Genomic DNA, 72,089 nt, shown 5'->3' on the forward strand with positions numbered 1-72,089 from the left:
GAGAAAAAGCATTTCCATATGTGCAAATTAGCATCCAGCCTCCCTTAATCTGTGCTGTGGTCCTCTGAAGTAGATGATGAGCTCGCCTGCCAAACCCACTAATGGCATCTGAATAGAGGCATTATTGGCTTGAGCCGCTGTGGGGCTGTTCTGCCCTCCAACTCCGAACCGGCCCTTCTCTCCTGTTATTTCCACTCAGTTCCAATGGTGTCACTTTGCTCAACTTCCAGTAAACACAGGGCCCCAACAGCACTGCTCCATTAATGAAGGCCCACAGGTCTCCCTCCAGACCCACCCGGCTCGCTTCTAATGAGAGCAGATCCTTGCAGAATGACTCTGCAGTCCCCAGCCCAGCGGCAGCTCGCACACCCAGCCTGGCTGTTGGAGGTTCCGTGGGGTGTCGGCTGGCTGACTGCTTGGCACCTGTCCCCGGAATCACACGGAGCCCTGCCTGGCCCAGCCTGGCATCCATGGGCAGCCACAGACCTCTCCTTTGCTCTGGCTCCTGGTCCCAATCTGTTCCCTCTCCTTCTGCTTCAGTCTTATTCCTGACTTGGCACTTTATTCCTGCATTCATTTATTCAACATCCATTTATTGAATTCTTATGTGGTGCAAGGAGACAGGAGAAAATGGACCTGGGTTCCTTTCTCTTGAAGCATATACTCTTGTGGAAACAGCAGGTTGAGAACACAGCATCAGAACCTTGGGGTGCATTACAAAGCAACTGTGTAAGGAGATTGAGGGGGTTGACACTCTCCTCAATGCATGATTTTAGTTTCCTAGGTTTCAGCCTTGGTGTTTTCACAAAGTTTTGGCTTGAGCTCATTCTTTTTGCCCACCCTATCATGACCCCCGTGGCTGGTTAGTGTGTCTCTTTCCAGCTCTGAGCACCGGGAACACATTCCTGGCACTGCTCTCCTTACAGTCGGGTGCCTGGATGCTATTTCTCCTATAAACCCCTTTGGGGAGCCTCCACCTGTCCATCCACTATGGAGCACATGGGACAGGAGGAGAAATTGGAAGGGACAGGCCTTTAAGGTCACTGAGCTCGACGGCATCCTCTCCCACTCCATCCTGGTCAGATTGTTCCGCCCACTCCTTGGGAGTTCCCACACGGCTGACAGCATTTTTGTCATTGTAACAATAATCAAGTGCCAAGGATACACTGTGGTGGAAAGTAAGACATCCCTCCCACCTTTCTCCTTTGCTCTGTTTCCTTTTCATTCCATCTGGATATCAGACTGTGAGAATCAAGACAAAAAAATATAAAGGTGGTCATCTCAAATGCCTCTTGGAGAAGAAGGGGGTCTCCTGTGATCAGGGAGACACTCACTCACTAGAGGTTAATGCTATGTGTGTCCAGGTCTCCTAGTTTGGAAATCCTGGGCTGCACTTCAGCCGTCTTTCTGGAAGCTCCTTCCTTCTCCTAATGCCATCATTAGCCTCACCTGGATCTTCAGACAGCACATGAGACACGATGCTTTCATTTATCTCCTTGAGGGTTACAAAAGACCATGACCTTTCCCTCTACATGCACTCCTACACAATGACCCCCCTCACCCTCTGCATGGACCCAGACTCCGTCCCAAGAGATTCCACTCCAGCTGTGGGGAATATCATTGAACAATCTAGAGAATTCCAGAATGTATAGGCTGGAATGGGGGGAGGAACCTCAGTGAACACATTGTCTTCCTTTGGAATGACAGACTGGGAAGAAAGAACAGAAAATGTGGGTACAGGAGAGCAGCCCCCAGACTGTGGATGGCTGTAACGAGGAAGAATGGTTACACTTACTCTACGCGGTCCTAGATGAAGTCCTAGTAACAGTGGATGAGAAATCATGGGGAGGGAAATGATGGGGCTCAAGATAAAGAATTACCCCCTGACCCTCAGAGATCTCAAAATATGAAACCCATTGCCTGAGTGTGAGCTTCAAAAAATTACTGTTGTTATAACACTGAAAATTACCAAGTAACTACCATTTGTGAAGTGCTTTATAGACTACCAAGCTCACATAACGTGATGGGATGTGTACCTTGATCCTGACACCATCCCCGTGAGGCAAATATGAACTTTCACCCACCTTTGACAAAGGAGGGGGAAACCGAGTATCCACAGGGTTTAGCGAATAGCATCAGCTCTCACAACGAAGAACAAGGAAAGCCAATGCCAGGCTGGACCTACTGCCTTTGAGCTCCCAATTTGTCATTATCATAAATACTCCATCATCCATGATGCTCAGGAAGACAGTGGGCAGTGCCAGGAAGATTCTGTACAAGACTCCAGCTTTGTATGGGGGCTCAGATTCCAGCAAGTGAATGTCTTTCCAGAAGGCTAGAAGCCTGGAGCTCTGCAGTGGACGGCTGGTCCGTGATCACACAGCTGGATCTCAGACAAGCTGGAGCAAAAACACTCATGACTTGCAACCCATGGCTTTTCTGTGTTCCACAAACTGATTCTGTAATCGAGTTCTCTCTGCCTGAAGTGCTCTTCTCCTCTTCTACTTCCTATGATTCTTGACGAATATTGATTGAATAGTTAGACAAATACATTTAGGAGAAGATCTTAAACTCAAATTGACTATCATCTTCGCAATCCCTCATTCCTAGGTGCCCTCAAAATCCCCACAGTTTGCAATTCTCAAGCTGATCTGTAGTTTGGATTACCTTTCCTGTGTCCTTGGTTCGACTACGAATGCATTGAGAGCCGGACCTAGGTCTTAACGTATCTTAAGCAGCTCTGTCCCTGACACAATGTAGATGCTAAGTAAAGTTTGAATGAATGAATTACATATATCAGGCTTATTAGAAACTGATTGGATATCCAAAAATTTTATCTCTCCCTTATGCTCACAAGAGTTCAGCTCCTGGTCAAGGGAGGTAACCATACCTGGTGGCCTGGCCAGCTCAGATGTGAGAAAGTGCCCCTGGTTGCTAATCTTGACTTGCCGGGTGGTGCCAGCAATAAAACCACAGCCTCTGGAGCATAGCAGACTCCATATGCTAGCCCCCTAGTCTGCTAAATCACCAGCCAGCCTAAATTTGAAACATTTCTAAAGTGTTATACAATGTTGCAATAATGTTTTTACAAAACAAAGGCTGAGTTACTGGAAGCCGTTTTCGACCAATCAGCATCTTACTGAAAAAGGAGCCCTGATGGTACCATTGGTGACACAGTGTAAAAAAAAATATATATATATATATATGTATGTATCACAGTGAAGGCTCAGCCAGGAAACATCTGCTTTGTAAGTGGGGGAGGGGTGATGAGGGGCTGTGGTTGAAGTGGGAGTGTGGAAAGGCCAAGGAATTTGGGTGGAAATGATTTAAAGTGAAGAATTTGAAAGCAAATCCGAGTCAAATAAGGCTCCCCTTCTTAGATCCTGGGGACCAAATGTACTGAGACAAGATGGTAGATAAGACTTAGATACTAGAGTTAGAAAAATTATTTGAACTCTTTGTTCACACTCCATCTTCAATCACATGGTAACAAGACCATTCACAGTGCTTCATGCTCTTGGGCTGTAATAATAGTAGTAGCATCTCAGGAAAGGGAGGTGACAGCCTTGTTCTAGTTTGTGCCAGTCAGACTGCACTTGGCATTTTGCGTTTAATTCTAAACACTAAGCTTCACAGAGGATGTGCAGGAGAACATCCTCAGGGAGAAGTGACTGAGTTGCAGACAGCATGAAAAATCAGGGCATGTAAAGAAAAACATAAAGAATACAGAGCCATGCACCACATAATGACTTTCATTCCCTTCAATGACGGACTGCATATAAGACTGCGGTCCCATAAGTTGAGTACCACATAGCCGAGGTGTGTAATAGGTTGCACCATTTAGGTGTGTGTAAGTACGCTCTATGATATTCACACAATGACAAAATCACCTAATGACATATTTCTCAGAACGTGTCCCTGTCGTTTAGCAATGCATGACTGTAAAAGTCAACTTGAAAAGAAAACATTTACATTTGGGGGTAGAAATTATCTTCAGATAGCTAAAGGACTGTAATGAGGGATCCGAATTTTCTTTCCCCAAACTCCCTTTTCTTGGGGATTTCAATTCAGGCTTCCATGATTTTTTTTTTTTTTTTTTTTTTTGTGAGGAGGACCAGCCCTGAGCTAACATCCAATGCCAATCCTCCTCTTTTTTGCTGAGGAAGACTAGTCCTGGGCTAACATCCATGCCCAGCTTCCTCCACTTTATATGGGATGCCGCCACAGCATGGCTTAACAAGCGGTGCATCGGTGGGCGCCCGGGATCTGAACTGGCTAACCCAGGCCACTGCAGCGGAGCACGCGCACTTAACCACTTGCGCCACCGGCCGGGCCCGTGGTGTTTTTAAAGGTTAATTTTTAAATAGATGATTGCCTTTGATAGTTAATACTACAAAGTGTGTGTCTATCTCTCCTTGATACCTCATTGTTCTTGAGTTCTTTGGTTCTTTGCAGATATATGGAAACCAGGTGCACGTGTGCGTGCACATGTGTTTGTGTGAATTATTTTTACACAAATGGGAAAACACCACACGCATTTATCCCTGAACCAATTTTTAATCCATTTGTCAACAGGTAGAACATTCCATATCAGTGTAGTGTGTGTGTGTGTTTATGTGAATATGTATATACACACACACATATATATTTGTGTATGAAGGAATGAAGTGTACATATATGTATATGTGTGTGTGTATATGTATATACACATTTACTTGAGAATGTATGAAAAGTATATTCATATATTGAATATACAGGGAGAATGAAAGACCTCATTCCTGCATTATTTTTAAGGACTGTCTACCATTCCATTGTGCGTGTGTGTATAACAAAATTTGTTTAAATAATTTTCTATTAATATTTATTTACCATATTTTGATTCTACAGAAAATATTACAGCAACTATCTTTACACACTTGTCTTTATACACACTTGCCATAAAATCACTGGGTCGGAGTGTTTGTGTTTATTCTTATACTACACTGCCCAGCATCCCTCCTGGTGGGCAACCTGGGTTTGTACTCCCAGGAACGAAATACTACGCGGAGGTCCCCACGCTCTGCCCACTCTTTCATCTTTTCCAATTTGATAGATGAAAACTAATATCTCATAATAGTTGTAATTTGCACTTATCACGAGTAAAATTAGCATATTTTCATATGCTTAAAAGCCATTTGTATTTCTTTCTCTATAAACTACCTATTCCCATCCTTCATCCATTTTTTTTCCCGCAATTCCTTAAATGACTAAGTTCCAAAGAAATTGACCAAACCTCTTTCTCCCATAATTTACATCATGAAATAATCCGGAAAGTGTGCAAATGTGAGACACTCACACCGCTTCTCTTTTCTATGGACGTGGGAAACACTCACAGATGTGCAGCACGGGTTGTAGCGTCATCTCCACCCCAGATTAGGGCTGGGCCTTCATGTCCCCCTGAAAATGGATGCAGCTGACAGGAGCATCGCTAGTCTCTCATGGTGGTGCTGAGAGTCCAACAAGTGGATGAGTGTGAAAGTCCTTTGCACACTCTAAAGCTCAGAGCATGTCTCCAGGCTGAAGCCTGGCCCATTGTAGGATGCGGCAGAATGGAGCATACTTCACCTATTTCCGTTTCTTCTGGGCTCATCAGTTGTCTCCCAGACGTTCAACAACAAAGGCCATGGTTAACGCAACAGCCTTGAATGAGGGACACCAGCCTGACAGCTGCTCAGGCCGACCTCATTTCTGCGAGGCTCATCTCTCGTGCCTCGTGGCTTCCAGGTGGGGTAGTGATCCAGGCCCCTTCAGACACCCTACCCAGTCCTTGGCCTCATCCTTGAGTTTGACCTCTCAGAACCTGAATCTCCTAGGACCACTGTTTAAAACCCACCAACTCGAAGCCACCGGGGAGCTCTCATTACCTGAATACCAAGTTCTCAGTGGGCAGAGGTGGGTTCTGAGCAGAGCAACCAACTGTGACCTGAGTCTAAATCTTCCTTCCAGCTTTCCCGTTTCAGGACTTATGAATTATTAACGAGCCCTCTGTTTGTAATGCCGGGCTCTCCGCTTCCTCCAAATTAAATCACTGAGGGATATATTTGATTATAAACATACTTAGTAAATGTTTTCATTGTTGCTTTATGTAGCTTCCTTTGTACTAAAGTGTTATAATGTCAAAAAGTCAACCGCAAACAACTACAGCCTGCCGTGGAAAACATTTAAAGCAAATGCCGGGCAAATTAAGTAATCAGAAATGAAAACCACTTTAGGACAATAGTGAATATAATTTGTCATCTCTCAAAAAAAAAAGAGGAGGGGGGACACTTCTTCCAGCAGCTGAGCATTTCTGGAAAGAGAGAGGAAATTGACATACACAATCTGAGTCAGGGTCCATTGTCCTCCCTCTTCTACTTTTGTGATCTTGAATAAGGCGATGCCTCTCTGCCTCTCTTTCCTCATCTGCAAATAGGGAGTAATAAGTCTGTCCTACCTACTTCATAAAGTCTCTAAGAAAAGTAGTTTTATCAACTGCAAATGATCTCCAGATGTGAATGCCTATTATTGTTGTAACAAAAGTAAACTACAGAAAAAGCTGGAAATATGCGGCTGAACAAACATTTAGTGAACAACAACATGTGCTAACTGGGCCATAGGCTGAAGGCTCCATAGGTTCTATGGATGAATAGTACACAGCCCCTGTCCTCTAGGAGCTACAGTCTCATGAAGGAGCAGACACACAAAACAACAGTTGAAGTTCAATTGGGAAAGTCTGGTGCTGTAGGTACAAACCAACCATTCTAAGCAGAGAATACGGTGCTATATTCCTTATGCTGGGGATGAGAGGGAACTCAGGGACAGAGGTCCATTCACAGATTTGACAGTGAAGAGAAGACGGAACTTAAAGTGGGACCAGAAAGATGGTAAGGATGCTTCTGGGTGGAGAAAGGAGTAGAGTTGTAGGAGAAAGAGTGTGCATAAGCCGAAAAGTCTACGAGAGTCCTGGATTGAAGATCAGCACATGGACGATGGTGAAGGGTGGAGTGGAGAGAGCAGAGCTGGGCAAAGTTGCCTGTGGCAGACTAGAAGGGCCTTGAACACCATCTTAAAGAGTTTGGATTTTCTTCTGTAGCTAATGGGAATCACTGGGACATTTAAGAAACGGATTGCCATCACAGCTTTGTCTTTTAGAAAGATAACTCAATGACAACTAAAAGCAGTGAAATGGAAAGGGAATGGATTTGGAAGCCAGAGAGATCTGAGTTTAACTCCTTAGCAGTTATGTGACCTAGATGGAGTACCTAACTCTCTGTGTCTCACTTTCTTCATCTGTGCAGTGGAGAAAAGAATGACCACCACTCTGAGTTGCTGTGAGCGTAAACGAGACCACTTGTGTAAAATTTCTAGCACTGTGCCTCACATAGAAATAGATGACTGTTAGTTTTTGTCTTCCTTTCCCCATGGAAATTCTGATCCTTTTGTTTCCCCAATAAGCATAGGAGAAAACACCTTAAGAACAGACAAGAAGATAGTGAGCCCATGGGACCACACAGAAATCACCTCTACTTGCTCAGCCTCAGTTTCTCCAGACAAAAAATGAGAGATTTGGAGCAGATTCATTTGAAGGGCCTACGTCTTTTTAATTGTCTCTCAGGATAGCAAATGGGCATGTGGGAGGCAGAGTTTGTTTAATGGGCCTAGAGTCCAAGGGCCCTTCTAAGACCATAGCATGATAAATAGCATTTAATACAGGCTACAAAGGCACCAGATGCAGGCTTTAATGAAAAGAAAATGGCGTCTTCATATCATTACAAATTAACTCCATCTATCTGCAAAGCTGTGTGCTGAAGTCATAGTTTGAAACCCAGCGACACTTATGGTTAACATATGCTGTTTTGTTCATTTTTTTGTTCATCAAACATTTACTGAGCACCTACTAATGCCAAGAACCATTTCAATTCCTGGGGTTGCCCAGATGAAAGAGGTTGTCTTTTGATGCAAGTTAACGATTCTCCCAAACCTCATCAGAACCCTTGGAGGACAATGGTTGTATTTCATCAGCCTCTGCTGATCTGGTACCGGTATAGTGCCTGTTGGACAGCAAGAAAACCAATGGCATCATTGTTGATGATGGGATAGAGATGGTGGTGGTGGTTCTGGTTTGTGTGGTGGAGGAGTCCTTGCTGGTGGTGGTGGTGGTAGAGGTGATGCTGATTTGGGTGAAAATGGTAGTGGTGAAACCAACACCAGTATTGGTGCAAGTGGTAGAGATGCTGGCTGTGTTGGTGATGATTTAATTTTTGACCAGAAGAATTATTTTGTTGTTCCTATTGTTGTTGATGTCATTGCTTTCTAAATCATTGTGTTTTTCACAATGTAATAGATGTTCATTGTAAAATAAATAAAATACTAGCCAAAGGAAGAACGTGAGAACCACCCATAATTACACAACAGTGTTACACTACAATGTAGTATCATTATTAAGCTTTTGATTTATGGACTTTTAAATGCACACACGCATTTTATGGAGTACATATTGTTTTCTAACTTATTTTTCATTCCATCGGAAATGTCAATCCATTTCCAAAAATCACAGACATCATTCCATTTTACTAAATAATTTCTGTGTCTATTCTTAAAGACTTTCTATTATTCCATTGTCGGAAACTATGATTCTTTACTCAATCAGTTCTTGAGCAACTACTTTCTAAGTTAGAGTAATGAGTATAGACTTGAGGAGGGTAGGACAAAGGTTTAAAGTCAAACTCTACTTAGGGGTGGGTGATTGGAGCAGGCTCCTTTATCTCATAGAGTCTCAATTTCCTATTCTATAAAATGGGAGTAAGAACGCCTACCTCGTAGGGTATTTTGAGGCTTAAGTATAATGTTATATGTAAAGCTCCCAGCCCAGTGACACAGAAGACACTCAAGTGACCTTTTCCACTTATCCCCACCCCTTACTGGGTCCATTTTATTTTTGGCTTACCCATTTAGAAAACTGGGGGCAGGTGTTAATATAAAGAGGTTCATCTTCCATCTCAAGAGTAGGGATACCAAGAGGACCAGGAAGATGGAGTCTGTCTGTGATTACCTTCTTGCTCTGTCTCTCTGTCTCTGTCTCTTTCTCTCCCCCATGCTGTGCCTTGCATAGCTGTTGGGACCAGAACACCACTTCTTTCTGTCACCAGAGATGTGCAAGCAGTGAGGAGAAGGGAAGGGGTACCCATTACTGGGATAAGAAGAAGAAGGGAGGTGTGTTTCTGCTTTCCTTGGGGTAATGAGTTGGGACTCAGAATGCATTTTTGACTTTTTCCCCAGAGAGACCATGTTGGAAGTGATAGAGAGGTTCCCAGCCTAGCCCACCAAAGATGCTTCCCTCCGCAAAGTCCCTGGGGTACAATGTAACCAAGACTGTTCCAGTTTAATCTAACAATGTTGAAGCCAGGTTGATTAAAAAACAAAAACGAAACCAAAAGACTTTATCCCTACAGGTGATTACGATGATGTGGAATGCACATCACAACAGAAAAATGCCCATCGTGAGAGAGAATCCTGAATAGAGGGGTGACTTTATGGTATGGATGCTTCCAAGATGCAACTGTATCTGATACGGGTTTTAAATAATGAGAGGACAGTCCAGGCAGGTTTGGGGAGGAGTGCTTTTCAAGCATGAAAAGCAATGAGTATGGAAAACATGAGCATGTTCTGAGAAGGAAAGAAAGACTAACTGAGGATGGAAACATGGGTCTATATTGGATGTGAGGAGGAGTAAAGGTGAGGGGTACCATGAGACCAGGTCACGGGAGCCTTTGGAGTCCACTCATGACATCTGGGCATTTTATTCTAGAAGCGTGTTTCACTAAGATGGTCTGCAGACCATTTGCATCTAAAAGAGCCATCTTAACATGCAGAGTCCCTGATGAGGGCACAAAGAAATTGCATTTTTGAGCTACCATGATTCTCATGCACTAAAATGTGTGGACCTGCCTTCTGAACAATGATAAGCCATCAGATGCCACTGGGCAGTGGAATCACAAAGTTTGAGGTCATTTAGAATAATTCAGTTAAGACTCATTCATACTGCAAAAGAATCTTGCAAGAGTCTTCCTGGACTATAAACAAAGGAGAACGGGCTTGGGGTTAAGATTTGAGTGTAAACATCTTTTAATTCTTGTTCCAACCTACTGAGGTAAAAATTATACTGACATAGAAATTATAATTTCCATCTTAGATGCAGAAACCTGAGCTCAAGGTGACATGATCTGATCAAGGCTAAAGACTCATAAGGAGAAGAGTCAGAGTCAAATCCAGGAGCACACAGTCTATTCCCACACATTAATGCCCCTTGGCTGGATTGGTCTGGATGTCCAATCAAAGCCATTTTGTGAATTGAGGAAACTGAGATGAGCTGTTGCAAAGGTCACACAGTAACTCCTTGGCAGACACAAGGCCAAATACCAAATCCTTTTTCTCACTGTCTCTGTTCTTCCACTCTCCATGGCTGCCCCACTTGGGTCTTCACTGCCAACCCAGAGCTTCAAATCTCCTGCGAGTAAGGGGGAGGATTTGGATTGAAAGAGACTTCCCCCTCCTACCCACTCCTTTCTGGCTGAGTGGCAACCTTCTCGGTGACAAACCAATCACTGTTGGTCCCTCCTCACTGTCTCAGACAGCAGCAAAAAGAACCACAGATTACACAGTCCCTGTCACTCTTCCTTTTGACTTGGCATCTTGGGTTTCAGGATGAGAGAAGATTCTTTGACCAGATTTCTATAAATGAACATGGTTAACTATAAACTTTACGTGTGCTCGTAAAATGTGTCACTTAAAGATGTTTTGGTTGGCACTTGGAACTCTGAAGGCAAAACCAAGAAACAGTTTAATTCAATTACACGTACAGAATGTTAAAAAAAAAAAAAAGAAAGAAACTGAACTAAAGTTTGCTTCTCGCAAGCACCCAAATGAAGAAGGAAAGAAGCATAGTGGTCGTGTGGCTTCGTCAAAACCATGAGGGGTTTTCCACCCCAGCGCCATTCAACTTCTGCTTCTGATGTGTGAGAACCCACCTTCTTAACTATTAGGTAAATAATGCATGGTTTCAATTTGGTTAAATATGCCCATTCTGCTCCAACAACTGATCAGACTGTCAGGGAAACATGATGTATTTTAATAAACCCAATATTTAGCCAAATACAGCAAAATCCCATAATAACATTTTTTCCACAGGGTGAGAAATGAAAATACATTAAGCGGGAAATATCGTGTGTGTGATCATCCGATCATGTCTTGAAAAGGTAAATGCTACATGCGGGAAAAGATTGTAAGTGTAATAATTAAATATGGATGCCTACATGGGGGAGCCCTTGAGAGGAGGAGAATGGGACTTTCATGTGCGGGTGAGGAGGGCTGGGAAGGGAGAGTGCTAATCCACAGGTCTCTACAAGTCTGTGACTGTTCCCACCATCCCACTCGCTCCAAAAAACGTTCAAGACAGCTGGAAGTGAGTGGTGGGATGAAACAGGGGTGCCAAGTGGCCTGCGATGTGGTGCCCAACTGGCCATTTCTCAAGGCTTGTCACACTGGACAAGTCATTTGAGATCCCTGGGCCTCCTTTGCTGCATATATACAGAGATTTAAAACATCCTACCTTCTGGAAACAGGCACCACCAGGTGCTCTTCATCCCCTGCAGTCCCAAAATCAGGTTATCTGCCACTTACTGAAAATACCTCCTTGTAAACAGTGAGATGCATTTATGAGCAAACTCACTTTATTCTTCCCGCCAGGAGCAGTTAGTATTCAAGTATTCTTGTCTAAATTTGCATTGCAGCCTTTGTGAGGCAGCGTAAGGAACTCGTAGGTCAGTTTTCATTGTTAAAAGGGAAGGTGTTCAAAAAATGTGGCTGGTACAAAGAGCGTCCAGGCACTGATGCACGAGCACAAATTAGGACTGTGAACTTGGTTGCAGGCTCGTACTGGCTTGCCGTTGTAGACGACCTCTAGGTCTGGAGATCTTTTGGTCCTGTTCCTCACATCACAGAGGAACCTGCCGCCAATCAACTAGAGTTAGTTGATGCTGCCACAGAACACACCGTGCCCCATACATGCTGCATGTCTGACCTCAGAAACCAGGTCCATTGTCTTTCTTGCCCTCGTGCTCATAAATATTTGGTAGGCTCAGGCTGAGACTGAGACGTGCTTTCACTCTGACACACCTTCTGGTAATCAGCCCCCATGAGAGGAGAAGCAGCTCCCACAGCCCTGGAATCATCAGAGCCTGATGATATTTACCAAGAGAAACCATAAACGGTTGAGTGGCCAAAGGGGCTTAGCCTTCTTCACCAGGCCTCCCTGCTATTGGCCTGCTGCTACCATTTCCAGTCTCTGAAACCTCTCTCTGAGCCATTGTCTCTGGCCGAATAAAGACCCCATGAAGTTCATGACTTCTTGGTTTGGCATTCAGGGCTTTTGGACCCACAAGAAGCATCTGGTATTCTCCCCATCTTAAAGGATGCTGTTGCTACAGAAAGAGACTAATTTTTGAAGTCCATTTTTGTGCTTGCTAGCCATCTGCATATGGGGACAGTAAGTTCTAACACAGAGGGTTGGGGGCTGAGCAGCTGTGCCCCAAGAATGGCTGGGCTGTGGTGGGCCTGGGGGGCAACCCGGAACTTGGCGTAATTCAGTGATTCTCAACCTGGGGTGACGTTGCTCCCCTGGGTGCATTTGGCAATGTCTGGACACATTTTAAGTTGTCACAATTCAGGGTGAGGGGGTGGGGGGGATGCTACTGGCATCTAGTGGGCCAAGGCCAAGGATGCTGCTAAACATCCTACAAAGCCCAGGACAGCCCCCACGACAAAAAAATTATCCTGTTCTAAATGTTCATATAGCCAAGGTTGAGAAACTCAAGTTTAAATGGAGATAATTACTTTTTTAAAAAAGCTTAAAAACTATTTTATCAAACATACAAAAACAGAATTCATACAAAAATGGAACCAATGTGATTTTTTTCTTTTTGTTACTCTGTATGTTCCACATTCTCTATAATAGAAGATGTACTATAATTATATATATTTACCTTATAAATATATTTATATTTAATTAATTACATATAATTATCATGTGGTTATATATTATAATTATATAAATAATAATAAAATGATTCCATGATATATAATAATTATACATCCAGCAAAATGGAGTAAGGAAGGCATAAGATGGAAAGAGATACTAGAAGAGTCCATTAAAAACAGAAGAGTATACATTCAGGTTATACATGGAGAGAAGAGTAAGCATCCTTCCTGTTTGCCGTGGTTATCCAATCACCTGTAGGAAAAATACGTGGGCTGCGTGCCAATTCCAGGACCACACCCCAGATCTGCTGAATTGAGTCACTGGGGCTGAAACCCAACTGCAGAAATTCTTCCGGAGATCATTATGCACATCAAACTCTGAAAACCATAGCACTAGTCCTTCAAGAAATAAAGCATTTCTATGTCTATAACCCGATTGACACCAGACTCATGTCTGGGCAGTGGGCAGGAAAGGTCTGATGATTAGATGTACTAACAGTGGAGCTTAGGGTCTGCTCCACTCACCAAGGCCAAGGAGTATGTTGTAAGTGTTCCAACAAGGACCAGTACCCATGCTGTTACTTCCCCTTCACCACACAGCCTCCTTTCTGAAGGATAGTGAGGGACGATTCTATATTTCACCCAAGTACAGCCGCCATCTTCTGAGAAGAGGACATTTACTGGACTCTCTAACTGTTAGTAACTACATACTGAAAAACAGTCATATTGGGTCTTAGACTGAGGACGAATTAGACAGTCTTAACTCTCTCACTTCTGATTGGAGTGCAAAAATCAAATCAATTACTCATAAACACTTGTGATAAGATTAATTTAATTTTTTTCTTAAACAAAGAGGGTAAATTAAAAGAATCAGCTTGCTCCTTCCCACACTGTAGTGACAAGATTAAAAATTAAATTTATACATATTTCATTTCTACATAATAAAGCCTTTTTGCAAAAAAAAAAAAAATACCTCAGTTCATCTAATTAAATTAAAGAAAATTGCCTGCAGCGATGTTACAGTATTACAATTAAGCCACAGCCAAAACCAGCCCTCGGAATTCTTAAACACCACTCTGGGTTAAAAAACCACATCAGCTTTTGGTGTGTGAGTGAATTTTGGGAGTGACTTCAGGAAAAAGCAGAGTTTTTTCCTATGTCAGTACATAGGGGTGGGAAAAAGGATTTTCAAGCTATTCCAGAGTCACTGATACATGGAAGATAGCGACAGGATCTAGTTGCGGTAAAAAAGAAACAGCTCAACATGAAGCTTGAGAGAAGAAATAAACTAAAGGTGTTAACACTCCCTTCTTTTCATCTGCCAAATACTCAAACTATTAAAATTGAGATACTTTAAATAAAATCCTTGAAGTAGAACAGTTTTTCAAAGTCTGCAAAGATTGCCTTATAATACTTGATCACATTGCTAATATAGACACGGTCAGTGTGGGGTCTCAGCCTTTTTCGAAAGCCATAATGTCCAAGCACAGCTAGAAGCTCCTCAAAACCCTGCTTAGATTCAGCCTGGGATTTGATAAGAGCTTGATTAGCCTTCCCTCAGAGGGACTTCATTATTAGGAGGCTGGACAGGTTGGTGGATGTGGTCACGGCCCCCACAGGGACAAAGAGCCCTGGCATGTGGCTCCCATCTTCCTGGACGTGATGTGGTCTTCAGGAAGTTCCTAATTTGGTTTCTGATGACATTCTGGCAGGACTGAATTTTGTTCTTGGAAATCAGGCTGTGGAACAGGGAGAGGCTCACACAAGCGTTGGCCTGGATCCTGGTTTTAGTGAATCATTCATGCCTTCCTTTAGGTCAAAACAATGTTCTACGACAGGTGCTGAGCAAATGTTTACTGAATAGATGTTTCTTTCAGCAGCAGTTTGACAAGCAGCGTCATAGGCCCAGTGTAGCCTGTGTGGGTCGCCGCATTCCTGGTTTCTTCTGCCTGGTGGAGGGCAGGAGCCTGAGCTGGAGGACCATATGTTTCCTGGGGAGCTGATAGTTCCCTACCAGTCATCACAGGAACCAGCAACCACAGGGCTTTGTAGCTTTTTAAGTATGTTCCCCAAACACCTTGTCATTCGATCCTGGAAACACCCCCGGGGATGTACAAGAAGTCCATGGCCGTTTATCTGAAATCCCAAAATCCAGAAAGCCCAGAAAGCTAGATGTTTGTTCATAAATTTGGCACAAACTAATTTGATGGCAAAATCTGGACTGAACAAATGTGATGTTATTTATGATCTTCATGTATCCCACAGAGTGGAAATAAGCATAGGTTTGAGTGTAGAAATATTAACAAGTTTGATTACAAGGTACTCTCCCAGACCCAGTGGAGGTGGTACACGATATGCTACATATGCACACAGCACCTGTATCTGTTATTGTTTGCTGCATAATAAAGTAGCCCAAAACTTAGAGATTAATAAAACATGCGTTTATTATCCTACAGTTTCCATAGGTCAAAAATCTGAGCACATCTTGACTGGGTGTGTCCTTTGCTCAGGGTCTTTTAAGATGCTGTGGTCAAGATGTCAACCCAGATTCTCTCAATAGCAGCAATAAAGTTGTCAGTGGGGGCCACAGTCATCTCAACGTTTAGCTGGGACAGGATCCTCTTCCGAGATGATTCACATGGTTGTTGGCAGGATTCAGTTCTTTCTGGGCTACTGGACCCCGGGCCTCAGTTACATAGTGGCTGTCAGCAGGTGGCCCTTGCCCTCAGAAGAAGAGTGTAAGAAGGACTAGAGGGAGGACTACCAGTAAGACAGGAGTCAGAGTCTTTTGTAACTTAATCTTGGAAGTGACACCCTGTCACTTCTCCCACATCCTTTCGTTAGATGGGAATCACTAGGTCTAGCCCACATCCACTGGGAGACTTCCCAAGGACTTGAACACCAGGAGGTGGGGTCTTTGGGAGCCATGTCACAATCTGCTGACTGCATTACCTTTCAAAATCTGAACCCCACAGGCCCTGAGAGACCTGCATCATCACCCCCACTTTACACGGAGAAATACCTTCTGAGCAGTTAGTGCTATCTTGTTCTAGGTCTTAAGACTGGTGAGGGGTGAGTAAACACGTGAACTTCAGTCGCCCCATGCTCACCTTTCCTCTTGTCATATGGCACGCTTCTAACTCCATCCTCAGAAGAGTTAGTGCTAGCATAGTGGACAGGGACATGCTCTAGGGCCCCTGTAAACCTGGGCTTGACTCTGGGTTCCATAACTCACCAGCTGTGTGGCCCTGGACAAGTCACTCAGACTCTCTGAGCCTCAACTTCCTCATATATAAAGTAGATACTGCTGCTTTTCTGATGATGCTGCCAAGAGGAGTACCGGCGCCCGTGTGGAGGATGCTGCGCGTACCTGTGGATAGCAGGTGCCCACTGAGCAGAAGCTCTTTCATCCATGAGGGTGCTCTAACCTTTGCTCTCCTCTGCTTCCTGTGACAGTCTTGAAGCTGGCAGGGGAAGCATGATCACCTTGTTTCACAGATGGGCATTTGAAGGCCCAGAGGATGCTAAGTGATCTGCCAAATATCACCTAAGCGTCACAGCCACTACTTAACGTTATTTTATGAATCTGGTTATGAGTTTATCCATGATAGATGTGACCTCATTGTCCTCTCTACTGCTTCATCCTCTAGACCCCAATCCATAGGTGCCCAGAGTCGTTGCTCTGCAGACATTTGTTTGAGAAGTCAGTGCACAAGCCCAAGTTACTTTCCCAAGACTTGTTCCTCCACTGGGACCACCTGCTCATCAGCAATGGACACTGAGCCTGCAGCACTTACTCAGAGCCTTTGAAGGACTTGCAGGCACTGTGGTTTGGAAAATTTTATTCATTCGTTCATTCATTTTTGGTTACTGATCCTGGGGGAATCTGATAAAAGTTATCAGTGAAAGTGCCCAAAGTCTCACAGATTCAGAAACCTTTTAAAATGCTTTCAAAAGCCTGCATTTAACCAATACCGTTCTTCCCTGAAACAAAAGCCCACAGCGGTTAAGAGAGAAAGAATTTGAGGTTCTAATCTGCCTGGTCCTCGTAGCTGCTAGTTTTGGCTTTTAGGAAAGAACCATGTGGATACCACTCACTGTCTCTCCCCAAGCCCCAGCCCTGGGAGAAGTCTGGTACCTGCAGATCCACGTCCAGGGGACCAGAAGCAGGGCTCTTGCCCATGTGGGCTTCTTCCTCAGCCAAGCCCCTACTCCTGGGCCTGCTGCCTGCATATGGGTTCCTTCAGGGACCTGCATCTGTTTCCAAAGCCAGGGAGGCCACACTCATCAGGGATTCCCAGGCCCTCTGCCCCATGCCAGGAGGTTTGGTTGTGGGGAAATAAGGCAGGCCACTCTCAGGCCCAGCGCTATGGCTTCGGTCTAGGGACACGGGCCAGTGCTGCGGGCAGCCACCTAGCTCCACCACGTACTGACCATAAATGACTCGGACAAGGCCTTTACCTTGGAGGGCTTCATCTTCCTTGTCTTTAAACACACAAGTGACTCCTCCCCACCTCACAGGCTTTGAGTGGGAAACCAATGGCTTGTGGAACATGGAAGGGTTTATCTGGCCATCCAGGATTTAAGTTGGGATGCCCAAGACAAGGGCAGCATGGTGCCATGGTTAGGAGCATGGACTCTGTGAGTCCAAATCCCTGCTCTGCTCCCTCAACTGTGTGACCTTGGGAAAATTAATTAACCTACCTGAGCTTTGGTTCCTCATCCGTAAAGTGGAGATGACACCAGTACCTGTCTCACAGGCTGTGGTGAGGATTCAGTTGTGGCCTGCCTGGCTTGTGGCAAGCAGTTTAGGAGTGCACTTGTCATGTGATCACGTCGGCCCCTTGGCGATGCTCAGTGAAGCCCACAGTACGTGCCTGCTTTGTGCAAAAGAAGCCCACACTCCTGAACCACTTACTCTGAGCCCTAGGCCACATTATTTAATCTCTTATGGCCTCAGTGTTGCTGTGTAAAAATAATGAAAGGACTGTCCCAAAGGATACTGTTCCAGAGACAGGGCTAAGGGCACAGCTAATGTTTCCTGAGCCTGGGCCCAGATGAAGACTACATTTCTCAGCCTCCTTTGTAGTTAGATCGTGTCTTGCCCTGAGTCCTGGCCAATAGGGTATGTGTGGGAGTCTCCTTCTTGTTTCTCTCTTTCCCAGTGCTCTCTCTCCTTCTTATGACCTATAGATGGTATAGCCACTAGAAGGAAGCAGTGTAGGTCCCTGTGTCACCGCATGGAAGGCAACTGTCGAGAAGGGCCACCCGACACATAAAGGACAGTAACTTGTCTGAGGAATAATTCTAGAAGTAATTCATTCTAAAATATTTATTGAGCATTTCTATATACAGGATGAAGGGATGAATCCAGCACCCATTCTTCTTCTTCTTCAAAAAAAATAGCAGCTAAACTCTAAGGGCTTACCATGTGGCAGAGGTTGGGATAAGTGCTTTTCTTTCATTATCTTAATACCCTGTTTTAACAATCATGAAACTTGATATTGTTGGTATCTTTAATTCATAGATAAGAAAATCAGCCACTTAAAGAGTTTAAGGGATTTCCTAAAGTCCCAAATGTAGTAAGTAGCAGAGCCTAAACTTAAAATCTAGATGTTATGATTCTAAATCTATGCATGCTTTAACAACATTGCTAGCCTGGTCTTTTTTCCGTGAAGCTGTATGTGATCTATTGATAAAAATATACCATGAGCACAGTTAACCAAGTTATAAAATAGAAAGTCTTGAATGTCATAGGAGAGGGCAGATAAAATGGTGTCAGTGTTCAGAGGAGGGCAGAGTAACTTCCAGCTGGGAATCAAGGAAGGCTCCCTGGTGGATATGGTATCAGCTCTATAAATCTGTAATATAATATCCTGAACACCTGGACTCTGCAGTACCATCCCCCAACTCAACTTGTTCCCTCCTCCGTCAATGTAGTCCTTCCTCTTCCTCCACCTCCTCTACCCAATCTTACCCATCTTGCTTGTCCAACTGAGATCTTGTATCTTCTAGGACTCTCTTCTAAGAAAACACAAGAATTTCCACACAGAGGTAGGCCCGTGTGTTTTGAAATATTAATATAAACTGCAGTTATCCATCTGGAAGTGTGTGGTCATAGTCCATGGAAGTATCTCGGAAAACATAAGGCGTAGAGAGCCAATGCGCTGTGGTCTTGGAAGACCAAACATGGAGAAAGGCCTACAGGATTTTCTTGGCAGCAAACAGAAGAAAAAAAAATCAACAAAGAGCCAAGCACACTGATGTGGACACAGCCTCAATGAGAACTGTTTCCTGCAAGAGCTGGGGATGAAGCTCGGGGGAAGTTGTCCTCAGCTCTACGGGTGAGGTTACGGACGTCAACTGGGATTACCATAGTACACTGCATATCGACTTCTGTGGGGAACTATTTATCGTAAATTACCTTGAAAATCCTTTAAATATCTATCTGGGTGACCTAGTATGCTACAAACTTTGGGATACAGGCTAGGAGTATACATTTTAATAAAGCTCTGTAGATGATTCTGAGGCATTCTATTAGACGATAAGGTATGTTCTGGAATAAGAAGGTCAGTATCATGTTTCAGCTATACTCAGGAGCATGGGAATGGGATATTGAGGTACTAAATACCTGAGCAGAGGTGCCTCATGTGCACAAGACCCAGACATGATACACGAGAAGCCCAGGCTCTAGTGCGTGGTGATTAGACCTAATTGTTGGTGTTATGCTTTTCTCCTTCGAAGTCTTCATCAGGTCATTTGTTCACTAGCCCCCAGAATTGGATTATTTGACAGCCAATGCCAAGAGAAGAAATTCGCCCTCAGAGATCAGAATTAGGCATAATTACCATTCCTATCAGCAATAGAGAGAGGATGAGAAAATGTAACTGCAGAGACACAGAGGCCTCTGCTCAAATGCTAGCATTTCTCAGACTGGAGCAGAGAAAAAGAATAATCCTCATACTCCCACTTGGGACGTCTCTAGAGTGGCTAGCTCACGTCAGAGACAAAACTGTCTTCTCAGAATGAAAATTGACTTGTCCATTCAAAGAGAGATTTTAGACATGGAAAAGAATTCCAATGGCTATTTGACTCCACTACCTAGTTAAGTGAGACAGAGCAATCAAACTCATTATTTTTTTCTGAGTATGCCATCAAAACAAGACATTTTGGCCAACTTGATGAAGAAAATCACAGCAGTGAGTTCCATACTTTGGCTTTCTAAAATGGCTACCTGCAATCATGATCATTATATAACTAATCCAAATTATTCTAATGGAATGTAATTATGAGATCACTTTGCCAAACACTACCAAGTTACACATGGGGAAACTGAGGCCCAGAAAGAAAAGAGGCTTAACTGAGATTCACAGCCAGTCAGAAGCCTGTGTTGTCAAAGATCACCAATGCTTTATGGCTTTCTGAAGAAACTGACTGCTTGTAAATCCCATGGCAGAATTACAGTTGCTGAATTGGCCCAGCCAAGATATAGGCAGAGAGGACATGAAGACCACCTGGAGCAAACCATGCATTTCATAGAAGAAACCAAAACTCGGAGAGACAAAGGGCCTGAAACATAGGTTTCTGGACTTGAGAAGGCACATTAGATATTAGGAGATATCATACAAATTTTAATTATTATCCTTGTGTTTGATAATTTTGTAAAAACTAGTATTTGTGGAAGTAAGTACATCGCACACATTTTCTTTACATGTCAGCAAGTTATGAATTCTTGCCCTCACTGTGTAGTTGAGGAATTGGATTCCTACAGGTGAAGTGACTTGCTGTGGCCCTTAAGCTTGTCATTTATAGGGCCAGGATTCAAACGCAGGGCTATCTGGGTGCATGGTGCCCAATCTTTTCATGCCTGCCACACTGTTTCCCATGTCCAGGATGATCCATGCATACTCAAAGTCAAGGGAGAGGAAGAATAATACTTTGGGGAAATTTGGGGATTAGGACTATTTTGCGTCTTCTGAAAGTAATAACTTACTGGAAATAAGTGAAGAGTGAAACATCCAGACAGTGAAGATTTCTCATATAACAATAGGTCAGTTTGTGGTTTTGCTGTGAAAAATATCATTCATCATTCAGACACTAGTTTAGCACTTACTATACATCAGCTATAAAGCTAGACCTTACAGAGGTCAGAAGGGAATTGTTCCAAGGATCTGCTTCCCAGGAGCTCAAAACCAGTAGGTAAGACATTGTTGACTGCATAACTGTTCCCAAAGATTTCATCATACATCCCTGATCATTGCCATGTGGCTTGCTTCTTCCTCCTGTGAAAGCTGTGTAGTCCTCACATCATTGACTTTGGACTTGGCCAGTAGGATGTGGGAGACAAATATATCATATCTAAGCCAATACTTTAAAAGGTATTGCAAGTTTCTTCCACTGTTCTTCTGCCATCTGCCATGACAATAGTAGGACCCAGATAGGCACCGCTCCATCTGCCTGGGTCCCAGAATGAGAAGACATATGGAGTAGAGCTTCACTTCACAGAGTTGTATCCTGGAGCAGAGTCAACCAGCATCCTACATAGAACATGACTGAGAAATAAAGGTTGCTCTACATTACTGAGACTTTGGGGTTGTTTATTACAGAAGCAAAGCTGATCGATAGAAAGGACGTGAAAGTTATGTAAATCAATTCTAATACAAGGGAGAAGCTCATGAGTCCTAAGAGAAGCACAAATTTGGGGGCATCTAGAAGAGATAGTTTGCTTCTGTTGATAAAAATCAAGAAGGCCCTATGGAAATGATGGTATGTGAGATGGACACTGAACATAGTAGGACTTGAACATGGAAATAAGGTGGAACTGATTCTGACGCTCACATTATTCAGGGCTGGGGCAGGAGGTTGGGGACGGGTCAGTAGAGTTAGAAAAGCCTGTGTCTTCTTTGTTATCCTGTAAATCCTTTAGGACTCTACTCTTTCTATGTATAGAGTATTAGGAAGAATAGATTGACTTCTCCCCCACAGATGTTCTGGTGAATGGAGTGCACAATGAGATATACATTAGATGGAGATCCAGAGCCCTGCCTTAGATTCAGAAGTGAAGGAAAAGTATGAGATAAAATATCAGAATAGCTGGGCTTATTGTTATTCTTGAGATGAAAGGGCTTTGTGATTTTGGATCATGTTCTACCTCTACCTGGCCTCAATTTCCCCAACCGTATACTGAGAGGATAGACTAAAAATCTCTAAGGACACTTTCAACTCTGAAAAATCCAAGCTACTAAGGATTCATTTTCATGAAAGGCTCCAATGTTAGGTTAGATTTCAGCTGCCAATTAAGTATCATGTCACACATACATATAAGGTTGCCATGTTGACTTAGACAATGGAAAACATCAGCTTTTCTATGATAAAGGTCTACCAGTTAATTGCCAGTCTCCTCACTCCCCTGGGTCTTATTCTTTCCTATCCCTGTTAACCTTAAATTTCCCTTTGTCGTTTCTTAAAAACTGCACGTATTCTTTAGGGAGACTTTCTTTCTTTCACTCTTTAAATTTTAACTGCTTATGAACAAATGCTGAATTCCATATTCAATTTCTCCCATTTCTATCTCTGTTATTCCTTCCTCTAATTCTAATAGAACCTTAAGTTTCTCACTCTATGACTGTTTCTGAGCTGTTCAAGCTGAAAATCTGAGTTATTCCTGTCTGTTACCCAAACAGAAAAACTACTCCTTTAGGAAATTCTGTTGGCCCTATGTTAAAAATATATCCAAAATTTGAGCTCTTGTTGTCAATGCCAACACTATCACTGTACTCCCATGTTAGTAGTGCTGTAGTGTAACTGGTATCCCTACTCACCTGTGGTCCCTACATTATACCCTCCACACAGCTGCCAGGGTAATATTTTATAAAGTAAATTGGATTTGACAGCCATGAAAATGTGTCTCTCAGATCTCCCGCTGCAGAGAGCATAATCGATCAACGATCCCAGCTGTTGTCCCTCCAGATCCACCACCAAATTTGTGCCAAAGCTATGCTTCTCAAGGGCTGCTCTCAGTCAATGACCAAGTATGGTGAAGGTAGTAATACAGGCCATTCCTTCAAGATGTAGGACTCTACTGATTGGTCACTTTGGCTCAAGGATGACCATTGCCTTGGCCAAACCTTTTTTAGCACTTAGAACAGTCCAAGATTCTTCCTATCCAATCCTCCTTCCTTCCTCTCGTTTTTACATAAATCAGGTCTTCATTAAGATCTGAAGGCTCTCCTCACCTCCTCCAGCATTCACAGGCATTTCCATCAATGAATTTCTAGATGAACTCCAAGAGAATTAACTCAAAGAAATCCATTCTCAGACATATTATAGTCAAACTGTTGAAAACTTAAGACAAAGAAGCAATTCTGAAAGCAGCCACAGAAAAATTACATATTATTTCTGGAAGAATAAATATATGAATGACAGAAGATTTCTCATCTAAAGCCATGGAGGACAGAAGGAAGTAGGCAATATTTTTAAAGTGCTGAAAGAAAAGAGCTGTCGACCCAGAAATCCATAGTGAGTGAAAACACACTTTAGGAATGAAGGTGAAATAAAGACATTTTCAGATGAAAGAAAACGAAGTGAATTTGTCAATAGCTGACTGTCTCTTAAAAAAAAAATGCTAAAGAATGTTCTTCAAATGGAAGAAAAATAATCCTAGAGGGAAACTTGGGACATGAGGAATGAAGGAAGAGTACCAAAATAGTAAAATTCTTGGCAAATATAATAGATTATACTTTTCCTTTTAAGATGTTAAAAATATGTATGACAGTTGAGTACAAAAATTATAACATTGTCTAATGGTGTTTTTCAATGTTTTTAGATATAATGTACATGAAAGCAACAACAGGACTGTAAAAGGACCTGCATGATGGTAATATTTCCACATTCCACTTGAAATGGTAAAATATTAATTCTAAATAGAGAGTGAAATGTTAAATATGAATATTGTAATCCCTTGGGTTGCCACTGTAAAACTATAAGATAGATACAGTCAAAAACTCAATATATGAATTAAAATGAGACAAAAATATGATTTCAATAATCCAAAATTAGGCAGGAAAGGGAAAATAAGGGAAGAAAAAATGTAACACATGATAAATAATAAAATGGTAGAACTGAGTCTAAAACAAACAAAAAAACCCCCAATGATTACATTAAATGTAAATGACTTAAACATGATAATTAAAAGACAGAGACTATTAAATTGGATAATAAAGAAAAGTAAGACCCACTATGCTGTATACAAGCAACTCACTTTAAATATAATGATATAGGGGCTGGCTCTGTGGCCTAGAGGTTAAGTTTGGCTCACTCCACTTCAGTGGCCTGGATTCACCGGTTCAGATCCCAGGCTTGGAAATACACCACTCATCAGCCATGCTGTGGCAGCTACCCACATACAAAACAGAGGAAGATTGGCACAGATTTTAGCTCAGGGTGAATCTTCATCAAGCAAAAAGAGGAAGATTGGCAACAGATGTTAGCTCAGAGCAAATCTTCCTCAGCAGAAAATATATATATATAATGATATAACTAGATTAAAAGTAAAAGAATGGGAAAGAATACATATTCTTTTAAAACTCCAATCAAAAGAAAGGTGGAATGGCTATATTAATATCAGACAAAGGAGACTTAAGAGCAAGGAAAATTGCCAAGTATAAAGAGGGACATACATAATGATAAAAGGGTCAATTTGCCAGAAGACAAAATAAGCCTAAATATGCATGTGCCTGATAACAAAGCTTTAAAATATGTGAAAAAAACTGATAGAGCCAATAAAAGAAAAACAATAGAGAAAATAAATAAACCAAAAACTAGTTCTTTGATAATAATTAATAGCATTGATAAACCTCTAGCCAGGCAAACCATAGAAGAAAGAAGACAAAAATTGCTAAAATCAGGAACAAAAAAGAGGACATTATTACAGACTCCATAGATAGGTTTTCATTGAGATATAATTGACATACAACCTTGTATCAGTTTTAGGTGTACAATATGATGATTTGATAAATGTACATATTGTGAAATGAGACTTCTTAGATATTAATAATGAGAGATTATTATGAACAATTATACATGCAGAAATTTTGACAACTTAGATGAAGTGGACCAGTTAATTCCAAGCCACAAACCATAAAACATTACCCAAAATGAAATGCACAACTTGAATAGTTCTTTATCAATAAATAAATTGATTTAATACTTAGAAACTTTTGGACAAAAAAATTCAGGTCCAAATGATTTCACTCACAAATTCTGTCAAACATTTAAAGAAGAAAATAAAAATTCTTTACAATCTCTTCCAGAAAATTGAAGAAAAAGGAACACTTCCCAACTCATTTTATGAGTCTAGTATCACTCTGATACCAAAAGTAGACAAAGGAAACTATAGAACAATATATTTCATACATATAGAAGAAAAATCCCCAAGAAAATCCTAGCAAATCAAATCCAGAACATGTACAAATTATAAGACACTCTGACTGAATCCACCATTTTAATACAGTAAAGAAGAGAAACTACGTGAACATATCAACTTATACAGAAAACAGAACGTGACAAAATTCAACACGTATTCGTAATAAAAATACTCAGCAAACTAGGAATAGAAGAGTACTTTCTTAATCCAAAAAAGAACATCTACCAAAAAGCTTACAGCTAACATCATACTTGATGGTGAGAGAATGAAGTTTTTCTCCATGGACTAGAACAAGGCAAGGAAGTCTACTTATCACTCTGATTCAACAACATGCAAATTAAAACCGTGATGAAAGACGACTGCACACTTTTTAGAATTAGAACAACCCCAGGTGCTGGTGAGGATGGGGTAACTGGGACTTGCCTACGTTGCTGATGGGGATGCAAAATGGTAAGGCCACTCTGGAAAACACTTTGGCAATTTCTTATAACGTTTTACATATACTTGCCATCTGACCCAGCAACCCACTCAAAAGTATTAATCCTAGAGAAATGAAAATTTATGTCCGCACAAAAAGCTATATGTTAATGTTTTCAGCAGGTCTACTTATAATTGTCCCAAACTGGAAACTACCAAGTGCGCTTCGGTGGATGAATGTATAAACATACTGGTAAATGCATCCATATAGTGGGACACCACTCAGCAATAAAAAGAACTGAAATCTTGATGTAAACAACAACATAGATATGTCTTGAAGGCATTATGCTGAGTGAAAAAAGCCATTCTCGAAAGGTCACATCACAGATGCATGATGTAAATAATAAAGCTCAATACCCATTTATGATAAAAACTCTTTGCAAACAAGGAATAGAAGAGAATTTCCTTAATGTGATAAAGCACGTCTACCCAAAACTTATGGCAAATATCATTCTTCATGGTGACCCATTGAAAACAATCCCTTTTAAATTTTGAACAAGACAAGAATGCTCACTTTCACCATTTCTATTTCACATCTCTGTAATCCTAGCCAACAGAGTAAGGGAAAAATTTAACATATAGAAAGATAAGGAAAAAAAAAAACATTATTTTACTGCTCATGATTATCAATATATGAAACCCTAAGATATCTACAAATTATTAAAAATAAGAGTTTGGTGAAATGGTTATATATGAAATCAATATATATTTTAATTGCATTTCTATATTCAAGCAAAGAAAATAAAGATACCATTAATTTCCAATAGCAATAAAAGTGTACGGTACATATAAACAGTGCTGTTAAAGGAGGTGCAACACCTATATTAAAATAATAAAATTTTATGGATGCTTTTTTAAAGAGCCAAATAAATGGATATATATTTACCATATTTTGCAATACAAAGGTTCGTTATTTTAAAGATGTTAAATTTTCTCCAGCTGATCTATAGAGTCAATGCAATTCCAATCTAATTCCCAATAGATTGCTTTAGAATATGACAAGCTGATGCTAAAATCTATGTGGAAGCACAAAGGCCTAAGAGTATCGAAGACAACTGAGGAAGAATAAGTCAGGTGGTGCAGCTTCCCCTACCAGATTTCTAGTTCTATAGCAAAGTTATAGCAACTAAGACCGTGTGGTATTGGAGCAACGTAGGTAAATTGTTCAGTGTAACAGACGAAAGAGTCCAGATAGGATCCTTATGTTGAAACTTGGAATTTGATAAAGAATGCATTTTGGATGACTGGGGTAAATTGACCAACACAATAATGGTCTGGGTCCCTTGGTTATTCACATGGGGAAAAATGAAAATGTATCCACTTTACAAGAATTCCACATGCATTAAAGACCAAAATGTAAGAGAGAGTATTAAAAATGTTAAAATATTTTTATAATATCCAAGCAGAGAAGAGTTCTCTTACGCGAGTCCCTCCCCCTTGCACCCCTCTCCGCCCCCCCGGGTCAATCTCCACTAAGAAAGACATCTTGACATGATGGATGTGACTGTAAGTTCAATTATGTTAAAATCAAACACTCGTATTCATCCAAAGGCACCATGTAGGTTATGAAAAGACAAGCCACAACTGGAAGAAGAGTTGCAACGTACAAAGCAAACAGAAGACCGATATCCAAAATATATTAAAGACTGAACCCAAATCAGTAAGAAAATACAAAAATTCAACAGAAATATGGATAAAAACCTTGAACAGGCCCATTCAGAGGAAGAAAACACAAAAGACATAGATAGATAATCGATAGACAGGAAGATAGATAATTGGTAATATATAATATATCTATATATAATTATATGCATAATATTATAATATATAAATTTATACATAATTAATAATATATTCAGGATATATATCTGTATGTATATCTCTCTGTATATATATCTTTAGATGCTCAGTCTAATTAGTAACCACTCAAATACAAATAAAGACCATTTGCAAACACTAGATAGGTAAAAATTAAGATACCCAACGATGCTAAGTGTTGGTGATTATACTCATATCTTGCTCTTGGGAGTAGAATTGGCACGACCCATTTGGAAAGCAATCTGGCATTATCTTATAAATGTGAACATTTCCATTCCTAAGTATGCTACATTCTATCCTCAGGTGTATATACTCTTATGCATGTGACCTGGTACATGTATAAGAATGTTATATAAGCACTGTTCATGGTAGCAGAATGACTGGACCCAGTTCAAGTGTCCATCAGCTGGAAAATGAATGAATATACTGAGGTATATTCACTCAATGGATTATTACACACCAGTGAAAATGAATCACTGCTATACACCAACATCAATATATCTTAAAGCATAAGGTGAGTTGAAAAGTGATTGGTGCAGACTATTATGTAGAGAATGATTCTGTTTTTATGAAACCCAAAATAATAAAAAAATACATTGTTTAGGAATAAACATATACATATAAAAAAATTTTATATGTTGATAAACCCAAAAATTTCTGGGAGGGGTGTTTACAGGGCGATGTTGAGGTATACGTTGTGGCATTGGTGATGTTCTGGCTTGTGAGGGTTCATATGATTATTATATTTCTTAACACGCATATATTAAATATATCATTTTATATGCATAAATTAAATATATTTGGAACCTTATGCATCTATTAAATATATTATTTTGTATGAGTCAAATACTATTTCCTTAAAAGAATAAAAAGATAAGAGCGTGAGCAGAAGACAGACTGAGTATATGAGTGCTTAAGAAACAGAGCGGTGATAACAGAAGAGAGCTTGTGGGTGGTTCTAAGTGAGAGAGGGGCCTGAGTGTTAAAGGTTGGTTGAGGCTCAGATTACTATGAAGAAAGGAAAGCTTATCTGCTGTAGAAACGGCAAGAAGGGGCAGGATGTGTGCTCTGGTTATCTATCGCTACATTAAAAACCATACCAAAGTGGAGTGGTTTAAGCAGCAAAGGCATTTATTTTGCTCATGAATCTGCAGCTAGGGCAGGACTCACAGGGTCAGCTCGTGTCTGCTCCACTCAGGGTCAGCTGGGTCAGCTCAGTGTCTAAAACTGGAATCCTTAGAAGGCTTGCTCACTCACATATCCAGCCTGGGAGACTCAAACAGCTGGTGCCTGCAAAAGCTGGGGCTCTCGGGGCATCTCGTTCTCCCTCTACCTCTATGTGGTCTCTCCAGCAAGGTGGCTTCAGGGTAGCCAGCCTTCTTAGATGTTGGTCCAGGACTCCAAAGGTATAAGTCCGAAGAGAGAGAGCCAGGCAGAAGCTGTCCCTCCTTTTTGAACTCAGCCTCGGAAATCTTGCATTGTCACTCCTGCCACGTTCAAGGCAGCCACAAAGGCCCACCCACTTTCAAGAGGAGGGAAAATATTTTTTTCCACCTTCTGATGGGGAAATATGAAATTTCTGGAAAACACGTAGAATTGGAGATGTTGTTGTGGCCATTTTGGAAAAACACAATCTGACACAGTGTGCTCTGCACTCCCTCTGCAGACGGGATGGAGTCGGGGGTCTCAGTAAAGAGGGAAATGGGGTCCACATTGGAGGCAGGTGGAGAACCGTTAAGCATAGGCTATGGTGCTTAGGTTTGCAACAGGAGCTAAAGGGAGTCACGGAAATTCAAGATTCAAAGGGAGATGAGAAAAGACCATTCAAAGGGGATGATTAGTACCAACATGAGAGGGATATCAGGAAGGAGAGCTGTTGTCAGAAAGATTCGGAGGATGCCTTGCCCAGCCAGGCAGGTGTAAGGGGACCTAGAGGTGGCTAAAGGAATTGTGAGAAAAAATATCAAAGACAAGGACATGCAGCTGGGACATGGGATATCTGTGAGTAATCAGCAGTTGCTAAAAGGCCTCGAGGACTCAGGGTGGCGCCTCCATCACTAACCGCCATCACCACGAGGAAGGATTTCTAAAATGCCAGGCCACTGGTTCTCAAGACTGTCACACCAAGCATTGCAGGCAGAATGTGATGTCCTGTCAGAAGGGGAACTGAATAATTTAGAGTGATGTCGTCCATCAATATTTAATGATATGAAAAAATGTTCATGAGACAATGTTAAGTAAAAAAAAAAAAAGGCAGATTGCAAAATAGTATAAATGCATAGAAAGAAAGAAAAGAAGATGTTCACTAAAATATTCACAGGATTTATTTCCAGCTGGGGGCATTATCATTTAATTTTTTTTATCTTTACTTTCTTATATGTCTAAATTTCTACAATAAAAATTTATTAACATTTTAATAAATAAAAGATAGTGATTGTTATATTTAAAAATAATATCCAGTCTTATGCTAAATAAAACCAGATGGAAGATGTTTTAATGAGATTTATTCGATCAACCCTGTACTATAAAATTTTATTTCCTCTGTTAGGAGGTTTGCTTAACTAAAGTTGTTTTTTCTTACCTATTAAAATACACAGCAGCTCTCAAAGTGTGACTCTTCCTGGATTCAAGGACGGCACAATTATTTTCATAATAAAACTAAGATGTTATTTCTCTGTCACTGTGTTGACACGTGCATTGAAGGTGCAAACGTGGTGGAGGATAACACTGCTGGTGAATTAGCACCAATCAAGGTGGTGGCACCAAACTGTCCCGTAGTTTTCATATTCACTGCACACATTTGTAGTAAAAGATAGGAAAAGAAAAAGAAAAAAGAAAAAAAAAAAAAACTAGTTTCACTTAGGCATATCCTTGATGAAGCAGTAAAAAAATATTAATTGTATTGAATCTCTACCTTTGAGTGCAATCTTTTTAATACTTTGTGTGACAAAATGGGAAGTATGTATGGGGCCCTTCTGCTACATGCCCACGTACATGGGAAAGCGTGTGTTTGAGTTACAAGTCGAATCAGCTGCTTTTTTTAAATGGGGTCACCATTTTTGCTTGAAAGAACAACAAAACAAACTATAGCTATTACACGTATATGGCAGACATTTTTGTGAAAATAAATAAAGTGGGTCTCCTACTTCAGAGGAAAACAATGGTAATATTTGTTACTAGGGACAAATATGAACTTTTTAAGAAAAAAATAGAATTTTTTGAAAACTTGTACCTTCTACCATAAATTTGACAGCTTCCCGACAATCAAAGGTTTTTTCTTTTATGAGATGAGCAGTGACTTGTTTTTAAATACTGTACAATGAAATGGATCAACATTTGGAACTTGGGCATAAGTCAGTAAAGCTATATTTACCATACAACCAATGTGTGATGTTACAAGATTGTGCAGGGGTAAAGTACCAATTTAAAGTGTAAGAGAGATAATGAAACATAACACAAAAAGTTTTTCATTATGGTTTTAGATCTCACATTGCACCTGACTTTTAAAAAACTACCACTTGGTGAGTTTTGGTGTAGTAGAAAAGAAACATATCTACAATTATCTGAGAACACTACTAAAATACTCCTCCTTTTCCCATGTCCATACCTGCCGTAAGGCCAGATCTTCATCATATTTCAACCAAAATAGCATATCATAACAGCTTGCATGCAGAAGCTGGTATGAGAAACAGAGTGTGTTCTGTTGAGCCAGATACTAATGAGATTTGAAAAGAATACAAATAAAATGCCGCTTCTCACTAATTTTTTTATTAAATAAGAACTATAGTCTTTGGTTTAGAAAACACAGTTGTTTTTTATTTAAATGTTACTTTAATGCAGTGGGGTTTTTTTTGTTATCTTTAAAGTAAATAAATATTTTTAAATATTCTTCAAACTGATTTTTAATTTCTATTAGAGTAAATGTTGATATATATAAATCACATAAACAAAGGCTCTTTGGCGTCCCAAGACCAAAACATTTGGGAGCCACTACATTATAGGAAGACATGTATCAGATACACAGGAGGAAATTCCCTTCTTCATGAACGTCCTTGTATAAGGACAGGATGTGTGGAGGTGCCATAGCCATATTGAAGGGTGGATGAACGATGAAGCCAACCAGCTGAGGATTGCAGAGCACAACCACGAAAAAAGCCGGGCTCTTCCTGACATCGTTGAGCCGCTGAGTCAATCAACTCTATTGACTTAGCCTTGGACTTACCATGTGAGATAGTAAAAATGCTCTGATTGTCCAAGCCATTCTTAGGTTATTCTGTTACTGGAACTAAAGGCATCCTAACTGCTCTACAACCATGCCATCTGAGAGTAGGAGGGACCAGGCATTGTCTTGTACTGTGCTGAATAATTTCATATGTATTATCTCACGTAACCCTCACAACCAACATGGTGAGAGGGGCTGTATTATTCCCATTTAACAGTTTAGGTATCTGAGGCACAGAGTGTGTATTTTAATTATTTGAGGTTACACAGATAAAGTTGCAATCAATACTCAAGCTTTTTGATCTTTTTGGCTTCAACGTCTGTTCTCTTTCTATTAAAATCTTCACCAGGTTTAATATCCCAAGTCTGAATTTCCAGTCCTACCAATATAAACATCTCAGAGTACTTCTGAAGCGCCACTGTAATCTTTCAAATTTAATAATCAAATATAATTGAGCTTTGCTTGTTTGTTTTTAATTTTCAGTTTTACTTCATAATCACCCAGACAGTTAGTTTTTCCTTGTTGTACTTGCAGAATTGTGTTTGTATTTCACACAACATTTTTTCACTCTCTACTATAATTATATCTTGCTATGTCTGTATTCCCAGTGGCCTGTGAATTCCAGCACAGGGCTTGACATATAATAGGGGTTTCATGTAGTGATGATAACTACTTAGAGTATTCACTACAGGCTGGGTGCTTGAGATATATCACCACTAATCTTGATGGCAGCTCTTCAGCATAGCTATTATTATCCTCATTTTATAAGTGAGATAATTGAGGTCTGGCTAGGCTGACCCATGCAAAGACACATGGATAGTTAGTGTGTGAACCAGAATTCAAGCACACTTCCTTCCAGCAACATTAAGGAGCAAAACTTGAAAAGTTATTAAGCCTTCTCTCATTTAATACCTCTAGTGATAAGAATGTCTCTCCTTACTGGGGAATCCATTCTCTTACAGGCAGCCCTAATAATTATAACGTTCTTCCTTAGGGGGATTTACATTTCCACTCATGATCCTATGATGACAATAATCCAGATTTCTGGAGTCTAGTTATAACTAACTGAGCCCTGCAGAGACAGAGCAGGTAGGGTGGTATGTATGTGCATGTGACTGTGGGGTCCTGGCTGGAGGGAGGGTGTGCCAAGAGTTGAGAGGGTCTTTAGTTGCTGAGTCATGAGATTTCTATTATTTTTGATACTTTATCTTTCATCACATTCCTACAGTTTCACATATTGACTCCCTAGTATATGCCAACACCATGTTAAGCAGCTTAAGATGACCTCTTTTAATTCTTCTAACAACTCCCTCAGTTAGGTGGCATTATTTCTCCTTTACAGTTGAGAAAAGTGAGTCACGAGAGGTTAGTACACTTACTCAAGTTTACACAACTAGTGAGTGACAGAGTGTAACCCAAGTGTCTATCCCCAAAGCCTATGTTTTCCAACACTGGACTTCACTACTTCCTCCACGTCCCTGAAAAGGAAGGGAGAAAAGACGTACAATCCCCTCTCCCCTGGCATAAGATAAACTACCCAATTACAGCAAGCTTTGACTAGTTTGTTCAAGTAACCAAGTTATACATTGTAACTCTTCAAAAACAGAGTTTTATGAAAGACCTAATGAGCAATTTTAATTTTGCCTTTGGTCTTCAGACTGTCTTTTATCCTTTCAACTGATTCTAGAAAGAGAATTCAACCAAACAAATCTTCAGGAAGTGAATGAACTTTGACATGCATTTATTAGAACCTCTTCCCTCCCTTAGTTTTATGTCATATGCTCAGCCAGAGAGGGTTAAGATGAGAACTCTAAACTGTCACAGCCAACTCCATTGTGCATTTGCTTTATTTACATGCAGAGAGATGCACAGATCTTAAAAGTATGGTTGGGTGAATTTAAATAAGTATGTGCACCCATGTAACCAAAACAAACTGTGTTCAATTTTGTCCAAAAAGCTGCCAACAGTCCCTCTTCTCCCTACATCTGCCTGTATCCCCTCCCATCAAGAGATGGAATCTATTTCCCCTTCCTTTGAATCTGGGCTGGCCTTGTGACTTACACTGACCAACAGAATGTGGCAAAAATGAGGCTCTGCCTTTTCTAGCTATAGCCCTTAAGGATCATGTTTTTGCATGTGTCATGCTGTAAGAAAACAGTCCAGACAACTGGTAACCCCAGCACACATTACAGAGAATCAAAGAACCAGTGAACCAAGTCCTGCACAAATGGTAAAATTGCATCAACGTTTTAAGCCACTCATTTTTTGGTGGCTTGTTCCTCAGCAAAACATAATTGATACACCAAAAAAGATACAGAACATTTCATCACCACAGTGCATTTCCTCATCATTTGCAGTCAATCCCCACCTATACTCACAGGTAAATGCTGCCCTTATTTCTATACCCATAGTTTCCTTGTGTCCATTCTTAAACTTTAAATGAACTTCAAGTGAAGTTTTACATGAAGAAAATGATGCAGCGTTTACTCTTTTGTATCCGACTTCTTTCACGGAACATAATGTTTCTGATATTCATCCATGTTGGTGGCTTTTTAGCATTAGTTTGTTATTTTTTTATTGCTGTGTAGTATTCTACGACTATACCAAATTCTGTTTATCTATTTCCCTAATAATAAACATTTGGATCATTTCTAGTTTTTGATTATAATCAATAAAGCTGCTTTGAAAGTTCTGATACACATCTTTTCATAGTCACATGTTATCGTTTCTCTCCCATAAATCCCTAGGAATAGAGGGGGTTAATAGGATAGGTGAATGTTTAAAATTCCAAGAAACTGCCTGAAAGTTTCCCAAAATGGTTGTATTATTTTATATTCCCTCCAAAATATATGAAATCCGATTGTTACACATCTTAATGACTATTTGGAGTTACCAGTAATTTTAATTTTCATCATTCTAGTGGGAATATAGTGGATTTCATTGTGGTTTTAATTTATGTTTCTTGGATGACAAATGTTTTTGAGCACATTTTAACATCCTCTTTGTCTTCTTTTGCAAAGTAGATGTTTAAGTCTCTTGGCCATTTTTATTGATTTGTGATCTTTTCACTTTGATATGTGGAAGTTTTGTACATATTCTGAATATAAATCCTTTGTCAGATATATGTATTTCAAATGCTTTATTCTCATTCTGCGACTTTCCTTTTTATTTATTTATTTATTTTTTTTGGTAGGGAAGATTAGCCCTGAGCTAACATCTGTTGCAAATCCTCCTCTCTTTGCTGAGGAAGATTAGCCCAGGGCTAACATCCGTACCCACCTTCCTCTACTTTATATGTGGGACACCTACCACAGCATGGCTTGATATGTCCCCGCCAGGGATCCAAACGTGCAAACCCTGGGACACCAAAGCGGAGCGAGCGAATTTAACTACTAGGTCACTGGGGCGGTCCCTCCTTTTTATTTTTTTTAATGATGACTTTTGATGACTAGAAGTAATTCATTTAGATGATGTCAAATTTGGTGATTTTTTTTCTCTTATGTTTAGTGCTTTTCATATTCTCAGAAATAAAGTCACAGCATTGTTCGTTTGTTTGCTTCTAGAATCTTTAGAGTTTTGGCTTACATTTAGTTCTATGATCCATCTCAAAATAGTTTTTGTGTGTGGTGTGAGGTAAAGTCCCTTAATCATATTTTTTCATATGACTATCTATTTGTTTCAGCATCATTTCTTGAAAAGACTTCCTTTTTCCCACTGTATCGTACAATGACTTGGCCAAAAATCTATTGACCATATGTTTGTGGGTCTATTTCTGGATTTGCTATTATTTATTTAAGTCTGTAAAAAATGTTTTGCAGCAATGTTTGGCAATTTTCAGAGTAGAGGACTTGCACATTATTGGAAAATATATTTTTATGTATTTTTTGACTTTTTAATGCTATTATGAATAGTGATTTTTACATTTCATTTTCTAATTGTTCATTTCTAGTATATAGAAATTCAAATTTTTGTGTGTATTTTGACCTTGTATCCTGCAACTTTGCTAAATTCACTTATTAATGCAAGTATTTTTAGTTTTGGTTTTTTTTATATCCCCTAGGATTATTTACATGAACAATCAAGTCATATATGGATAATGACAATTTCAATACTTTTGTGCCAATCTTAATGTCACTCATTTATTTTTCAAACCTAGTACTTGCAAAGATCTACAGTATAATGTTGAAAAGAAGTGCTGAAAGTAAACATCCTTATTGTATTTCTAATCTTAGATAAACCAGTAATTCTTCAAGTAAGAATTATCTTTCTTTCTTTCTAACTTACTACAAAAGATTTTCATAAAGGCCCTTTATAAATTGAGGAAGTTTACTTTAAATTTAAGTTTCTTGAGAGGTTGAAAAAATTTCCTTTAATCATGAATTATTGTTGAGTTTACCTAAATCTTTTTTTACATATTGAGGATGATCAAATAATTTTTCATTTTTAGTCCATGATATGGTAAATTTCATTAATTGACTTTCAAACATTAAGGCAACCTTGCATTTTTAAGATAAATTCCTCTTTTTTCATGTTTTATAATCTTTATGTTATATATTGCTTGATTTGCAAAGAAATTGTTACAAATTTCTGCCTCTATATTTATGAGAGTTATTGACTTTTCTTTGGTAATGTCTTTGATTTCTTTATCAGATAAATTCTGATCTAATGGAATGAATTTGGAAATGTTTGCTTCTCTTCTATTTTCTGAGAGAGTGTGTGCAGAGTTGTTAATAGGAATTGAACATTTACTAAAATTCACCAGTGAAACAATATGGATCTGGAATTTTCTTTGTGGAAAACTTTGAAATATTAATTCAATTTATTTAATAAATGTAGGGATACTCAAGTTACCTATTCCTTCTTTTGTAAGCTTTGATAGTTTGTGTCTTTCAAGAAATTTGTCTATTTCTTCTAAATTGCCAAATTTATTGTAATAAAACTGCTCATTATATTTCCTTATTATATTCTTGATGTTCATAGATCTGTAAAATCTTTAATAATGACACCTTTGATTTCTGATATTAGTAATCTCTTCCTTCCCTTTTTTTTTGTCTTGAGTAGTCTGGAGAGAGAGAGATATATAATTTTATATATAAATATTTATATAAATCATTAGGAATAGCTTTTAGTTTTTACTTCTTCTTACTTTGGGTTTAGTGTCTCTTCCTGTTCTAGGTTCTTAAGATGGAAGCTTAGATAATTGATTTTATAACTTTGTTCATTTCTAATATAAGAATTTAACTCTATAAATTTTTCTTTGAGCACTGCTTTAGCTATATCTCACATATTTTGTTATTTCTGTTTTATTTTCATTTGTTTCTTTCTATTTCTTTTAAATTTATTGATGTCTTCATATTCGAAGAATTTCTTTGTAAATATATACATATTCTTGATTTTTTATCCATTATGAGAGTATTTACATTTTATTTGGTATGATTAAATCATTTATATTTAATGTAATTATCTGCATGGTTAGATTTAAGTACATTGTCTTGCTGTTGGTCTTCTATTTGTCCCATCTGTTCTTTGTTTCTCTTTTTCTCCTCTGCCTTTTCCGATTAATTGAATATATGTTAGGTAGAATCTACTACCTTTATTTCTTTGTTTTATTGTTGTATTATTTTAATTGTTGATGCAATAATTTACTTATCCCAATCTATTTTTAAATATTACATTACTTTAAATATAAGGTAAGAATTAAGCAATGGAATACGTCTTCTTCCTTTTCACATCTTTTATGTTTGTCACATATTTTACTTCCACCAGTGTTAAGAATGTCACAATATTTTTTTTCCTTTAGGCATTCAATTATTTATTGAAGATATTAAAAATTAATTTAAAAATTTTCAGTTTTATTTTGCCATATGTATACTACTCCTGACACTCTTCCTTTGTGTAAATCAGAATTTTCACTTGACACTATTGTCCTCTGCCTGAAGAACTTCTTTTACCATTTCTTATTGTGTGAGCTTGCTGGTGATGGATTTCCTCTGATTTTTTAAAAATTTTTTTAACATATGAAATATCTTAATTATACTTTCACTTTTGAAGGATATTTTTACTTGATATGGAATTCTGTGTTGACAGATTTTTTTCAGCACTTTAAATGTATAATTCCTTTACCTCCTGACCTCCATCATATCTAATTAAAAGTCAGTCATCATTATTATATTTATTCCCCTGTGTAAAGTATACACAGGGGAATAAATATATATATAAAATATCTGTGGATTTTTTAAAGCTTTTCTCTTTATTTATTGTTTGCATCATTTTGACTATGGTATCTACTTATAATTTCCTGAGCTTCTTGGACTTGTGAATGAATATCTTTTCTCCAAATTTGGACATTTCTGGTCATTGTTTCTTTGTTTTTCAACCCCATTTTCTCTCCCTTTTCCTTCTAGGACTTTAATTACATGCATAGTAGACAGTTTCCTACTGTTCCGCATATCAGTGAAGCTCTGTTTAAGTGTTTTCAGTATTTTCTTTCAACTCTGGGCTTCACTTTATGTTGATCTGTTCATTGATCCTTTCCCTGATGTATTCAAACTGCTTTTAAGTCCATTATTACACTATTCATTTCATATATTGTATTTTTCTGTTCTAAAATTTCCATTAGGTTCTTTCACACAGTTTTCATATCTTTCCTGAGAATACTCAACTGTTTACCGATTCTTTCACTCTTTTTTGTTAATTTCTTTAAGAATGTTTTAATAGCTCTATTAAAGTTTCTTTTCTACTAATCTAACACCTGAGTCATCTGCCAGTCTGCTTCTCTCGACTGTGTTTTCTTTTGATTATCAACCACATTTCCCTACTTCTTGGTATGTTTAATGAATTTTTATCCAATACATGATATTGTGGATTTATATAGACACTCTGGATTTTGTTATCGTCCCAAAAATAATGTTGACTTGTTTCTTTTTTTCTTCTGACAGACAATTAAATTACTAGAAAATCCTTTTGGCTTGGATTTATGCCTTACTAGGACCAGTCTATTTATTTATGTATTGCTTAGTCCCTGACTTTAGTCCTTGTTCTTATGACACACCGCTTCTGTGTTTTCAATGAAAAGTCCATAGTTTGTACCAAACTCCTGTAATTTGGTGGAACATCATATCCAAATTATGCTTTCCCACTGCTAAATAACTGCTCAAACTATTCAGTTCTTTAGCTCTCAACTGCTGGTTTCTGGGGGCTCCTTGGTGCCTTTCTTATGAATATGAAAGTTAGGAATTAAAGACTTATAAATAATTGGTATGCAGAATTTGGGACTTCCCAAATATGGCCCACTCCATTCCATTCTATTTCCCATCAATTTCCAGCCTTAAATTCACACCTCTTTTTCTTCTGCTCAGTAACTCTGTTCTTTTATGTTTGAGTTTTGTCCCCCCATGTCCACGTAGAAAAGCCAGTTAATTGTGAAACATCTAATTTATGTCTCTCATTTCAGGAATCATATCTGCCTACTTTTACTTGCTCTTCAACTCTTTAAAATATTTTTAAATATTTTTTAGAGTTTTAATTGTTATCGCCATTAGGGTGAGTCCAATATAAGTTACTCTGACATGACCAGAATCAGACCTCTCTTCAAAATATTGATACTAACAGAAAGTTTTGTGTGAATGTGGTTTTCTAAGTTTAATCTAGAAATTTTCAATTAATTATTTCTCAGGGAAACAAGCTTGGCTCACACAGGACACAAGAGTACCTTATGGTGGAAAATAACTAGCATTTGGTACAGTTATTAAAGGATAAGGGAGTTATTTGGTATAAGACTCTACCTTGTACCAAATGTCTGGCAAACAATACCACTTAAGACCAATTACATCTGTAGGTAGGTAATAGTTTTTCTTGCTTCATTTGAGACAACTGAATCATAAAGAATTGCCTTGAGTTACTCAAAGCTGTAGAGTTTGAACATGAGATAACCAGGATTCAAGTGATTATCTAATTCTAAAATCTATAATCTTTCCATTGGTCCAGATATTTTTGAAATCCCTGAAACTTCACCATATCAAAGATGTGAGTGTTCCCATCCTTCAGGCCTACCCAAGAGGAACTAAAACATATACGGGAAATTGGTTTCATACTGATTTGCAAATGTCGATTGGCAGTCTGTGTGGAGCTCTGTGTTAGACAATGTTGAGATCTCTTTACAATTCCATGGAAAAGATTTTTGTGAAATGTTAGTAATTTTACTATAGACAGCAAAGTTGGAATTGTGAGTACAAGTGTCAAGTAACTAAAATAAATTGGAAATAGGTCTTCCTTTCCTTGGAGAAAATAATTTATTAATTTAAATAATAGAAAAAGGAAAGAAGACGGAAAGGATCCTGGGAGAGGGTGATTTCCATAACAAATGCTTACTCTATATTCTACTCTTACTTTTCACTCTGAGTGGATCGAACTCTCTGGCCAATAAAATGAGGCAGAGAGAGCAATTTAAGCATAAACATTCTTCAAGGCAAGCCCAGGATAAGTTACATGGATTACCAGAGAAAGGAGCATCTGCCATTTCTCAGTCCAAAGTTTCTTCTGGGCAGCAATGCTTATCGAATACTTGGTGTGGACTTGCATCTACCATGATGTAGTTATTGCACTTACATTAAAAAATCACTGGATGCAACTCTGGAGAACATAGGCTCAACTACATCCTTTTAAATATGATTAATTCTCCTCTTTTGATACCATTTCACCATACTAAGCACCTTTGGAAACCTAGGAAAGCCTGATAGTATGGGCCAGGGAAAACTTTAGACATCTTTATTTATATAGGTTGTTATGGACTGAATGTTTGTGTAATCTCAAAACTCATATGTTGAAGCCCTAACCCGAACGTGATGATGGTATTTGGAGACAGGGCCTTTGAGAGATAATTAGTTCATGAAGCTGGGGCCCTGGTCTGATAGGATTAGTGCTCTTATAAAAGGAAAGACCAGGGAGCTTTCTCGCTCTCCCTCTGTCTCTCTCTCTTTCTCTCTCACTCCCTGCCATAAAAGGACACAGCAAGGCGGCCATCTACAAACCAGGAAGAGATCCCTGACCAAAAACCAAATCAGCTAACACCTTGATCTTGGACCTCCCAGCCTCCAGAACAGTAAGAAAATAAGTTTCTGTTGTTTAAGCCACTCAGTCTATGATATTTTGTTATAGCATCTCCAGCAGACTAATACATAAGTTTTGTAGTTATTAATAATTACATAAATTGCTGGTTTTGCAGTTATTATTGTTATTATTTTCTATGTGTCATGCAACCTTCTAAGTGCTTTACTTACATTCATTCTGTTAATCCTCGTAATGACCCCACTCACAGCAATCCCATGAGTTAGGTGTGTGGTCTCCATTTTATAGGTGAGGGAACTGAAGCACATGATTAAGCCAACAAAGAATATGATTAAGACTCAAATGCAGATGAGTTTGGAAGAAAATTTGGTTGCTAACCACTGAATGCACCAGTATGGCTGGAGTTTGGGCATTAGATATGAAATATTATCTCCAGGTAGTGGCCATCCTTAATCCTCATCCTGCTGATTCAGGACATAGACATTCTGATAGGAATATAATTTTCCCTTGAGACCTTCCCAGAATCTTGTCTTAATTATTGAGGGCTCTGGACACAGGCTGAACTCCTTTCAGACTTTTACCTGGGAAACACTGGCTTCTGCAACGCTTGTCACATGGGGGGACTCTTCCAAAAACAGCCAAATCACACAAGGCTTGACTTGGAGCATTGAGTAAGGCCTGCTGTCTAGAGCCTTGTGAGCCCACCTTACCTGTCTGATCAGGCTCATGTGTTCATGCCAATGATGACACAACCCTTAGGGCCTGGCACTGTGGCCCCAGGGTTCCCCCACTCCCAGTCCTAGCCTACACTTGATCTTGACCCACGACAACCAGGTAATGATGATGTCACAGCAGAAAGGAAAAGACCAGACTGTCCCATAGGACAGAAGGAAACTTTCCCCTCTCTTAAAATATTAAAATATTCTCATTCTAAGAGGTCCAACTTCAGAATGAAACTATAAATCCAGAAGCTTCTTTAAAAGTCAGGCATGGAAATCTCTGTTACATTTGACTTTGGTTAAATGACTTCAGTTATTTTCTTCCTTTAGTATTTGGAGTTCAGCCAACCACAGGACACTTGTTTTCTGTTCATTTGTAAATTAATATATCTGGAAGCGAATATTGTCTCTGAAAAAAACAGATACACTTTTCTCTAAATGTAATGAAATTATGTTTGGGGAGGCCTTGTTGATGTCCAAGAATCTTTATGAGCCTTTTAAAGTCATTATTTTCTTCTCACAAATGAGAACTTGCTGATGCCAAGGAGTAATGAACTGGAAAACCACATGGTGACAGTTGGTTCTTAAGCTGGCTCTAGTGCATTAGCAAGGCCTGATGCGGGAGGAAGCTTGTGACTTCCTTACTTCCTGCTTTCCCTCTCTTTCCTATTTTTCCCTCTTTTATTCCCTCTCCTGTCTTGCCTCCCTCCTTTATCCCTTATGCAATAAACACAGGCTTTGGAATAGACTGACATAAGTAAAATTTCAATCTTCAACTTAGTTGTGTGTTCAGGATACTTAGTTGTGTGTTCAGGATATTGTGTGAACAGGTTTCAATCTTCAACTTAGTTGTGTGTTCAGGATACTTAGTTGTGTGTTCAGGATATTGTGTGAACAGGATACTTAATCTCTCTGAGTCTCAGTTTTGCCATCTCTGAAATGGTGATGATATATATCGATTCTTCACTTCCTTCTTAACTCCCACCAATGTAGCTGTTGTGACTCAGCTGGGTGGACGAGACCCCCAGACCCAAGAATGGGACTTGAATGGTCACAGTCATTAAAGGTCATCCCATCCGTCTGGAGAGCAAGGAGTTCAGGAACCCAGGCTCTTACCTATCAGAGCTTGGGGTGAGTTACAGGTTGGCTGTGATTTGGGGAGTAGACTTTTCACTTTGCCCCTAGAAGCATGTTGCTTCAAGGATTCTAGAATCCATCACATGATTCTATAGGAGAAGCCAACCTGAGGATGAAGCTGTCACACTGAAAGGAGGCAAAAGAATAGGAGAGAAATGAAGCTCGATTCTTGGTCGTGCTATATATCCACACTAGACCTGGACTTCCTGTACGTGAGATAAATTTCTTTATTCTTTAAGCTATTTTGTAGGGTTTTTATTTTTAATAACAAAAAACATCCTAACTGCATATATGTGAAAATCAAATGTGATAATTTACACCCGCACAATTAGTAGTATATGCTAGGTCTTCAAGAGATGTTCATTAACTTCCTTCCCTCCATTTTAGATTTTACTTTTTTTTCCTTGATTCTCTGCTCTTCTTCTCTCCATACCCAAGCATATCTTGGTAGCGCCAGGCCTGAAAACCCACAGAAAGCATGAAGATGTCGTTGGGATTCCTTGGTTTCCAGGAAACAAGAGACATTCTCAATTTGCTCAAGGCATGGAGGGGTTAGTATAGGGATACACATTTGCAAAAGAAAAACTGGATTCTCAGCCACTTGTCCAAGCTCTAGATGGTTTCAAAAATAACTGGAAAGAACAGGAACCATAATACATCTTGGCTTCATGATGCAATGCTTTTCCAAAGACTGGGTGCTCTCAGCAGAAGAACCCTGTACACCAATACTCTAATGGGACCTAGCAATTGTCTTCCTACAAATTCTTTCTGTCTCTATTGCTTCTGTCTCAGCATCTCCCACTCTGATCCAAAAGACAAAAGACCTGACAGATACACGTTCCAGTGAGGCACAGCTCTTAGGCCACCAGCCACCCTATAGATTGACTGGCAATAAGCCACTGTTTCTTTTTTCATCCAATCCTCTTTGGCCAGAGTTCCTTGGTCACATAGCATAGGACATAACCCTCTATACTCATTCAAATAACTGTCATTTATCAAATAGGTAAGCATGCTGCTTGTGCTAGATACTGTTCTAAATTCAGGTCATGAATAAAATAATCAAAGAATTTTCCATACAAAGTTTTCTTAGAAGTGAAGAGACATGTGTAAATAGATTTAAACCAAGTTTTAATAAGAAAAGAAAGCTTAAGGTGAGAGGTTAAAAGTGATGTGTGTGGGAGGAGGGCACACTTGTTACATGGTAAGCAGGGAACACCACTCTGTGCTACGCTTGAATCAAGACCTAAGTGCAATGTGGGAGTCAACTACTTGAATATTGAAAGGAAGAGTATTGAAAGAGAGCCTGTGGTGCAAATGTCCCGGGTCAAAAATGCACTTGGTTTGTTGGAAGAACATCCCTTAGGCCAGTGTGGTTATAATGATGTAATAATAGAGGGAGGGTAGGAAATTTGGACACATGGTAGAGTTGATGTCCCCTTTTTCTCAGTACTAGCCTTAAAGGGTGGCAATTTTCCTTAGAGGGGGGTCAAGATCATGTGGACATCCTGTGGCTTGGCGTCTTTGGTAGAAGGAACTGAGATCCATGTCTTGGCCTTCCAAATCCCCCAGAGTGGGGTCACTCACCCAATTTCTTCCCATTAGGTCCCATTAATGGATTCAGTACTTTCTTCTTCAGTTCCTGGTACTTCCCTATGGCTCTTGCTCCTCTCACTCACCCTTTCCTTCTGAGATGCCTCATTCCGCAGCTGGAAGGAGTCTTGTAGGACAACCTGAAGACATAGTATGAGTATTTATTCCTCTTGCAACCAGAACATAGCTGTTGGAGGACGGGCGCTTTATCATTTTCCTCAGTGTAATGTCGTTGCTTTGACTAACAGGTACTCAGAAAATCTTGGTGACTGACAGCATCTCTGTGTTCAACATAACTGTGCTCAACCCTCAGCTGAGCCCCTGGTCAATTCTTGTAGCCTCAGGGTCCTGCAAGTTGGAGAAGAGTTTATCCTCTGTCCAACGACGTAGATCACTCTCTGGGATCTTGGCTAAGTTGAATTCACCATGATTTCAAATTTTTATTAGGTTCTTATGGTACAATAAAAAAATTCAGTGTTTGTCCCCAGGTCCCCACACAATGCTCCTAAAATCTTCAAGTGATAAGACTGTCTTTTGTATTCTAATAGATGACTCATACAGGGAGCGGGACTAGATAGCTTCAAGGTGGAGGCTAGTCACCAGAAAGATCAATCCATGATTGGAGGATGAAAAGTTTAGAACTTCCAGCCTTAAATCTTGACCTCCCCTGGGAGGGGAGAGGAGCTGGTGCTTGAGTTAGATCACCAATGGTCAATGAGTTAATCAATCATCCTATGTACTAAAACTTCCATAAAAACTTCTAAAGGATAAGGTTTGGGGAGCTTGGGTTGGTGAAAACATGGATGTGCTGGGAAGGTAGTGCACCCTAAGAGGGCATGGAAACTCTGCACTGCATCACCCCCGAGTGCCTTTTCCTATGTATCTCTTCTATTTGGCTGTTCTTGAGTTATATCCTTTATAATAAACCAGTAATCATAAGTGCTTTCCTGAGTTCTGTGAGTTGTTCTAGCCAATTATGGACCGTGAGTAGAGAGTTGTGGGAAATCCCAAATTTGTAGTCAGCTAGGTAGAAGTGTGGGTTGCCTGGGGATCCCACTTGCAGCTGGCATCTGAAGTGAAGGCAGTCTTGTGAGACTGAGCCCTTAATCTGTAAGATCTGCATTAATTTTAGAGTTAGTGTTGTAATTGAATTGAATTGTTGGACACCCAGTTGGTGTTGGAGAGTTGAAGTATTGATTGTTGGTGTTGGGAAAAAAACATACAATTCCCCAAAGGTAGCCTGTTAATGTTATTAGCTTCCCCCGTGTCAAAGATTTAGGATTAATTCTTGGAAAACTATTAGGGTGACTGTAGACAGGTATTATCTAAGGAAACTATCTCTAGGGATCAGAGGCAGAGCAAAATGGGTCAGTGGCTGGACTCGGGTTCTGAGTTGTTGGGTCTGACTTCGGATTTTGGTATTTGGCTCAAAGCAGGCAGAAGCTAAATGAGCCAGAATTGAGATTGAGCCAAAGACCATAGAAAGTCCTAAGGATCAAAGCCTGTGAAAACAAGAACCAACATGTCTCTCCGTAGAGCCATAAGAGTTTGCTTAATCCAAGGGTCAGAATCCAGGCCATGACTCATGCCAACAGGCACAGCCTGGGACTTGGTGAGGGTGGGCAAAGGCAATGGTGCAGAAAGGCTCTGGAGAGTCTTCATCTCCCTTTTATCTGTTAATTAATGTCATTGATAATCAGCTTCACTTAAGGAAATAGGTCATCAGACAGATCATCTGGTATCCTACTCCACAGTAATGGAAAGAATTAGGATTGCAGGGAAGCAGAAGACCAATAGACAGTCAAACAGAAGTCATAGATTTCCTGTAGGATAAATACAACCCATTGTTGTTGCTCTCTTAATTAAATAAACCAAACTGCAGAAAATTTGCACTTCCATTGCCCACCTCTGAGCATAGTTGCCATGGCCACACTGGGGTGTATTATTCAGGAGGAGGTCTGCTGCTTCTCCAGTCTGGTAGTGTAGAGTTATCAAAGGAACTCAGTGCTGCTAAGAGTGGCTATGGAAGCAGGTCTGTAGGCAGAAAGGTTCTACCTTAAATTGCAAGGTGGAATAGCATTGTGGCTAAGCAGGCTTATGCTAGAACAAGACCAACTAAGGTCAAATACTGGCTCTGCTGTGTGATGTTCCTGTGTGATGTTCCTGTGTGAACAGGAACATCTACTTGTTAAGAGGCTGTCTCACTAGTATTCATTTAGTCTTTGTTGGTCACCTATAAATACAGCCCAGCTATGAGGGTAAGGAAGCTCTATTCTTGATTTCTGGTACCAATTTCAACTCTATGTGTTAATCCTATCCTTCCATCCAGTTGCACTGCCTCCCCATATCCCCAAACATTATCTTTAGCTCATAAAATCTGTTCAAACAGGATCTTCTTTTTGAGTGTCCTTAACCTAAGTGGTTACGGATCAGTAAATTCTCTTAAGTACTCAAAGCCCAAGCCTAAGAAGAAGGAGCTAAGCAGGGATCTGTGTTAACAAACAGGGCAGGGTGTATACTCCAAAGGATGGACCTTTGGCTCCTCCAGGGCATGGAAACTGAATAGTGAAGAGAAGTGAAGAGAAGTTGCCCAAGGACACCATGTTGGTCAGTTCATTGGCAAAGCCAAGAGCAAAAGGCAAGAAGCTCAACCCACTGTTCATTCCTCTTTACCAAGCTGCCTTTCTACCACTGGTGGGTAAAAAAGAATTTTTTTCCAGGAAAGGAAAAAGAAAATTGAGTCATTTTTGCTAGTTTTTGTTGTTATTTAATACTATAATTTTAGCATGTTAAGTACTTCATAGAGGGGGGATAAATGGAAAATCCCATGCCACCCATCATTCACCCTCCCCTAGGTGGTATTTATGTACCCTCATCAGAGGCAAAATGTGGCCTATTGAATCAGAGTCAGAATAAAACCCTTGTCATCGTCTCACTCAGTTGTCATGAAGGAACCTTTCTTCAAATGCAGGTTGCATTAGGCAAAAGTGGTTGTGTGTTTGAAATTAAATCACTCAAATATGATTAAAAACAGGATGCGTGAGCTTCCGTTGGGGTTCCTACTTGAATGGAGTGCCATACAAAATCAAGTTGTATTGTGTTGTGCGGAATGGCTTTGTGCTAATGTTCGGAATAACAAGGTCCTGCTGAGAGCCCTTCAGGTTTTGGATTGGTGCTTGGAGTTTGTCAAAATTTTTCAGGAAGGGATCTGCACCGCCCTAACTGCACGAACAATAGTTTGAAAAAAAATTAGTTTGGTGAATTAAAATGACATTTTTTTCATTGCTCTCCAGCTTTTGGGCTGCAGTTAAATGAGAACCTAGCGAATCTCATGCCTGCACATTTACCTTCTTCTCCATGTTTGCGAGTCAGTTGAACTTAACAGAGTGATGTGGCAGGAGGCATGTGGGCTGTGGAGTCATGTGTGGAGGCCAGCTCTCCTGCTCACCCTCTGTAATACTTTCTTTATCTATAAAAGTAGACATAAAAATATCAAACTTAAGAGGATGCTGCAAAGGAAGAAGAGATTAATCTTGTGGAAGATTATGGCACATAGAAAGGAAAATAATAAATACTGAGCAAATGGAGAATAGCCAGGACAGAAAGAAAAGAATAGAGCATAATCTACTTGTGTCAGTTTGCTCGGGCTGCCACAGCAAAAGACCACAGACTGGGTGGTTTAAACAACAGAAATCTATTGTTTCACAGTTCTGAAGGATGGAAGTCCAAGACTAAGGTGTCAGTAAGGTTGGTTTCTTCTGAGAATTCTCTCCTTGTAGATGGCTGTCCTATTCTGCTTATTCACACAGTCTTTTCTCTGTATATGTACACCTTTGGCATCTGTGTGTCCAAATTTCCTCTTCTAAGGACGCCAGTCAGATTGGATTATGGTTCACTCTAATGACCTCATTTGAACTTAGTCACCTCCTTGAAGGTCCTATCTCCAGTCACATTCTGAGATACTGGGGGTTAGGACTTAAGGTATAAATTTTGAAGGGATACAATTCAACCTATAACAACCTTGTTTTGTTGTTTTTATTTTGGAACTTTATAAATATTTTATACATTTAAAAGCAAAATTAAATCAAAACTTTCCAAAGCAATTCCAGAATGTAAAATGTAAATTAAAAAAAAATTCCAGTGTTGACCAAGATAGAGTAAGTCAACTATAGTCTGATAACAAATCTTGAACAGAATACCTAGTGAAAGTACCTGAGGATTCTGAAAACTAAAAAGTAACAGGGGATTGTAAACGGAAGTAAACACATGAATAACTTTCCATTACAGGAATGATATTTGCAGGGTTTTCGTTTCCCCTCCTTCATCTTCCAGCTTTGATTCAAGAATGGGCCAAATACCCAAATGGGCGTGGAAAGAAAAACTCCTGGAGAAATCTTCTATTTCTATCCAGAGGACAGAGAAAGTAAACCCCCACATGTCAGAGAGTATGGGAGAATGTCACCCTCCCATTTCTAAAAATATTTTTTTCTCTCCCAGTCATGTTCTGAGGGCAACCATTCTAGCAGAGCTATACTGCCACTGCTGAAGCATCACAGACATCTCAAACCCTAAGAGAAGACCCTCCTCTCCATTAACAGGTGCTAAGGGCCCATATTGTTTCGAGAGAATCATTAATTCTTTTATTACCACTTTGCATTAAAGGTGGCCCCATCATCTAGAATTAGCCAATAGCCCTGGAGGGCTAAAATCTAGAGAAAATCCTGTCTTTCTGGCCAGAGGGACTGCGAAAGTGGCCTCTGAAAACTGATGTCAAGGAAAATCTAGAAAGGAGAGGTCTGAGAAGGGACGGACCCCCATTTTCTGTGTAGGAACTTGCATAAGCCTAAGACTCACTCCTGGGCCGTGCATGGGTGGAGCAGAACCAAAAAAGTATAGCAAAGGCTTTAGGAACTGTGAAATAAACCACTGACTAAATCCTCCCAGACTAACTCCTGGGTGGTAGATGTACAGGCAGATGCAAACAGCAGAGCAAAGACTTTGAAAACTGAGCTGACATTAAAAGGACCAACCACAGAAGGTGAGAAAGAACTTGCATTGTCAGTCTAATCAGGTTGATTGTCTGTTAAAACAAAACAAAAATCAACGTTCTCCAGGGGACTTTAACAGAACTTAGTCTCACAAGACAATATTCAAAATGTACAGGATACAATACAAAATTACCTGATATACAAAAGTCAATAAACAAACAAACAAGCAAACACCAGGACATCTGACCAATCCTAAAGGGCTAAATCAATCATCAGATTTCAACTCCAAGATCAACTAGAGGTTGGAATTACTAGACAAAATCCTTTAAAGCAGCTATTATAAAATCATCCCTGAAGTAAAGGTGAACACTCTTGAAACAAATGTGAAGATAAAAGTTCTGAGCAGAAAAGTAGAAACAATGAAAAGGAACAAAATAGACATTTTAGAACTGACAAATTCAATATACAAAGTAAAAGAATTCGCTGAGTGGTCTCAGTGGCAGAATGGAGATGAAATTGGAAAGAATCAGTGTACTTGAGGGTAGATGAATAGAAATTATGCAATCTAGGGGCTGGCCCGGTGGTGTAGCACTTAAGTTCACGAGTTCTGCTTTGGGGGCCAGGGGTTCACAGGTTCAGATCCTGGGCGCAGACGTACACACCTCTCATCAGGCCATGATGAGGTGGTCTCCCACATAAAAGAGCTACAATTATGATACACAACTATGTACTGGGGCTTTGGGGAGAAAAAAGAAAAAGAGGAAGTTTGGCAACAGATGTAACACAGGGCCAATCTTCCTCAAAAAAATAAAAAAGGAATTATACAATCTAAAGAACAGAGAGAAAAATTTTAAAAATGAGCAGAGACTCAGGGACCCATGGGAAAGTCTTATATGTTTAACTTTATGTCATTGAATTCCCAGAAGAAGAGAAAGAAATAGGTATGGATATAAATTTTTGAAGAAACAATGGCTAAAATCTTTCTAAATTTTTAGACGTACATTTACAGATTCAGGAAGTTTAGCAAAACCCAAACAAGATAAACTGAAAGAAAATCATGTCCAGAAATACGGTTTAAAATGCTGAAAACTGAAGACAAATTACCAAAAAAAAAAAATCTTTAGAGCAGCCAGAAGAAAAAAATTACATATAAAAGGAAAACAATTAAAAACAACTATGGATTCTCCATCAGAAATCATGGAACAGCATTTAATCTCTAATTTTGAGAGTACATGGTTCTATATACTTCATTATGTCACACTCAGTAATTATGCTGGAGCCAGAAAACAGCAGAGCGACATCTTTAAATTGCTGAAAGAAAAGAACTATTCACCTGGAATTCTGTATCTAACAAAGATACCCACCAGGAATAAAGACAAAATAGAGACATTCTCATATAAAGCTAAACTATGAGAATTTGTCATCAGCAAATACGCTTTTAAAGAATTGCTAAAGGGAATTATTTAGAGTGAAGGAAAATGATATTAGAGGGAAACTTGAAACTGCAGAAATGGTAAATATTTGAGTATATATATAATAGAGTGTTTTTATCCATTTGAATTATTTAAAATATGAATGAATATTGAACGCAAAAATTATAATATTTTCTGGATGTTATGCCCTTTATATGGATGTATATATATAACAACTTTAAAATAGAGGGTAAAACGTTAAATATGGCTGTAAGTAAAATCTTAAACTGATTGGTAATTCTGTTGTTGGCAAAAGTGTAGGACGTGTTATTCTGAGAGTATTGTATATGTGTAACGTGAGATCAAATAAATGAGTAATTATTTTGATATTATTGGGAAGTGGCGTCTTAGTTGCAAGATACACAAAATATCAAAGAAATTAAGTAAAAGAACCAATCTAATAAAGACCAAAAAATAAGTATTTAACTGATAAAAGTAAAGATTAAAAAAATAATAATAATAACTAGATACTCTGAAAAAGAATGAAAATTTAAGAAAAAAACAAATGTAAAAGTAAAACTTAGAATTGTAAAATTAAAACCCAAAGGATAGGTTAAATAGCAGATTTAAATCAGATGAAGAGAATTGGTAAAATAGAGGACAGATGTTACACGACCTGTGTAATCAACTGTACCAACAGCAGACCTTTCTTGAGCCAGACTGGAAGGTCAGGTAGTTGTATCTTCAAGTTGCTAGAGAAAAGAAGAGTCCACCAAGAATTCCATAACCAGCTGAGCTATCATGCAAATGTGAAGGTAAAATAAAGACATTTTAAGACAAATAAGAATTTACCAGAAACAGAACCTTACTGAAAGAATAACTAAAAGATGTATATCAGAAAGAAAGAATCTCACACACACACACACAAATCCAGAAACAACGTGGTACTAAAATTTTGAACAGTAATATTTAGAATGAGGGTCCTTGTCTTGTTCCAGAAGTGAGGAAAGATATTTTTCCATTTTTGACTGTGTTAAATCACATATGAAAGACAATATAAGCATGGTAATAGAACGATTAAATTATACCTCATCAGGGATAAAAAGGAATAGGAAACACTTTATTAATTCAACAGAAAGACAGAAAGAAAAAATGGAAAAGCATAATAAACAGAATACATAAAATAAGAAATTATAAACAAATACAAATACTTCAGTAGTCATAACAAATGTAATTGAACTTAACTTGCCAGATTAAAAGATAAATTGTCAGACTGGACAAGAGAATGATATATAATCACCTATTAACCTTGGAAGTAAAGGATTGAGAAAATATATATTAGGCAAAAACTAACTAAAAGGAAGCTGGTGTAGCTATCTTAATACTAAAAAAAATGAAGTCCAAAAGTATTAAAGAGAACAAAAATGCATCAGGAAGATATTGCAATTCAGAACTTATATATATTCAATTATATATCCTCAAATTATATTAAAAACATGAGAGAATTGCAATAGAAGCTGAAGAATCTAACATCATAGCAGGTGATGTTGATACAACTCACTCAGTAACTGGTGTCTCAGGAGCAAAGTAATAAAGATCCATAATATTTAACCAACATAATTACTGAGTGTGATATGATGTAAAATATAAAACCCTGTACCCTCAATATTAGATATTAGATATTAAATGTTCATGTTGAGTATGCATGGAGAGTATACAAATGTGGATCATTTCCTAGACCACAGACCCCAAGTGTTTACTAGGATGTGGAGCAAAGGAATCTTGCATGTCCTAACAGTTCATTTCTATGGTGGAGCAGACATTTTGGAGAGCAATTTGGCAATAGCTAATAAAACTAGAAAAGCTTATACCCTACGCATCAACACTTCTACTTTTAGAAAATTCCTATTCATTGCACAAAGATTCATGTACCAGAGTCATATTGCGGCACTGTTTGAAATTGTGAAAAATTGGAAATAGCCTAAATATCCATCAACCAGAGAATGAATAAGTAAATAGAGCCATATATACAGTGCAATATTATCAAGCTGTTAAAGTTGTTAAAATTAATGCACTAGAGCTTTATGAATCAACATGGATTGGTCTCAGAAACACCTCAGTCCAAATTCCTTTTCTAAAATCTTTGGGGGCCAGATGTGTTTCAGAATTTAATTTTTTTTAAATTTGAGAAGGCTTATATCTATATTTTGGTAACACTCCCAGCAGAACCTGGGCCAGCACTACAAAACCAAACATACTAATATTTCTATAGAAAAAAATATGAACATTGACTGAAGTGGAATAAATCAAGGCCATGAATAGCCTCACATCAATTCTCGTCATGTTTTGCCACGTAATGGGTTCAGATTAGGTTAGAATTTGCTGCTGAATGCATTATTGAAAAAAATTTTGGTTTTCAGACTTTTTGATCTTTTGGTCTTTAGTCAAGAGACTCTGGCCTTATATTCAATGGAAAAAAGCAATTTGCAAAAATATGCAGACAGTATGATAGCATATATATACAAATTTTAAAATGTACATAACAGCACAATATATTTTATGACAACATGTATATTTAGACATTTATAAAAACTATTCAAAGGGCTGATAATTGCCGAGTCGAGGGGACTGTTCGCTTCTGGGGAGAAAATGAAGTGAGATCAGTGAAGGGGACCAGGAGAATTCAAATTTATTTGTAATGTCTTGTTGTTGTTGTTTCAATAAAAAAGATGAGGGGAAGGAGGTCTTCCTACAAACTATGTCACTAAAAGGAACAGAAGTATTTAACCTAATGGAAAAAGTGAGAAAGGATACTCCAGGCAGAGAGAAAAGAATATGAAAAGAAAACGAATTCTCTGAAGTGTACAAGAGGATGACATAGTCAAAGATCACAAGATGTCCCCCATGGCTGGGGAACAGGCTTCTTGTTGGGTGGGGGAAAGTGTAGGAGATGAGGCTGGAGATAAAAAGGAAGAAGTTACCCTCCTGAAGGTCATGGGGAACCAGGAAACAGTGCAATCAAACTTATGACAACCAGTGATCCTACTGGTAACCAAATAATGGATGGATCACAGAGGTACAAACTAGAGACAGCTACTGATACTTATGTGCCTTTGGGTGTCAAACTCTTTTGACACCTATCCTCTTTTTTTGCTCTTCCAAAAATTACTCCGAAAAGCAAGCGCTATTCTATTCACCAAGCAGAGCAAGCACTATTTCTACATCATGAGATGAGAAAAATCAAATTGTAAAGGTCACATAACCTGCTCAGAGTTGTAAAAAGGGAACAAGCAAATTCAGATCTTCTGATATGATCCATGCAATATTCTGTTTTCTCTCCAACAGTTGCCGTCCCAACAGGAGGGCAAAGAAATAATTAAGGATGTCTTTGAGATACTTTTCTTGATTGCCAAGAAAGATGGTTTCTTTTTTTTCCCAAAAAAGTGACAGAAAAGATTCAGTTGCTGAAAAGTTTAGACAGAAAGTCAAGAAATAAGCAAGTTCTTTTTGCAGAGCTTCCCCGGGTGGAAAAATGATAGGAGTAGAGTAAAATAGGATCCTAGGTATGATCTAATCTGACCTCCTTGTTCACGCAAAGGGCAAAGCCAGTCTCAGAGGGAAGAAGTGATGAGGCCAAGTTGTATTTAGAACGTGGATGTCTTTATTCCAAGTTCAAGGTTCCTTGCCAATTTTCCTCCTTTGTCAATAGGAGGAGGTTTTAGGTAAAGACCAAACATTGATGAAATATGGACTTACATTAGATAAGAAAATAACATCAGAGGGATCTGAAGAAAAGGTTGTATCAAAAATAAGAGTGAGGACCCCTACCTCAGTCAATAGATTTAAGATTAGGGACTCACAAAAGAGATTATCTGTGTGCACAAAGACAAACAGAAGCTCCGAGTGTGGGTGGAGAGCAGATTCAAACCCAACAGGAGCCTGAAGTGTATTCTCCCGGGCCTTCTTTATAACAAAGATGTGTTGGGATGTGTCTCTCCATTTAAGGATTGAAAATATCTGAAGTGTAGATTGTACATTCTGGGGATAAAGTACATGCCTTTGTAATTGATTACATTGAATAGTTTTTAGATCAATCATGAGCAATTGACAAATCATGAAGCTTTAATCTTAGCTGCCAGTTCTCCCTTTTAGAGCTGAGGATTTGTGTGTTTAGTTAACACCCAAATGGTCAGTTCAGTGCACCATATTGAAAATGTCCTAGGTGCCATTTAGTATTCCTCATAAATTATTTTGTCAACTTGCAGGCTTAGCAATGTACCCTGAAAACTGCACAGGGAAGTAAGCTGTGAGGGCAGGAGATGTATATCAGTAGCTAATATTTATCATCTATTTTAGGACAGACACTGTGAAATCTAACAGGAGAAGTGTCTACCAAAGATTTCTTGTCATTTATTCATCCTTCAGCTCTCTAGGGCCTAACTTGCATCTGCCATATTGGAAGGAACCAGAAATGGACACCAGTCCCAGCCCAGAAAGGACTCGCAGCTCATGAGGGATGAGCTAGCACACAAGAAAAACATAGAGAAGCAGTCAATGATATAGGAAGGACAAATGGAACCCTGCAGGTACTTATTAAGCACTTTCTTATTACGTGCCAATTCTCAGCACCAAATTCTTCCTTTGCTTCTTTTTCTGTATTTACTCTCCAGTGTCCAAATTTTGTACCTCTTTCCTCCCAAGCCTGGTTGCAGTGCTGGGCAAAGCAACTCAATGCCCCTTTCCTTTATTGTCTTTAGGGAGAGCCTTACAAACTCTTTAGCTCACTTTGAAGACACTTACAGTGAACAAAAATGGAGAATATGAGGACGCCACAAAATGATCCCAAAATTTCCCTTACCACAAAAGCAAATTTTCGGAAAAAAATTTCTTTCTGTGAGTCAGCTGTAGCTTCAGTGTCATATTCTAACATCCGTGAATTTCAGAAAGACCAGAAATCTCGTTCATTTGGAGACCTGAAAAAATGATTTAAGGTGCACATCCCTAATAATGAAGAGATATTAAGCCTTTCCTCTAGGGAGTATTATAAATGATATTCTTTTGTTTATTCAGTTGTACAAAAACATGTTCAAACCATGAAGTTTTAATATCTGCATTGAGCAAAGGTTATTGCAGAGGCATAATATCGAGTTTATATATGAAACAAACACTCTTCTGGGTAGACTCTATTTCTTAGCATTGAAGAGCCAACTCTCTCCTGTCTCCTGCAAGATGTAATGTTTCTTATTCTTTTCTTTCCCCCTGATTTGATCTTTTTTTTTTTTTTTTTTTTTTTTTTTTTTGTGAGGAGATCAGCCCTGAGCTAACACCCGCCAATCCTCCTCCTTTTTTGCTGAGGAAGACGGCCCTGGGCTAACATCTGTGCCTATCTTCCTCCACTTTATATGGGACGCCGCCACAGCATGGCTTACCAAGCAGTGCGTCGGTGCGCGCCCGGGATCCGAACCAGCGAACCCCAGGCCGCCGCAGCGGAGCGCGCGCACTTAACCGCTTGCGCCACCGGGCCGGCCCCTTGATCATTTTTTTAATTGCTAATATATTAATTTTCTCACTTTAAAAAAAATGTTGCTTAAAAATCCAGGATGATTGAGATTTTGCGTGTCATACCTTTTGAATGAATGTCCTGCACATATGATGCTCTAGATTTGTCTGTATGATTTTCATAACAATTGCATTTTAAGACTTGGTGAAACCATCTGCTAAAAGTAACTGAGTTTAAGGATTCCATCTCTGTGGAAATTGTTAACACAATCACGAGGGAAGAAAGAATGTGGGAAGGAGGACTCTCTCTCTTAATTATTCTTCTCTTCTATCCCAGTGGTTATGTTATGAGGAAGAGCAAACCTGAAGATGCCCAGGTGTGGTGTTGAATCAGTTCCTAGGCATTTTTATTTGGGGGCCGTTCAGGTCATTCTGAATATTTGTATTAGAATCTGTCTACTTATTCCACAGTGCCAGTGTCAGCATGGGGAGGGGGAGCTGAGGTTGGGGAGGGCCAGGGGAGGCAAAGCAAGTGATAGAGGAGTGAAGTTTGGGAGAAACCAAGGCAGCAGGGGCAAGCTATACCCATGACGTGTGCAGCTGGCTGTACCTCAACAAGGATGGAGGTGAGGTCAATGCCTCCCATGTCCTGACATTCTGTGCCTTGGTTTCCACGGATGGAGCTAAGGCCTGGGCCTCAAGGATAGTGTATGGGGTTGAAGAACCAAACCCTGAATGTACGCAGGGATGCCCTTCAGTGAAATCAGAGGGATAATGTGGCTTCTCAAGGACTGTAGCCATCTGCACTCTCATTTCTGAATCTCACATGAGTTATCATGGGGCCGGCAAGAGAGAATCAGCAAAGCCCCTTCTGGTAGACAGAACAACATTCCCTCCTCAAAGATATCAACATCCTAATCCTGGGAACTTGTGAGTGTGGTACTTTACATGGCAAAGGGGACTTTGCAGATATGATTAAATTAAGAATCCTGACATGGGAAAATGGTCCTGGATGACCCAAGTGAGCCCAATGTAGGCACAGGGTTTTTAGAAGGGAAGCAGGGAGACCAGAGACAGCAGGTGCTGTGACCACGGAGGTAGCGGGAGAGGAGATGTGATGGTGGAAGCAGGTCAGAGTGACATCATCACTGGAGGGGCCACAAGTCAAAAGACCAATGGGTGACCTCTAGAAGCTAGAAAGGGCATATTCTCCCTCAGAATTCCCAGAAGAAATGCAGTGACCACACCTTAATTTCAGGAATTCCGACCTCCAGAACTATAAGAGAATAAACATATGTTGTTTTGAGGCACTTAGTTCATGGTGACTTGTTACAGCAGCCACAGGACACTCATATCCCCCCTCAAGATTTTATTCTGAAGACCCCTTTCTTTGAACATGAGGGCTGAGAATTTTCAATTAGCACAAAGGATTGGTGATTTTTTTCCTTGACATTTCAGTCTCCTTTTTGCTGAAATTGGTGGGTCTTCAAGGAGCACATTCTACATGGAAGCCACTGCACATCCCAGATCTGCCTCACACCTCTGTCAGACCTCAATTAAGATGATTAACTTGATTTCCAAATTAACTGATAACTAGGAAAGGCCCCTAAAAAATTCTCGTGCGCTCCTTTTATAATCATTTTGCCTTTTATATCTTTAAGACTCTGCTCTTCCAACTATCAGAGCATGTTTGCAAAATCTAGGTAGCAGAAGTGCTTGCCCACCTCTCCCTCCCATAAGCTGCAATGGGGGGCAGTATGTGAGGGGGAAACAGGAGAGAAACCATCCATTTTGGCTTCGTGCTTAACTATGGGCATCTTGGCTCAAAGCCAAAGCATTCAGCTTATAATAATAACTGGCAGCAATCCAGAGCCTTTTAGAAAATAAGAAAGAAAGGCAGAAAGGAATTAAGAAAAGAGAAGAAGAAAGAAAGAGAAATCCAAGTGGGAAGAAGAAACTCAGGAAAAGAAGGCCAGCAAAATCACATTGTTGATTTTTCTTAAAAAAAAAAAAGAGAAGAAAAAACACATAGAACATATTTTCTAAAACCATCTGTTTTAATCATACTCCATGGCCTGTAATTAAATTTCAGTGAACATCTTACCTTTCCTGCTTTCTGAAATCAGAATGTAAACACATTCAGCTTTATGGTGAGTGTCATAAAAATGAAATAACAAAGCAAAAAAAAAAAGACAAACCACCAAAATAATTTGGGCAGGAGCTTGCTGGTGTGATTCATAGACCAGGGTCATATGTCCAACCCCGGTCTTACTAAGCTCAGAAAATATGCCACGCTGATATGAGAGCAGACACCGCAGGCAAGAGAGGGATGGCCGGAGCAGTGGACAGGGGCACTGGGCCAGGAGGAAGCAGGTATGCATGAATTAAGCATCTCTCTCTGCCAGACACCATGCTAGGCACGTGAAAGTCAGATGACCTTTACAACTACCACAGGAGACAAGAATTTTCATCTCCATTTTTCATTTGAGGACAGTGACCCTCAAAGAGGGGAATGACTTCTTTATGACCCATATCCAACAAATGATGCAGCTGGTGTCTGAGCCCAGAATAAAGCCCTGCTCCTTCACCTGTAGTTTCACATGACACTTGGTAGCATCTTTCAGCCTCACCTAGTTTTCAGGCTGTTCCAGAAAAATCTTCCCGGGCAATCAAGAAACAGCTCACTGAGATGCTCTGCTGTGTTGAGAGGAATTAAACACCCGCAAACTCAAAGTCCCCATGACTTATAGGATTGGACATAAAAATAAAATATCCACCTCCCTTTCCCTTTGAAACCCTTAAAACTGCCAACAGTCTAGCAGTTTCCTTAACTGGCTAATGTCATCTGGCAGTGTAGGAGTTTGACTAAAAAGGAGAAGTCATTTCATTGGAGAAATGAAGTTAAACATGCATCACGGGGAGAAAAGAGAGGAAGAAAGAGGGAAGCAGGATGAAATAGTGTAATTGAAAGCCATTCGTCATTACAGCAAAATTAATAACAAAGACCAATAGAATCTTGCCCAAGGATTGGTAATTTCCATTTACGTAAAGCATATCACAGTACCAAGCATTTTATATTCCCATGTGAAATTATCTTTGGACTTTAACTCCATAAATTGGTTTAGCTGGACTAGAGTATGTAGTCCAGGATGTAGATTAATTGTTGCAGCAAAAGTGTGGACATTTTATTTGTGTCCTGAGAAAAGGAAATAATAAGAAACCATGGTTGGAAGGTAACTTGGAGTTGGAAGTCAGTGGGTCATTGCCAGAAGATCCTCAGTTGGGGAGTCAGGGGCTTAAATACTAGTCTGACATAGTGCAAACACTGGGGAGGAGTCTGAGAAGGCCACTTCTGCTCTCCGGACCACGTGCTCTTCATCTACTGATTATCATGAAAGGCTGAATGCACACTGGGGCATGAGCTGCCCACAGAATTCGGAGAGGTGGATAACACATCCTTCAATGTGCTTTTCCATATGAGAACAGGCGTCCACACTGAAAGTGAGGACTGTCCATCTGAAACCTAAGGCTTCGAAATGATGAGAGTTGAGATAAGTAGGACTTTGCTGAGTGCCAGCTCCGAACTTTATGCATATCACTTGCAGATTAATTCTCACAACTACCCCGAGAGGGAAATACTAAACACTTTTTCAATGTAAAGACTGAGGCCCAAAGAGGTTAGAAGACTAGTCCAATTTTCAGAGAGATTATATATATCAGAGCTGAGTATCTGAACCCAGAACTCAGTCTAAAGCGTCTATTTTTTGTAACTATAAACTTTGCTTCAAATCGGAAAATCGAGTTTTCTCTACCCTAAGTTGCAGACATTACAACTAAAGCACATCAAGGAGCACGCAGCTTCAACGAAGGAAGGAGGTACTTGCTGTCTCATTGACTCAGGTGAAGATCTCAGGCCCTGAGAATGCTGAAGTTTCCATCCTGCCAGCAGCTCGCTGAATGCCAGCCTGGGCATGTCTCTCCCCACTTAGGGCCTGGTCTTCCACTCTGTTCTGTGAAGCACTTGACACAGAGATGCTCTAAAGCTTTGGTACTTAAAGTGTGTGGTACCCGGGACCTGTAGCATCCACATCAGCAGGGAGCTTGCAAGAACTGCAGAATCCCAGGTCCCGGCCCAGACCTACTGGAGCAGAATCTGCATTTTAACAACATCCCTGGGGAGTTTATGTACACACTGAAGTCTGAGAAGCTCTGCGCTAGAGGTGTTTCCGCTTTTAGTGTCCTGAGGCCTGATTTTATGCCAACGGTGCTAACAGAGGCTAATGTAGGAAGAAGAAAGGGCAGGAGAGGGAGACAACAAGAAAAGGAAGAGAGGAAAATCTGAGAAACAACGAAGAGAGTGACAGATGAGGGAGAGAGAGACAGAAATTTGAGAGGTTGGAAAGGCAGAGAAAGAATCCCAAACAAAATATGGGGGAGGTGGAGAAAGACGAGATAGAGAGAGAAAGAGGCGGAAAAATAGAAAAGAAAAGAGAAAGGCAGGGAGAGAGAAGAAAGAAGAGAGATAATACAGGAGGGAGGGAGACACTTGCCCAGGGCCCCAGGCGCACAACCAGCTGACGTCAAGATGGGGACCCAGGCATTCTGAGTGGTGACAGAGGCTGGAGGACAGAGAACTGCCCGAGGATGCCCTGAGCTGGTGGTCCAGCACAGGCAGCCTCCCGGGTCTGTCCAGCGTCCAGCATGGTGACTTCGTGATACTCCTGATCAGCTCATTTGTGTGGCAGATTGACCACTCAAGTCAGTTCTATTGTTAATGAGAAAAATTACCATTACCCATTCCTTCCACATGCACACTCCCTTTTCTTGGATGTGCCCAGTTATAAATTAGCCATTTTCATTATTAATTTTTCCTGGATGACTCATGCTTCAGGAACTCGTCATCAGCCCGAGTCTGGGAGAGTTCGATTTCTGTGGTCATCTGCTGTCTTGCATTCCAACATAAGTTAACCCTGAAGAAATGATTGAAGCAGCTGGGATAGGGATCAGCAGTGACTCCACAAATCACAGAGGGGAGCAGCTCGTTTCTGAAGCCTCAAGAGATTCCTGGTTCATCTTCTGGAAGCAGACTAGGGAGGACAGGGAGGTTGAGATAAGAATTGTATCTATTTTTCATCCTGGTTTTAGAAGCCACGTACTCAGGCGAGGAAATGGCTCACATTGAACCTTCTGGAAGTATACTGGAAAAGGGTTAGTAGACTTTTTGCCTCTTTATTCTTGGACCAGGTCATTTACTTTTCCTTTCAGCTTCAAACTCTGGAAGACATCAGGGCCAAAGGAAGGACAGGCTTCAGGGCAGTTCTCTTAGCTGCTTTCAGCCATGAACTTGGACAGATTTTTGATCCACCATTTACTCAGGTGTCTAATGGGAAAAGTGGTGTTCACCAGCAGTCTGGTTGCAAGGATGAGGAATAATTTGAATTTTAACTAAATTGGAAAAAAAAAAAACTTGCCAAACTGAGTTTTAAAACTGAATAAACAATTATTAGGGTATCAGAAAGTCCTAAGGGAAATATTGTTAAAAAATTGGAAGTCCTTTTGCCATATAGAAAAATGGAGAATTTCTTGTCTCCTAATGGAAGATTCTGGGATATGGGATTAGCATGTTTAAAAGAGTAAAACATAAGGATATGAATAACTTAGAGGAAAACTTCCAAAAGCATTGTTGCTTTAATTTTTAAAACAGTGAATAATCCATAAAAGCTAAAGATCTGAAGCCTGCTCTGTGCAGCTTTCACTTTTGTGTGGGGTCTGATAACTGGTTGCAAGGAGACTCAAGGCAGAGACTTTAATGACTCACGTTAGGAGAGTTCAGTTAAGGTAAAGATCCATATCTGATTCGAGTTGCAAAGACAAAGCATGTTGAGAAGATAATGGAGGACAGTGAAGATAACCTGCCCCCCACGGAGAGTCCACCTTGTATCCTTCCCCTCACAAATCCCACCTTCCCGTATTGAAGCTCTTTGACTTTTCACACATTGTTATGGACTGAATATTTGTGTCTGTCCCTCTAAAGTTCATATGTTGAAACTCTACCACCCAATGTGATGGCATTTGGAGGTGGGGCCTTTAGGAGGTCGTGAGGTTGGACCCCTCATGAATGGGATCTCTGCCCTTCTAAATGGGCCCCTAGAGCTTTTATCCTGGAGTGAAGATGTAAGGAGAAGAGGGTCTGCAACCAAAAGACGGCTCTGCCGGCACCCAACCATGCTGGCACCTTGATCTCGGACTTCCAGCCTCTAGAACTGTGAGAACTAAATGTCTGTTGTTGAGAAGCCACCTAGTCTATGGTGTTCTGTCACGGCAGCCCAAAGGGACTGAGACACGTATCGAAGCTCATCTCCTTGTCCCACATCTCCCGACCTATGCAATTTTATTTCTCACTTTGAAGTGCTTTCATCTTTTCCTACTTGGCAACCTTCAATCCATCCATCAAGAGCCAGCATAAACATCACCTTCCTTCAATAGGGTTGGTTCCTTCCATTCACACCAGAATAGGGCTTCCCTGGGGCCAGGGACTGTGTTAGGAACTGGGGAAAGGCAGAGGCCCCTCAGCAGAGCTCTGAGGGCTCTGGACCACTATGAGCACTTTAACGCACTGAGGAAAATCCAGGGTCATCCCCCAGGGTTCTCTTGGTTAGCTCAGATCCCTTTAAAGAGAAAGTATGTCTCCTTCTATTTCCTCCACGGTTGGAATATTGTCTCGCATGTGGTCTGTATTTATTAATATTTGTAGAATTAAGTATTATATTAACAATCTTCAAGTTAGTTGTGTATCTTCAAATCCAGTTGGCTTTGCTTTTGTTTATTTGTTTCCTGACTTGGTTTTGCTTGTACCAGGATGGCTGAGCCAGATATTAATTACAGACACCATTTGGGGGAAAAGGACTACCATCTCCCCCCCCCACGTTTTTAATCCCAGTACCGTTGTGCACATAAAAGTTTACAATGAATTGGAACAAATTTATCTGCTGCCTATATTTGTCAAGATATATAAATGAGGCGGTTTGGGGGTGTGTGGATCCTGCAACCCTCCCATCTCTTGGACATCCTATCCATTCAGTTCCAAAAGCCAAATGCTAGTCACAGTTCTTTGGCCATAAATTGAGAGCTGTGATTCCAGTGGTGTTTTGTGCGTGTAGCTTAGTGTGAGATCCCAGATAGATCACATTTTCACACTTACCCATCTGCCACCGCCTGCCTCCAAAGAGCCACTCAGTCAGACTCTGTAAAGAGTCCTGACTGCCATAGGAATATATTTTGAAAATGAAGTAGGAACAAAAGATGAATGAGCCCCCTCTCCAGCCCCCTCCAGGCGGAGTCAGAGGCAGAGGAGAGGCCATGAGCTTTGGTCCCAATGCTGCCCTCGCGTCCCCTCCCGACCATGCTCCCTGCCTGAGGATAATTTGGAAAGAACCCTTTGCTCCCACCAGTTGCGGTGGAAGCTATTCAAAAGCTCTGAGAAAGAAGCCCCAGTGACTTGGGTGCCTCACATGAATTGTCATTTTTTTGTTTCCATTTGGTTTCAGTAATTACGACTTTGAATTGCACCGCATTCCTCAGTGACACTGTGCCTGCTTTGTTCTCCACAGTCGGCAAGTGGTTCAGAGACGTTCTAGGAGGGCACCCAGGTTCCCAAGGAAGAAAAGAGGGACACACAACTCGCAGAAGGTAATGGGCAGGGAAATGCAGGGGATTCAAGAACCTGCCATTGACATCCGGAAACAATTGAGTGGGAAACAGGAACAGTTGTTACTTCTGGTTTCCGAACATCACGTCAGAACACGGGGCAACCCCCCTTGTTACCTTCTGCTGAAATTAGCTTTTATCCTAAATCAAAATTCACAGCCTGGTTTGCTATTGTTGTTGCTCTTTTCTTTCCCTTCTTTTTTATTCTTTCCTCTTTTAGTTCATTTACTGCTAAAACAGAGAAAACTGCAGTGCTCACTGAACAACGAACTCACTGTGGCTCTCGACCTCACTTGTTTTTGGTCAAGTGTTTTGGTTGATGTACGATATTAGAAAGAACACGGGCTTGAGGCTCAGAGGTGGGTTCCAACCCTCGTTGGATCTTCTGCGGAGAAGCTGTGTGACCTGGGGCCAGTTGATGGTCTTTCCGTAGCTTCGTTTTATTTGTTCATTAGTAAAATGGAGGTAATAAAACTGACTTCCTAGGATTGTTGAGCTGATTAATGAGAAATCAGCAAAGTGTGTTTAGCCCAATGCCTCTCATAGGGTAACCCTGCAGAAAGTGGATCTTGTTTTCATCCACAGTCTCTCCACTTAAATAAAAATAAAAAGGCATCTGGCTATAATTTCGACAATCTATTTAATTAGAGGGGAGTGGCTAATGTTCACGACCTCCTTACCCACCACAGTTCCTCTCTTCTGCGCCTGCAGAGAACTAACAGAAGAGGGGCCGCCTTCTCTCAGACACCTGAATCTCAATTAGGCATATTAGATGCTCACATTCATAGACAAACTCCACGGTGTGGCCACTGCTTGTGTGATCTCAGACCATCCCTTCCCAGCCATGCCCTACTCTGTGTTTCCCTGACTTGAATGCCTTCTGACTTCCTCGCTGATTGGTCTACTGGGAGGCAGTGTTGGAAGATCAGAGGGTGAGAAGAGGGGAGAAGCGAGAGTATATCTCCTCCTACCCTTCTGAGCATCTCCAGCAGTTGTTGTGTCTCTTGCTGGCTCTGGTTTCAGAGCAGATGACCTTCCCTCTGTGGTCCCCCCTCACCTGGGCAGCCTCAGTCTCCATCACGTGAGTCATCAATTCCCATATTAAACATCATCCTTCTGAGATACCTAGAATAGATTCTGTTTCCTTGACTAGACCCTGAATTTTATTGGAAAGACATATTTGCACTTGAACTTGAATCTGTCATGAGCCTAGGAAATGCTACAGATAGCCCCCTTCTCTCTACCTCTCTCCTAAGCCACAGGATCAGCTTTTAAGCCATATGATTACTCTCTTTGCATTTTCACTTTGGTCTGCACATTTAGTTGGGACTTACCATCAGCTGAGAAACCTCCTCAAAACTCTAGAGAAATTCAAGATGGAGCCAGAGGTGTACATGACCCAGTTGGTCTAATGAGAGGCATTTCTGGATCTTTTCCTGGATTCCAATGTGACTGGGTTTGCTGAGCTGGTAGGTTGTCCATGCTTGGGCTTTGCATCTCCAGCAGCGCCCGTTACCCCCCTGCCCCCTCTTCGTGTGCTGATGTCAGAAATATTAGCGCTCAGCAGTGGCTCTCACACAGAGAGTGAGGCTGAATATTTAGCACCAGAACACAGAGTAGGAGGTAAAGCATTAGATACACTGGACTGTTGGTCCAGCTCTGCTGTGGCTTGCTCCCTGGCCTTGGACAAATCATTGCCCAGTGCTGAAAGAGCATATTGCTGGAACAAGAGGAAAGAAAGAAACTTAGGGTACCTGAGAGGTACTGTGGGTTGGTCACCCACCCTTGTTTGGCTGTTGGAGCACAATTTCAGGATTATGTTTCTGACTCAGATTTTCTTGGGGCCACACTTCATTACTGCCTTGTTCCACTATGGACATCACAGAATGTGGCCTGGGCTTGGGCAAAACCCTTTCTAAGTATTTTCTGACTTAATAGCAACCCTAGGCATGTTTATAGTATGCATGATTCCGCAGAGTTTATAAAGGTGGACCCTATCCCTCTGAAGGGTGAGGGGGTATACTAGAGTCACAAAGCAGTGGGAGGAAGGAGAGGAACCCAAAGCGGTCTACCTTCAAATCCCAGCGTCTTCTTGCTGTACTGACTTCTTGCTGGTGTCAAATCCCAGCTCATAAGGAAGGATAATGTCTCGGTCTTTGAAAGCATTTCAGTCAATATTTGCAAATATGGATAAAACTATTCATTGGGAACAAACTCTGAGGCTTCATTTGACCTTATTGCTTTCTAATTGAGGAACTCAGCCAGACTCAGTTTTCAGGGCTCTTTTCTTTCAAACAATATTTAGGGAGGTGGTGCTCTGTTGAAAGGCTAGTGGAGCATTTAAGCATGCCGGCTTTGACTGACTTGAAGGCCCAGCGATGTGGCCTTGGGCAAGTCAATCAACCTCCATATGGTGTCGTTTCCTACACTGTAGATGAGCCTAGTGAGACCTGATCAGATTTGCTGGGGATATTTAATGAAAACAGTAGAGTGCTTGTTATCATGAATATACTAAATGTTAAGGAAGTAGTATCTCTTATTATTATTTTATAGGATACATATTATTAATAGGAAAATAGTCACAGATACCACCCCTTTCCAATTACACAGACACAAAGAATCCAACAACGATCCTCCCCCATTTCCTCCTTCCTATAGGAAGGTTCTTTCCAGTTGAGAGTGAGGATGGGTGGGTCTACATTTTAAGGCCTGAGAGATCTGGGAAAGAAGGGAAGGCAAAGAGCCACATGGAGAAAGGGACAGAAGACAGGATGTTTCTGTTTGTTGTATGGAGATGTGTATAAGAAAAGTAACAATGTATGAAAGACAGGGGATGAGGACGAGGACTAGCAGACAAAGGGCGTGATGGAGAATGTTCTATGGGCTATACCTGGATCCCTTTTAATATGTTGCAAGAAGATTGAGGAGAATGGAAATTGTTTTAATTGCTTTTGGTTTTTAAACTTCTTGGGCATAATGAGACTCCACTTGTGAAGTATGTGTGCCCAGTCGAAACAGGATTATAGTCGCTACCCATCTTCTTCGTGGCTGGAGCATTTCTAGTAACACTCATTGCACACCCTTGGTTTTGTTCCTAGGGATGGAGGATGCCTTACCTCAAATGCCAGCAGTTTTTCATTCTTCTTTTGTCCAAATAGAGAATGGACAGATCAATTGATATAAAGAGAAATCCTTCCAGAAATCCTACAGGTGAATAGCTGTTGTCTCATTCAGCAGAGAAAAACAAATAAGCCATTCTAACTCAAGCCCCCCGAAGAGTCCTCTGCACTCAGGTATTCACTGAAGGGTCCTCAGCTGGCTGGGCTACACATAGCTAGTCAACTTCAGGGATGGGATGGCCAAGTAGAATTTTGAGGAAACACATCTTAGTAAACAACATCTGGACAAAGCAAAGAAGAAACAGGAATGTTGTTGAACATCACCCATGCAGTGACAGATTGCATCTTTAATAAGCAGGCTCTTAATTAGAAAAGTAATTTGTAAAAGATGCTAACGGAATGTGAGGGTTTAACTTTGACCCACACACTTGCATTGAAGTCTAGGCTCTGTCACCTACAGAGGTTCGTGTTTCAAACCTGATGTTGCCCCCCATCCATGAGCTCTTAGTGTGTGCTCATAACTGTGCTGGATGCAAGAATAATAGCGAATTTTTGCAAGCATTTTAGAGTTTACATCTGCCCACTTCCCCCAGGAGAAGGCTAATCGAGAGATGAAGACAGGGCCTGGGGACCTGTGCCCGTTACCCACAGTCATGGTATGTGTAGTTAGGAGGCAGATCACAGCCTTACCCAAAGGAATTCCTAACTGTTGTTGCCAGAAAAGCATGCCTGAGATCAGTTGTCAATCAAGGGATAAGATGAATTACAGACATCAAGGAAGTGGAACAAAACCCCAGGCTGAGATGAAATAACAAGAAGCCACAGGTCGAGACAGGAAGCTGGGTGGTAGTCAGGATTCACTGTGGACATGACATGACGGTGTCACATGGTAGAGAACTTTATCTTCCCTCGGTCCCTTGGCTAGGCAGGGCCAGGGCAGCTCCATCCAGGCTGTGGTTTCCAGCCCTGTTTGGAGAGTAGAATAGGCTTTTAAAATACACTAATTCCAGTACTCTACCCCAGACAAATTTGATAAGAAACTTGATCATTGAGCCCAGACCTTGTTTATTTGTTTATTTCAAGTTCTCCAGGTGATTCTAAAGTGCATCCAAGGTTGAAAACCATCAAATGAAAGAATCTGAGTGTACCATGGTGTGGAGATGAGAAAGCAGCTGTGAGATCAGCCAGACCTAATTTGATGCCCCATACTTGTAAACACTTTTTAAAAAATGTTTGCTTATAATACAAGGTGGGAAACTTTAGGCAAGTGTGCCTGAGCCTTCTTTTCCTCATCTGTAACACTGAAATAATAATATTGCCTGCTGAAGGTTTTTGGATTAATTAGACATTATACGCAAAATTCTGATACTCACTATGTCACTCAATCTAACCTCTGGTATAAAATCACTGTATTAATTCCATAAATACTCACTAAACACTAAATAAGTGCTTGGATATTCCCAGATGAATAAGACAGAAACGGTATTCATTCTTCAGGATTGTGGTTCTCAAACTTAGCATCCACAGCATCATCTGGAGGGCTTTAAAACAAAGACCGACTGCTAGTCCCCAGCCCTGAGTTTCTCCTTCTGAAGGTCTGGGGTGTGACCTGATCATGAACTTTTCTAAGAAGTTCCCTGGAGATTCTGAAGCTTCCAGGGAGTGGATATGTCAGGGAAGGCTTCCTGGGAAAAGGTAAGGATGAGAAGGAGTTAAGGGGGAAAGGAGGTGGAAGAGTCTCCGGGTGGAGGGAATTGGCCTCATCAAGAACAAGCCAGAAGAGTATGCTTGGGGTGCACAGGGACCTAGAGAAGGTCCATGAGTTTGGAGCATGAAGTGCGGGGATGAGGGATGCTGAGTGCAGACAGGTAAGGGGTGAAGCTGGGGAGGGAGCTAGGTGCTTATAAGCGATTTATGCAAAGGGCGATTGGAGGCCATTGAAGAGTACGAGGGAGGGACACAGATGGGTCAAGTTTGTGTTATGAAATGATCCCCATGGCTGCCCCCTAGAAAATGAGTTGGCAGATGGAGACTGGAGGGTGCATTCACTCTTCTCTGGGAGGGGGCTTGGGATAGGGCTTTACTCAGACCATTTCTCGTTATTAAATGGGGTTGGCCTTGTATGAAAGATAAGGGCGCTGGTCCACAGACAAAGAAACTTGGATACCCAAAGAGAGGCTCCTTCTGAGTCTCAGGACCTTGAAAACCTCATAGATAAGTTCTGAGAGGTTTGAGAGAAAAGCCAGGGAGGAAGCCTGGAGAAAGCACATATTCTAGGGCCACCAGGAGGGTGGCAGTGTGAGCTTCCTGTGCCTGTTGTAAGAAATTCCCACAAACTAAGTGGTATAAAACAATACAAATTTATTTTCTTACAGTTCTAGAGATCCGAAGTCCTAAAATCATGGTGTCACAGCACCACATTTCTTCTGGAAGCTGTAGGGAATAACCCATTTCCTTGTCTTTTCCAAATCTTTCAGAACTGCCCACATCCCTTGGCTCATGGTCCCCTTCTGTCAATGGCCTCACTCTGACCTCTGACCCCTGCTTCTGATATCACATCACCTTCTCTTGTAAGGACTGTTGTGATTACATTGGGCCCACTGGATAATCCAAGATAATCTACTCATCTGAGATCCTTAATTTAATCACATCTGCAAAATCCCTTTTACTATGTAAGGTAACTTATTTAGTTACCAGCTTCAAGAATTAGGAGGTGAACACATTGGGGGGCCTTTATTCTGTGTATCACAGATACATTCACGTACATGGCAAAATGGTACATGAGTGATCGTTTGAGGGCACGATTTGCAACAAAACTGAAGGCAATAAGGGTCAGAATGCTAAAGATTAAGAAAGAAAATTATAAAATGAAATGAAATCCCTTCCATGAGTTAGTTTCCGATCTTTCTCTTATAATAACTAGGTAGAACAGACTTAAGTCAAAGTCTTCTCTCCAATGACTGATGGAATGATTTTATTTCTTCTTCACTTTTTTTAATGTTTTAAAGCCCACCTTCCTTCCCTCCTTCCTTCCTTCTTTCTCAGATGCTCTTTCAATGGGCTCTGATTTCAAGACTAGAAATAACGCAAAGATAGCTATGTGACCTGGAGATAACAAACTGATTTCCAATAATATAAATGTTTTTAAAAATCCCGGAATCATCCTTTTACTTATATTAAAAAATAAAATAAAATTATGAATTTTATCTTTTCATTTCTTCTCCATGCTAGTCTTTTATTTTTAAAATTTACTTTCATGTAGCTTTAAAGGACTTACTTTTTTCCATCGGAAATTATCTCCCATGTTCACTAAATAATTATGATTTTTAAAAAAATATTTGTAGCTTGCTTTAGCGAGTTTGTGTACATGTATTTTAAGTCTGAAAACAATTATCTTCATTCAGTGTTTTGACGCATCCCCATGGTTAAATTTCATGTGAAGTGTCTTTCCACTTCTAAATAATTTCGCCAAAAAGCAATAGTACACTACTTTTTTCCTGTAATCAAGAAGTACATGTCAATATATGATAGGAGTGCGGCAATAGAATAAATCAGGTTATTTTAAATTCTGTAAATTTTGAGGCAAATATGCACACATTTGCATATGCACAATGTTATTCCCTCCTCTGAGGCTAAAAGTGTATTATGTCTATTTGTGGACAGTTTAGGAATCTCAGTTCTTTGCAAGCTAATGGGAAAGGATATACAAGTGTTGGGAACATAGGGTTTTTGGAACAAATGTGAGTTTCTCAAGTAGGATGCACACAGAGGAAGTGAATTCCACTCTTAGCCATGTTACAGGTGAAGAATGAAGGTGATAGAAAGACATTTGTCTCAAATATGAGGTCTTAGAGGATTTACAACTCCCAGAACCTCACCAAAAAAATAAATCGGAAATCTTAATGGATATAATCTAGAAAGAAGATATATGAAATGAAACAGCAGAAGACGAGATATAGTGAAAGAAAAGAAATAATAGAGGACAAAGAAATATGTAATAAATAATTATTTATTGTAATAAAAAGATAATATAGTGGAAGCTTTCGTATCTACTCATTTATGACTGATATGCGAAAAAAGGAGTAACAATGTGTCAATACCACAAGGATTTATTTTTATTTGAAATACGTTTATTTTTACTTAAAATTGTTACCTATAAATGATTCATTTATCAACTTTTCAGGCTGAGGCTTTTTAATTTATGTATGCCTTTGCTGAACAGAGCTCTATATGTTGTTTCTTAACAAATCACACCTATTTTACATTGCTGGCGTTTTTTTCTTTTTACTTTAATTTCTTTTAATTAGAGTGAGAAATAGTTAATTTGACAAGAACTCTGAGTGTAGGATCTTCCTAATATTTCAAAAATGTTTTCATTCTTTTGTATTTGTCTCACCTACAAGTGATTAGATGGCATTTTTATGTTACTCCCCTTTTTCGAATCATTCAAATCATTCAGAGTGGTTTTCATGGGAACAACTCTCTTTCCTCTTGCACTCAGGTTCCGTTGATTTGTGTAGTATTTAATTAAGCCACATAATTTACACCTGGTATAATCAATTTTGAGGACAAACATAGCTGATGCTTGCTAGGCTTCTAGTGCACTTTATAGGAGCAGAAGAGCAGAGGCCTCGGAAGGAGCAGCTTTTCTCAATTGCATCGGGCGCCAGTCTGTAAATTTCACAAAGAAAATAGAGAGAACTGGTTAATCTGGCAAATGAGTTAAATGTAAGTCAGCTGAGAGAGTGTCTGCTGTCCTAGTGTAGCAGTGGTAGTACTCATAATTACTATTAATTGTAATTTTATATGTTTAATAATAAGTTGTAGCTAACTTTCAGGGAAAAATCATAAAGACAGG

This window comes from Diceros bicornis, chromosome 24 (genome assembly GCF_020826845.1).
Source record: "Diceros bicornis minor isolate mBicDic1 chromosome 24, mDicBic1.mat.cur, whole genome shotgun sequence".
NCBI lineage: Eukaryota > Metazoa > Chordata > Mammalia > Perissodactyla > Rhinocerotidae > Diceros > Diceros bicornis.